At 35.1% G+C, this 72,089-nt stretch overlaps 2 protein-coding genes and 1 long non-coding RNA gene across 3 annotated transcripts; all 3 read left to right on the forward strand.

The window, feature by feature from the left end:
• The first annotated feature begins 33,085 nt into the window (after window positions 1–33,085).
• Window positions 33,086–42,882, forward strand: LOC124436579 (replication factor A protein 2-like). Its single transcript, XM_046986535.1, has 10 exons — window positions 33,086–33,219; window positions 34,240–34,259; window positions 34,822–34,902; window positions 35,720–35,827; window positions 36,441–36,554; window positions 37,286–37,320; window positions 37,795–37,944; window positions 38,525–38,635; window positions 39,158–39,252; window positions 42,405–42,882. The coding sequence occupies exons 1-7, from the start codon at window positions 33,201–33,203 to the stop codon at window positions 37,823–37,825; spliced, it is 408 nt and encodes a 135-aa protein (XP_046842491.1). The 5' UTR covers window positions 33,086–33,200; the 3' UTR covers window positions 37,826–37,944; window positions 38,525–38,635; window positions 39,158–39,252; window positions 42,405–42,882.
• Window positions 42,883–47,894: 5,012 nt separating this feature from the next.
• On the forward strand, window positions 47,895–48,402 carry LOC124437332. Its single transcript, XR_006945654.1, has 2 exons — window positions 47,895–48,005; window positions 48,101–48,402. It is a non-coding gene; the product is annotated as an uncharacterized LOC124437332 (long non-coding RNA).
• A 968-nt stretch (window positions 48,403–49,370) lies between these two features.
• Window positions 49,371–59,687, forward strand: LOC124436912. Its single transcript, XM_046986885.1, has 5 exons — window positions 49,371–49,536; window positions 53,613–54,151; window positions 54,351–54,661; window positions 55,565–56,647; window positions 57,096–59,687. The coding sequence occupies exons 1-5, from the start codon at window positions 49,511–49,513 to the stop codon at window positions 59,217–59,219; spliced, it is 4,083 nt and encodes a 1,360-aa protein (XP_046842841.1). The 5' UTR covers window positions 49,371–49,510; the 3' UTR covers window positions 59,220–59,687.
• The last annotated feature ends 12,402 nt before the right edge of the window (window positions 59,688–72,089 follow it).

Below are 72,089 nucleotides of genomic sequence, written 5' to 3' on the forward strand. Positions count from 1 at the left end.
GAATAGATGCCTTCGATATCTTTATATCTAATATACAAACCAAATTTTATTAATATTACATCAGCAAATTATTACTATTAAAACTGAATAAAAATTTCACAACAACAGTTTATAACAGCAACCACCCAAGTAAGTAAATACTTCGTTATTCATTTATTTAAATCGAAAAACTTCTCTTCTTTTTTTCCTTCATTATACCATGGAGTTTTCTTAAATCATTGTACAATTGTTAATTTTTTAAAATGTATCCCACACTCTGAATACAGTTATAAATAGAAGATGTCAATTTTTCAGTACAGATAATCATATCTTTTAAAAAAATTTTTTCTTTTTTTTTCTGGTAATTTTTCTTATTCAGAAAGATATGCTTCTGTTCTTTTTAATATTTGTTCCATTTTAAATCAATAGAAATAAGAGCACCAGCAAGAATCACACTCTTAAAAAACTTATATGAATATAATGGATAAAATATATGAAATTTTAGCAGAGTTTAATTGTAGTAATTATACATATATATATTTGAAAATTGAAAACCCAAGCATATTATGATAATATAAGGATTCTCTGATTTTATGACGAAGGCTCGAAGCACTGAGTTGAAAGCTTAATAAAATTTCAAAATAAAATCCAGAGAATCCTTTATATTATCATCCCAATCCCAGTGCAGAGTCACCATTTTAATATGGTGATGGCAGGAAGGCACATTGTATATACACTTTGTATATATATATATATATAACTTTGAAAATTTGTAATCCAGGCATTTAATAAATGAAAGATAAAAAGTTTCTCCGGATTTATGTTTTAATGAGCTTTGACTCGCTACTTCTGCCTTCATCAGAATGAAAAATATTTATTTACACGTGCTTTTAGCTTGGAGACGTTTAGAGCGTCTAATTGGACGAGTGGGTGGGTTAATGTGATTGGATGGGGTGAAATGCGTTGCCATGGGGTGTATTGTGAGTATGATTGGTGTAATATTAGAGGTAGTGTTTTAGTTTTGGTGTTGTTTGTAGTTTTATGTCCTTTTCCTTTAGTTGTGAGTATATGATGGGTATGTCGATATGTCTGTTTATTGTGTCGTTGTCTTACTGTACCAAGCTTCTTTAAATTCGCGTGCGTAGTTTAGTCTGTGCGCGTCCGAGTATTTTATTTCTGTCCAGTCGAATGTGTGGTTGTTTCCCAAGTGGGTATGTTCTGCCGGTAGTGAGTTCGGATCTGGTCGTTTTATGGCGTTTTTGTGTTCTGTGAGTCTTGTTTCAATTTTCTTAGATGTTTGTCCTATGTATTGCTTTGAACAGTCTTTACATGGTATTATGTAGATCGCGTCAGTTGTATCATGAATTGTTGTTTTGTCTTTATGCTTGGTGAAACATGATTTGAGTTTTTGTGTAGGTTTGTGGGCGACGTTAGTATTAAATGGTATTAATGATTATTTGGTACGATACGACATCTTTGCCATAGTCAAGAAAGACAAAACTGAACAAATCCTACACACCATAAACAATACCACAAAGAACATTACCTTTACTAAAGACGAAGAACACGACAAACAACTTACCTTCCTCGACATCCTACTAACCAGAACAGATGACGGTACACTAAACACACAAGTATACCGCAAAACCACCCACACAGACCAAATACTCAATTTCAACAGCAATCATCCAACACAACACAAAATAAGCTGCATTCGAACACTTTTCAACAGGATAAACACTCATTGTAATACGGAAGAAGCCAAAAACAGAACGCAACTACTTATACCCACATTTATTAAAAACAATTACCCTAGAAACTTCATATAAACAAAACTATATACAAAATATCACAAAACACAAACCGACAAAAGCAACAAAAACCGGACGAAACAGTAAAAATCGTAACATTGCCATACATAAACGGAACATCAGAAATGACTGCCAGACTTCTCCGACCATTTAATATTAACGTCGCCCACAAACCTACACAAAAACTCAAATCATGTTTCACCAAACATAAAGACAAAACAACAATTCATGATACAACTGACCGATCTACATAATACCATGTAAAGACTGTTCAAAGCAATACATAGGACAAACATCTAAGAAAATTGAAACAAGACTCACAGAACACAAAACGCCATAAAACGACGAGATCCGAACTCACTACCGGCAGAACATACCACGGAAACAACCACATTCGACTGGACAGAAACTAAAGTACTCGGACGCGCACAGACTAAACACGCACGCGAATTTAAAGAAGCTTGGTACAGTAAAGACAACGACACAATAAACAGACATATGACATACCCATCATATACTCACAACTAAAGGAAAAGGACATAAAACTACAAACAACACCAAAACTAAAACACTACACTCTAATATTATTAACACCAATCATACTCACAATACACCAAAACCCATGGCAACGCATTTCACCCCATCCAATCACATTAACCCACCCACTCGTCCAATTAGACGCTCTAAACGTCTCCAAGCTAAAAAGCACGTGTAAATAAATATTTTTCATTCTGATGAAGGCTCGAAGCAACGAGTCGAAAGCTCATTAAAACTCACTTTAAATCCGAGAAACTTTTATCTTTCATTTATATATATATATATATATATATATATATATATAGCGCACCAAATAATTATAATTATATAAGTGGATTATCTAAAATCGTGGCCAGAGATTTGCCAGGCGGAATAATATGAACATAATAGAACATAAGATTTTAGCCATCACAATAATAAATTTGAGAAGGATTTATTAATAACATTTCGTCTTTAACTTAAGACATGTTCAGATTATATGAGTTAATTTATATGCACGAGGTTTTAAATACAAACATATACTACTCCCCTCACATGTAATTTAATACCCTGTAATATATGCTTGTATTTAAAACCGCGTGTATATAAATTAACTCATATAATCTGAAGATGTCTTAGTTAAAGACGAAACGTTATTAATAAATCCTTCTAATTTATTATTGTGATGGCTTTAAGTTATCGCTGGCTATTATGTTCATATTGAAAGTGGATTATCTTTTAATGAATTTATTATTAATCATATAAATAATGTTGAAGAAAAAGATAAAAAGAATTTGAAAATTGAAAAAGTGAAAAAAACCACTTTATACTATTATAAAATTATATAAAACTGTAACTTTGCTATTTTTTATTCTGAACTAATAGGAAATTAAAGCTAAAGTCAATGTTTTTGCCAACATAAATGCAATTTATAGAGAACTGTTTTATAGCTATTGCTTTTCTTGTACATCGTGCCAAATTATAAACATAAATTCTCCATCATTCATATCACGTACCAACTCAATTACAGCATGTTCATTTTCATGCTAACATTTGCTGCAGAGAAAACAAAGAATAGAAAGAATATTTTGAAAAGAAATTTGAACTGATATAAGGAGAAAAAAGAAATTGGATTTTCATAAAGTAAGAAAAAACAGGAAAACATCTAAAATCAATATGCCATATACTCCCTTCCATAAACTATACAGAAATTACAGTATAAATATTGTTTTAATTGTTCACTATGTAGAAATCATGAAATGAATTTATTTTGCTTTGGTCATTCACCATTATGAAATGTCATGCAAACTTTTGCTGTAAAGAGAATGAAGAATTGAATAAAAAAATTGAAGAATATAAATTTATCAAAGAAGAAGAAAAAAGGAACAAAATAAAAAATATACAAGAAAGAACTTAAAAAATTAAGAAATTAAAAAAATAAGAAATTAAAAAATTAAGAAATTAAAAAAATAAAGAAATAAAAAAAACTTTATTTTTCTTGAAAACTATTTAAAAAATTATTTTATCATCAATGCTATTTGTTTTCATTAATTGTACCTTTTGTGCATGTACCTTTTGTGCATGTACCTTTTATCATTCAGATATTTAATATGAGGAAAGAAAAGAAAAAACACTTGCAGCATACTTCAATCAGTAAACTATGCAGCAAGTTATCTTATAAATATTGCTTTCATTGCGCTTTATGTTTTGATTACGAGTTTTATTTGGTTTATAAAAATTACCAGCACTTACTCCAAGAGAGAGCATTGACTATCATGCAAACGTTGGCTGTATAGAAAAAGAAGAATTAAAGAGAAAAAAGAAGAAGAAATTAAATTAGCAAAAGAAGAAGAAGAAGAAAAGGAAAAATGAAATAGAAGGACATACAAAAAAGAACTTAAAGAAATAAAAATCACTTTATTGTATGATTTTCTGTTACTGATTTGATTTATTTTGGTTATTCACGAAAATGAATGACAATAAAAATGCGAAGGACATAATATTATCTTATTAGAAATCAACAAATTCATTGTTTTTGTCATTATCGGTGAAAGTGTTTACTTATGGGTTCGGGTGCTCATAACCGTTCTTAGACGAAAGTCGACCAGATTCATCTGCTGGAATGATGATAAAGATTTTGTAAATGCTCATATTTTCCTCAAACGATTCAAAAAACTTTCAAAGAAAAACGAAAACATCTTGACCGTTTATAAATAAAAAGTTTTATATGTTTGTAAATGTAGATCATCCAGGTTAAAGACTTTTGACTCTGAAGATGACTACCGTTAAGTCTGAGAAAAAAGTCAGTCAACAACAACAAAAACAGTCCTTTTCAGGATTATACCAACCTGGACGATCTACATTTGCAAACATGTAACGATACTAACGGGTTCAAACCATTTACAGAAAACATTTTGTCACGACAACTTCCAAACGACATTAATTATGTTGAAATCATATATGGTGTCAACTAAATGTATGTCGATCTTGTTATTCACACAAATGCGCTCCGCCCATATTTTCAAACATATGATAAGACATGAGATATATGATATATATACGAGAGTTCCCATCAAAGAATTGTTTTACTCCAATGAAGACTCTAATGGCGAGTTTCCACCTAGTAGCACGAAAGTTGAACGTGTCTACGACGATATAAACAACAAAAAATTGACAGCAATTTTGGTCTTTGACGGTTTTGAGGAACTGAATGGAAATCCTGTCTCTTATTTTGATCAATCATGTACATTACCCGACGATCCTGATGCGTCTATGTCTGCTACTTGCTGGGTTTATTAAACTGGCTTTGGGAAAAGTTTTAAGAATCAATATTGCTTGTAACTAGCAGACCGACAGCATGTAACCTATTTAAAAAGCTTTTTTTCAAAGGAATGTTGAAATTATTGGTTTTACAAAGACAAAATCCAAGAGTACGTAAGCAAATTTTGTGACATCACCAACGATTCCAGTCAAAAATCAATTATCTGGGACCAAATAAAATTATCATCGGAATTATCAAATTTGCGTTGCATTCCAGTCAAATGCTATATCGTTTGTTTGACCCTTATTGGCTGTGTGACTGATACTGAGGAATCCAGTCCTGTTCTTCCTACAACCTTGACAAAATTATATCTAAATGTTTTGTATTATTTTGAAAAGTATGAGCGAGACAGAAACGCTAACGCCAACCTCATGACAAAAGAAGAACTGATAAAGCTGCAAAAGTTGGCTTTTGATCAGATGAAAGAATGGAAACTGGTCTTTGACAATTCCTGTTTAGATAAAATGCGAGAAGAGCTTGTTAATTGAACAGGTTAACAGCTCCTTTCTCATTCATTTTTGTTCACTTAACATTTCAAGAATTTCCTTCTGCAAGACACGTGACTGAATGTTTAACTCTTACCAAAGTTACTGCATTTATATCCCAACTTTTTTAAAGCAGATATTGGCATTTACACAGGAAAATTTTTTTTATCTTATTTTAAGAAAAAATGGACTTATTACAAGAAAAGTTTTATGAAATAAGTCGAATTTTCTTGGGAAATTAATAATAAAATTTTCTTACAAATTTTCTTACGAATTTTTTTCTTAAGAAATATTGAGATTTTTTCTGACAAATTTTCTTAAGGAATGTTTTTCTTATAGATATTAAGATTTTTTTTCTTGCAAATTTTCTTAAGAATTATTTTCTTCAAAAATATTAAGAGATTTTTTCTTAATATAAAAAAATGCTTTTCTTATGTATGTTTCTCATTTTGAAGCAATTGTCTTAAAATATTTCAAATATTTCATATAGAAAAAAATGAAAATAAGTCATAACAATCTCATAAAAAGCAAAACATCTTGTTATATAACAGCAGAATATTTTTCTCATGCAAGTTTCTCGAAACACCTGTAAAGACAGAACAAATTCGGCAAGATCAATTTTAGAACATGTTATTCTCATTAAAGTTCAAAATACAGAACAAATGTACGTTTGTGCAGTAAATCCTTACGAGGATTTCACATTAAAATTTCATATTTTAAATGATATGTGGAATCCTTACGTGAAATTGAAACACTTTATATGTCAAATCTTTCACATTTGAAATGTGTTTATATGTGAAATGTGTTCATATATGATTTGTTTCACGTAAGAATATATTTCACATATGAATACATTTCACATATGAATACATTTTACACATGAAAACACTTCACATATAAATAAATTTCACATATGACTACATTTCACATACGAAAATATTGATGAGTGAAATTTTATATACGTATACTAATAGTTCATGTATTATTTTAGCCCCCAAGATATTTACGCATTAAATACAAATTTGAAAATTGAAGGTCGTAAAAAACACAGAAGGTTTTATACAATCAATGCCAATGTTACAAAATGACTGCAACTGTAATAATAAGTACATACACAAATACAGGTAAGGGCATGCATAAGAAGCATACAGTTATAAGAGCAAAACTATTCTAAAAAAAACTGCTTCTAGAGTCTATGTCTTGTATTTTAAAACAAAATTTAATCAAAATCATGATTATAATTATAATCATGAACTATGACAGGTTGTATCAAAGATGTAAAGTCAAAATTTCTAAGAATTTTATTCAAAAATTATAACATTAGGTGAGTAGCACATAAAATATCCTTGGAGGAAAGGAAAATGACTTGAATTTTGACTTTGATACAACAGGTCCAGCTTACGAAAAAAATTTTAAAGTTCACTTATCAAGTTCAGTTTTCATGTTTCTTCTACAAGTCATCGTTTTATGTTTTATCTTATATTTCCAGCATTTTCAGTCTATATTGCATATTTCTCAGTTCGTGCCAATAGGGCACTCGCATAATCTAATGATAAAATTCTTGTTATTAAATAGGTACAAGAATATGGAACAGTTGGTGTAAACACTGAGTAACAAAAAACACAGATCAACATAATTATTCAATGTCTAGAATACACTTCTAAAATAATTCTCGTGATGCTGATTGTTGAATGCACCTAGCTACTAGGCACATCATTTGCAAATGCATGGAAGTAAGTATTTTAGATCAATAAAATTTTTCAGATGAAGTAATTTCAAATTAGTAGAAAAAGCATAAAATCTGCTTCAATAAAAACATATGACTTGATTTCTATTGACAAGTGGAAAAAGAATGACAAACATAGTTTATACATAATAATTAGAGTACTTACTCCATTTTTTTCTTGATAGCATTTGATTAGAAAATTAAACGAGACTTACCTGAAGTCGAAGTTTGATTGAAATTCAATGAGTTACTGTTCAGGAACTAGGAAGTCATGTAAGATAGAGCGCGCGATATTAAGATCAGTTTTTAAAAATTTGCAAACGTCCACATACATATTGGGAGGCAAGTAGTAATTAACATCATTAGAAAGAAGTAAGTTAGTAGTTGAGTGGGTGACTTCCTAGTTCCTGAGAAGTAACTCATAGAATTTCAATTAAACTTCGACTTCAGGTAAGTCTCGTTTAATTTTCTAATTCTATTTTGTCACTGTTCTACGTCACTAGTAAGTCATGTGAGATTTTAAAGCAATGTGGACATGAGCAATAACTAATAAGAAAATAATATAATTGAAATTTCACTTTTCAAGTCTCACAAATGACAGAAAGTAGATCATTGCCAAAGTTCTTCGCCTCAATTGGTTTATTATAAAATGTTTGAAAAGTTTGTTCATTACGCCATGTAGCTGCATTCATAATAGAGTCCATAGAAATATTCAATGCGTTTGCCGCAGAAGTTGATGCAGTTCTAGTACTGTGTGCACTGTAAACCTCAGTATTTATACCAGCATCCTTTAACACGTATTTTAACCATCAGGAAATGGTCGCTGAAGTGACCGAATGATAAGGTTTTTGATAACTCAATAGGAGTTGTCTTGCACCATTTCGTATGGGTGCAGTGGCATTTAGATAATGGGACAAGTAATTGAATACACATAACCCAGGCTCTGGTTGATAAGCCCGAAATTCTAAAGAAGCAGCATGCTTACCAGATTTAGATGTTTTGATCAGTTGATGCACATGAAAAACTATTCGATCTTCTTTCTTCTCCATATGAGAAATATCCAATGCATGAAGTGTTTGGCATCGCTGACCAGATAATAAAGCTAAAAGCATTACTGTTTTTAGTGTTAATGATTTCAAACTGAGATCTTTCGGAGGGTGGAGATTTCGAAGATGTTCGAATACCACTGAAACGTCCCAGACCATGGCATATCACCTTTAACAAACCTAGCAACGAGTGGATGTGTACCAAACGAGATGCCACTTGGTAGCATTAGGATAGTAGATAAGACACTCCTTGCAGTATTAATACCACTGTAGGATAAACCTTTCTGGTATAATTTTGTAAGAAAATTAATGCCCTCTTCTACAGAGGACGCGACAGGATCGATATTGTTTGCATTGCAATATTGTCGCCAACGGTTAAGGTATGTAGAATATTGCTTCTTGGTACCGGTTCGCCAGGACTGCTGGATGATTTGAGAAGCCTCTGGTGAAATGCCTCTATCAGAGAGGAGTTTCCCGAAAAATAGTAAAGTAGTAGCTCCGTTTTGTGTGGAGAGGGTGGATTTGATCCGGATGAGCTGGAAGAGTTAAGGTCATTCTTCCTCTAGGTAAAACAACAGGATGTGCTATTAGCATCTGCATTAAAGCTGGCCACCAACTTTGTGTTGGCCAGTTAGGGACTAAGACTAGTCCTGTGCTTTTCTCTTGTACTATTTTTTGTAACACTTGCGAAATTATGCTAAAAGGCGAGAACGCCTAAAATGTATAATTGGCCCACGATATCGTAAAGGCGTTGACAGCTATAGCATACGGGTCAGGTTGGTATGAAACATAGGGTTTCACTTGATTATTCAACCTTGACGCAAAAAATCAATGTTCGGAGTTACGTCTAGTTTTTGAATGGCACACGTAGCAAAGAGTCTTGTTCAACTGCCATTCTGTTTCTCTGACGTAAATTTGAAAAAACAGGTTTGAGGAGTTTCGTGAGGCAGATGGCTAGGCTGCTAGGTAAACAGACAAATTTATATAGTTGCCCTCTCCACCAAAATTTGAGAAATTTTTGATATGCTGGGTGAATAGGTACGGAATAGTAAGCATCTTTGAGATCGATGGATGCCATGAAACAATTTGGTTTCATAAGCCTAATAGCTGACCAAACACACTCCATTTTAAAATGATGATATCTGACATGACCGTTTAAGGATTTCAGATTAAGAATCATGCGAAAAGAACCGTCTTTTTTGGGGCAAGTGAAAATTGGAGATACAAATTCCCCTGATTCAGGGTGAGAAATCTGCAAAACGCCTTTTTTGCGTAATTTGTTTATTTCTAAATCAATATTCTTCAATTCAACTTTGGGTAGCTGTATTTGCTTGGGTAAAGCTCTTTGAATCGGAATTGTGTCAAATTCAATTTTTTGTTCAAACACTGTCTCTAAGATTTCCTTATCAGAGGTGAGTGTTTCCATGCACTTAAAAAATTTGATATGCTGCCAGCCTGATAGGTCTACAAGCTTTTATTCAAATACGCTATTAGCGTGGGTACAAAAGAAGAATACTGGTTTACTTGTGAAGTCTTAAAATTTCTTAAAAATTCGGTGTTTTTTACTTGCGATCGTACATTGTGTCCGATCGTTTCTTCCCGAATTGGTTCCTTTTCGCCCAATAGGGGGTGTTGCCCTGATGACGGGATAAAAAATGGCGCCATTGTCGTTTCCCTTGTTTGGAATGTTGCTGCCAAATGGTGTTAGAAGAGCTTGTTGTCGCGTTGCCAATTTTGTTGGATGTGCGAATGTGATTAATTTGGGTTCGCAATTCATCTCCAAACAAATATTTCGTAATGGGAACATGCGATGCGCATAAAGTACTAAATTATCGATGGAGATTGGGACGTATAGCGTCACGTCGTCGTTGAGACAATTCAAAACTTACATGAGCCAGAATCGCTATGATATCAGCGCTCATAGGAACAAGATTATCAATATTCAGTTCGCTGCTGTTATTGCGGGCAACCAACAGATCATTGGTGGTTTGTGCTGCTATATGACCGACATTCGTCAGGACTGATTGAATTGCACTCAATTGTAAATCACGTCCTCTAGCTGTGCGGTCTAATTTTCCCCAAATTTCGGGGTTTGCCTTAGGTACAATAAGGCGATTGCAGTTCTTAGGCCTAAAATATTTAGCCTGTTTTCCTTCAATTGTTCGTCGCTCAGCTTATTCAGCCAACGCTAGTTGAAAATTGAGGCGAGCTTCTCGTTGACGATTGGTGAAGTTTTCCCAGTTTCGTCTAGTGTCAGCAAAATCTCTTCCAGCAACTTGTCCACTGTTAGTTGTTCTGCTTCAGAATTGCACTTGGTCGAAAGTAATTCGTTTTGTGCCAACAACACTTCACAGTCTACGTCATGCCCTGATTCAGGGATTAAAGCACTTGCTTTCCTCTTACGAGTAGATTCTACTGTACAGGATACTGACGTTTGCTGCATTAACCTGAGTCACTCATTGCAGTCATTGCTTCACTCATCCTACAAAGGGCGGTTGCCACATTCAAATTCTTTGATGTGACTTGCACTTCTTCGCTTTCTTCCACCATGTCATCTTGTTCATCGTGTTCAGCAAAACCGAGGAGTGCTGCTTCATCTCCGACATCATCTCTTGTCGTATACTCTTCACTTGTAGAAGCCATAATTCCAAAAAAATTTGTAGTATAGTGTGGAAAGGAACTTTTTGTAACTGATCGCTGTGAAATCAAGGCTCGAACTGATCTTGCTTGATATCGCGCCTCTTTCTCACATGACTTCCTAGTGACGTAGAACAGAGACGAAATAGAATTAGTCTTGTATTCAGCAGCTTCCACCATATCATCTGTTGTTGTGTTGAGTTTATCAAGTGATGTTGTTGTCAGATTTTAAAGTTATACCTCGGTTTGGGGTGGCTGTTGTGTTTGGTGCTGGGATAGGTTTGCCAAATTCAATGTTTTTTGGGGCAACACTTTGAATCTGAGGCAATGACTTCTTTAATTTCCATCAATGTAATTGTCAAAAACTGGTAAAAAAGAACAGGACACATGTTATGCTTTGCGAATTTACACTACAATTAGTTAAAGTAGATTAAAACAACCCAGAAATTAAAGCCTAATATCAAGACAAGTAACAAAAGTCAAAGTAAGTAAAACTATAAGAACCACCATACAGTGGGCATTACGTAAATTTTCTACATGCCTTTTCACAAGAATTGCCAGCATCTAAGCTTTCTTATTTTTAGTAATTTCATAGCATTGACTATTTATCATAAGAAAGAAAATCACTCACACACGCTAATTAATGCACCTTAGGTGGTGTAATTAGCAATTTCAACACATATATATCTCAATTCATGAATTTTATTTCATTCCTGATCCACACTATCAACATAAACATACGTATAAACATAAGCATCTATAAATGTCTACACTTGCAATAAACACAAGCCTAAAAACAAAAAATAAAGACTTCAAAGATTTTCTTGTGTTTATCATTTATGTCACGACAGCTGGGAAGACGAGGTTTTAGAATCATTAATAACAATTAAAAGTCTGAAAGCATCTGATTAAAGTCAAATTCCTTACAATTAACTGACATTAATTTATAACGTCATTGAAGGTACACACAACACAACATCTTACCATGAATAGAGGCAACTCTTCAACGGCCTTTCGTAGCTTCCTTTGTAGCTTTTGTATACATCGTCCCTTTTGAACTTTTGTCTTCGGGATTTGTCAGCATGTTGCTATCTTGGACACAGGGGCGTAACTAGACTTGAAGTAATGGGGGGTGTGGAGAAAATTTGCCCTGCAAAAGGGCGTTGCCCACAAAAACCCCTTAAATCATTATGGCTAGCAAATTATAATCATTTCTATTATTGCATACGTTGTTTATTAGTAAACATTATTGAAGATTAGGTTTCTAACACATACATTATTACAAAACCTGTTTTTCAAATATAAACCTTAACCGTTTCGGACATAACAGTAAAACAATGTATATTTGTTCTCATATCAAGAGTCTTAAGTGAGAATCATCTCAACGTACTCTTGAGATGTTGCTTTTTACTTAAATTTTATTCTGAGTTTACGGTTTTTTCTGGCTGCCCTAGATTTTAGTACTACATCCAGATGAATTGTATCTGTTAAATCCTTCACGGTTGAGAGGACAATGAGTTCTTCCAGCCTTTCACTTTTCATTGTTGAGCGCAAATAGTTCTTGACAATTTTCATTTTGCTGAATGATCTTTCAATATCAGCCACACTTACTGGAGCAGTAAACAGAAGTTTGTAACATTTATAAACGTTTGGGAAATTTTCTTTATTTTTGAAAGCAGTATTTCCGGCGTCGTGGACTGTCTTACATTCTTCTTCTGTCTCATTTAAAAAGTTAACAAAAATCTCAAGTTCTGCATACAGTGACATACAATCTACGCTAATTGATGGAGGAAAAAGTTCGGTAACCTTTTCAACTTGTTCAAAATTTGGTTTAGTCAGTGGAGGCTGAAGGATAACAGCTAAGGGTTTTATTTTTGCAAACAACTTTTATGTTATCTCTATATTCTCTGATGAGGGAATCGAGGACCTCAATCATGCATTTTCGATAGTTAGTTTTTAGTGACATAATTGCCAAAGTCTCAGGGTTGTCATCCAAACGTCTACTTGATCTTTTATTACTCTTTCTAGCAAATTCTTCCTCGGGATTGGAGCCTAGAGTCTTCGCAAACTCAACACTCGCATCTATTTGGTCATTCAATTCCGATTCAGTGTGCCGTATTCTTTCCAGTGATCTAACAGTTTCATCAATCAGTTGAAGACCATCAAGGATATTGAGCTCTGGCTTCTGCATCTGTACTGTCAGGATCTTGGTCTTCCTCATGATAAATCTCATAAACATAAGTGCAAAAACAAACTCAAATTTGACCATTTTCTTACAGAGCGAGGTTGCTTTGGTTCTGGTTAATGAGTTGTTGTCAATTTTGGCTATGTCCGCTAAGGCATTTCGTATGGCTTCAAAAGATCTCCATACCGCTTCAATTGATTCACTTCTATCTGTATATCACAGAAACACACATGCAGCGACCATCGCGACATTTACCGTGGCGTCTATTGAACATGGCGAAGGTTTCTGTTTGTTACAGACACAGACATCACATTTGGGCCTTTATTATAGCTACTAATATATGAATATTTACTCAGTACGAACTACTATGTGGAGAAAAGAGAACAAGACAGTTAAAACACGCCAATATGATCATAGCCCATTACGCGTATATCGTGGATAATCTTATTCTGTGCATTTAGGTTGTGCATTAGGGTTCCAGTTTGTAGCTCCTATTGTTCCTATTTGATAAGTCATATAGAAACTGAAAGATTCCAGTGTGAATTCACTATATATTGCCTTCGTTTTCCAAGGTATAATCTATAAATTTCGTATGATGCATATGACAGGAATATGATATGCATTTAGGAAGTTAAAATGTATCTATTGGCCAATCAGTGTAAAGCGACTGAAGCGACAAATGTCAAAAGTTCAACATGTTGAACTTTCAAGCGACTAGCTGACGCGACTACGCTACTAGCTTAGTAAACACGCTGTTTCAGCCTGTAGAATTAAGCCAAAATTGTCAAAAATGAAGGTTTGTTATTTCCACTTAGTAATCATTTAGTTGTTTTCGATGGTATGGCAATTTTTCTACTTCCTGAACACTGCCCTGCCGCTTGACGGCAATATGCCCTGCAAAACACTGTTTTCAGCAATTGGGGTATCACACCCCCAAACACTAACAGTTACGCCCCTGCTTGGACAAAACTTTCATTTAAATCACTGTCTCGTATCTTTTGTACGCACAAATGTGTATTTCACACTTTTATTTGTAAAACCAGACTCACAGAAGAATCGAGTAGCCTTCGAAGCTTCGACAACGTTTTAAATTTTGAATTTGTGTTGATTAAAAAATTCGTTGGTCATGTGACTGAATGGTCCTCCGGCTCCGTTTGCTCAGTTTCATAATAAATGTTAAAACGCCTCATAATGGTATGTGTTAAAAGATTGAATATGTGAAAAAATAAATAAAAATTAAAATCATTGCAAACTTTCGTGTTTCGCAAGCTGGAAGCCGCTAAAAAGTCAAATGGTTGTTAAACAATGTAAACATAATGGTAAACATAGGGAAATGTCTAGTACAACGAAATACCGTCAGACATTGCTAGGAATTTCATTATTCCACTGCCAGTCTATATTGTAAAAAGAAAAGCGTTTATTGAGGGCGAAATTTTACATCTTAGGTCTTCTACCTGGCCTCCACATGCTGAACATTTACAATACATCATCTGTCATATGCCATGGCACAGAGTTTGTTAAGAAAATATTCTATTTTGTAACACAATAATTGTTAAAATAGTAAAAAAATTTTTACAAAAAACTAACCAGATTTCTCGAATTAAGAAAGTTGTGTTTCTTAAGAAATAGCTTCCTCTTTTTAGAAATTTGTATTTATAATAAAAGAAATTCTTTTCTTAAGAAACTTTTTCCTCGTTTTAAAAAAATATTCTTAAAACAAGAAAGTATATTTTCTTAAGAAAAACCAGATTCCCAAATTGAGAAAATTGCAATTCTTATAAAAAAAAACCCTTCCTCTTTTTAAGAAATTTCACTCTTGCCATAACAAATGTACTTTTCTTAAGAAATTGTCTTCTTGTTTTAAGAAATGTACTCTTAACACAAGAAAATATATTTCTTAAGAAAAAACAGATTTCTTAAATTAAGAAAACTGTATTTTTAAGAAAACCTTCCTCTTTTAAAAATTTTTTCTTATAATAAGAAATATTCTTTTCTTAAAATTTTTTCTTGTTTTAAGAAAATTATTCTAAAAACAAGAAACTATGTTTTCTTAAGAAATTAATTTTTTGCTGTGTAGTGCTCCAATTTAATGCAGGACTTTTAGGAAAGAAATTTGAGAAAATTGACAAAGATAAATTATGTTTGCGGGGGTTGTACAAAGATGTGATGTCTTTTCAGATAAAATTTAAGTCTTAAGCACAAAATGATCTTCATGCTAAAATGTTTGAAAGAAGTTGACAACGATGTACTTGTTAGGAAAATTTGTGAAACAACAGTTCTTGATGATGTCGAAGAAGTCACCAATTTAAATGAAGGCAGATTTAAATTTTCACTCCGTGATTGGACTGCGATAGTCTTTGTTTGCAGAGATATGAGGAATTTGGTGACCCTTCGCTTGGACATGGTTGACACTAATTCTCTTCGAGCGGCAATTAAAATGATTCGACAAAAGTGCATCACTGAGCTGCAGTTACAATTTCGTTATAATAAACAAACCAATACAGATATTGAGGTAGTTTTCAAGCTTTCAATGAGCAAGATTGCCAAATCGAACACCAACATTTAAAGCTGGAAGACTTCTGTTTAATTAACGTTTGTGTTGAGACACCGTGTGCATCTTTTATTTTCGAAAAATTTTCAACAGTGAAAATGGTAGACACCTACTGTGCTTGAGTTTCAAATTCATGTTTGGAAATCTCTTCAGTTTTTTCACTGCTTTAAGCAATGGATGCTGTGAAAAATTGACCGAGATTGAAATCTACGAGAGTGCAGGAGTCAATGACGAAGTGGTAAACGTATTATTTGAAACAGGTCTTAAAAGGCTTTCAAGGCTTTGATAAATAAAAAAATTCATTAACGATTCAATGTATGCGAAAGTTGTGTGATGCATCGATTAATGAACGTTATACATTGACAGATCTTTTATTAATAGAGAACAACATAGGTGACGACGGTGTGAGCATGTTGTTTAACGCACTGATCAGTAAACATTGTAACGTTGAAAGATTGAATCTTGGTTATTGCCCATAACGGATCAATGTATTCCTAACATGTGCAAAGCGATACAGGATGAGCGTTGTCTGCTGACGGATATGACATTGTGGGGAACTAAACTTAGTAACAAAGAAGTCAAATTGTCATTGAAGGTTGCTTTGGCTAATGAGAAATGTAAGTTTAAAAAGGCGATCTTACACGTAATCATCAGCCTCACGCGATTCTTAAAAGCAGATATTTTATGTTGGAAAATTTACATTTTTCAATCAATATTTTGCAATGAACTTATATAACTTTTATAATTCTAAGGTGAAATTGTTGATGTCTTAAAATAACGATCTTACAGCTAATTCAGCTTCTTAAGATGGAATTTTGTGGTGAAACTATGGATATTTATACAACTACTGTATGTAAAAACGTTTTACAGACGTTAGACGGTTTTTGAATATGATATGTTTCCATCAAAATCTGAACACGACCTTCCTTTATGAATGTTAATAACGAGTTGCAGTTTTGGTTGTTATGTAGGCTACAATAAAAGCAATCCATACTATTTGATAATAATTATCAAAAGAATTCAGTAGCTCAGCTACTTGCAAGTGTCCTGCAACGTCGACAATTCATACTAAACCTTTCATACAAAAAAAAACTAAAATCACAACTTCAAGTATCAATAGAGTAATTATAAAACGTTCTTTGTAGGTGGCAAAGCTTTATTATCATCAATAAAACATAGCATTTTATCACGTTAGAAAAATAGCGATGAATTCAAAAAACATTGAATTGTAGTTTTCAAATTGGTGAGAAAATTTGTCATTAAATGAAAAATTTCTTGAAGAAACGTCGACAAAACATATCACAGAAGGCTTTTTACACAGCAGTATTGAAAATACTAAAATAATTTAAGGATGTTTTAAACTTTTCTTGAAAAGAAAATTGTTTTACAACGAATTAATTATTATCTTCATTACAAAATATTCAACAAAGATGGACTTTTCTCATCCAACTCAATATTTTTCACTTCATTTGCATAAGTGAAATCATGTAAAGAAAACAAAAAGAATATAAAAATTACAATATAAGATAGAATTTATATATGTTATAATTATGATCTTCTATTGCAACACGCTCATTTGATTTGATAAAATAAAATTTTCGTACACTTGTTTAGAAGGGAGAGGCGAACTCAATAATTTGAAGAAGCGAACACTTATTTATATATGCTTGTTCAGCCGTGTTAAGCTCCTCTAAAATCAATTGTACTTTACGGATTAAGTTATGCATATATGAATTTGTGCCACCTCTCGCCAATGAACGAGTTTACTTTGCAACTGTCTCGTTGAAACGGAGAGAAATGATGAAATGATAGAACAGATACCAAGTTACTCAAAAAAAGAAAGCATGACTAACAGGAAGAAAAAAAAGTACTTGACTAACAGAAAGAGTAAGTAATGACTAACAGAAAGAAAAAGTTAATGCTTACTGTTTTCCTACAAATCACTCCTACCGAAATAATTTGAAATCTAATCCTTTATCTCGCTTATGTCTTACTAACGTATTAAAAACCTAAAACTTAAGGATCTTACTAACCTTAAAAATTCCAATTAACTCTAAGTTGAAATGATGATGATAAAGAATTCCAATTAACTCTAAGTTGAAATGATGATGATAAAGTCTTATGAAACATATTAAAAGGAAACCTATGATATCAACTACAAAATTATCACTTATAAAATAAACCTGACTAAGCGCAGTATGCTCGAGTATTCAAAGAAACTCCCAAACTATATACATGAACTCAGCAACAGGCTAACAGCTGATTTTGGTCATAAATATAGTCAGTGTTTCCAACTTTTTAAAATGACAGCTTGCCTCCCCTAACAATAGAATTTTAGTGGAGTTGGATTTCAAGTAGATTGGGTCATTAAAACTCGCCTCTTCTTTAGCATAAACAATGTGCAGTGCCATTGATCGGAGCAAGTTAATTTAACGGATAAAGTTTAGGAAGAAAGTACAATGAAGACAGAAAGTAAAACAAAACCTACGCAGTAATCACGATAAAGCTTGAAGCTTAAGACTTTAATGATGTATGTTAATGCCAATTAAATGACCACAAATATCTATGATGTATTTACGATTGGATTACTTGGTCCATATTTAAAGTGATCGTGGGAGGACTAGGTCTTATATTAAATAACACCCCGAAATTATTACTTATTTATCGAACATAAGAATTTAATGTCGTTCAAAGTTTGAAATACAAAAAGTACACGTAACTGCATGATAAATCTGGAATGTTTTATGATTTTAAATCTAGTTGGATTGTTGGAAAATGCTCAATGCATATGGAACCAGCCCTAAAATTATGATCAAATTAACTGATCATTTTTCGAAAACTGGAAATATCAGCTGCAAGTACCTCAATGTTTACAGTTGAAAACAAGCAAATTTTATTAATTCCATGAAGACGTCCTATGGTAAATCAAAATTATTGTGTTTGATTGAATCAAATTATCCGTATTGGATCCGTTTCACCACAGTGAGTTTTTCCACTGGATTTTTTGGTACACTTAAAATGTTTGTGTAGTTCATTATAGTATTTCGTGCAGAAATGAAGTGGCAATTAGTCTTCATTAATTTTTAATCTTCAAATATGATCATGAATCCACCAACGCAAACAGGAAAATTTGCCTCTATTTGATTTTTTTCGACGTTATAAATAGATGTGTAGATGAAGTAAGTGCCGACCATAGGCTTTTCAAGGGCTGTGCAAATGTTGGAGCTGCCTCCATGCATAGGTAATGCTGCTCTTTTGAAAATACAATACTATGTCTTATGCAGCCACTTATTCTGTCTATATACGAAGCAGTTCTTGGTGAGTAATCATTAAGATGTTTATCTCAACTCGTAAACTTATGCAAATAGTGTTTTTTAATCTAGATAGAAAGTGTCCGTAAAAATTGATCGGAACGATGAATTTAAAAAAAAGCATTTTCATAGCATGCGCGGATGCGCTGACATACCATAGGGGGAGGAAAGAAAACGGGAGTAAGGCTGTGACCCACTAAATGAATTGGGAAGTGAATCATTTTTGACTTTAGCACAGAATTTGGTGGACTTCATAATATGATAAAAATTTTTCGGGTGAATCTTAATGCCTGTTTTACTTTTCAATTTTATGTATGGCAATCATAGATATTCTCAGGAAAACGAGTCTATCGAGTACAAAAACATTATGAAAAGAAATTCCTGTGCAACTTCATTCACCAAATTCGCTCCTAAGAAATGTTAATTGCAATTTACCAATATAATGTTCTAAACATTTGGTCCAATGTTTTCTTTAAAATACCATTGCATGAAATTAAATATTGAAAAATTGTTTTCATTTTAATATCTGTTTTACTGCAGATTTTGCAATTCAACAAGAAATTCTTAGATACAATATTTGATTAAAGCAAAAATTTAAACGCTAAAATATAAATGGAACAGTAATATCACGTTTGCGGAGGTGTTTGCAATTTAGAACAAAAACGACTCAAATAGATAAATTATTTAACAAAAAGTCTCGTCGTTTCAGGAATCTAACTTTATTTTAATATTTTAACTTTAGCTATACTTAGAGAGACTCTAACTATTTTTAGCAAATTTAGTTGGAGACGTATAATCACGTAATATCTCGTATCAGTTTCATTAACTTTCTAATAACTTTTTGCTGGTATATATAAAACGAATTTTATTAATCTGATAAGACATTTATTACAAAGCGTCGATAACACGAATCATCCAATTCTCCTTGATTTTCATTTTATTGCATCGAAAGTTTTCGCATGAATATTCGCCATCTATCAACTCGATGTATTAAAATTTTTTTGTGATTTTTCTCTGTTATGTGACCCGAGAAAAAAGCTTTTTGGCAAGATTTTCTACAAATACACCTGCAAGATTTTATTTTTTTAATTTGTCGCAAATTATCCAGAAAACGTCAGCATCATATTGCAGCTTCCATTATTTACAACATGCACATGCATCAACACTTCATTAATTACATTTTAATGCTTCTTTAGCAGAGACGTAAAAAATGCTTGCCTTCATCATTGTTATTTGATATCTAATGCATTTGTGCGTTTTTCTTTTTCACATTTTTTCAGATTGTTTTGATGATTTCAGCTAGCCGTTGCAATTGTTAAAACTACAATTTAAGAATTAATGTACATTATAGGATGGAACTTTACAATTCAATACTGACCACCACATATATATATTTGCACGGTGTTGAAATAAATTTAGAGACTTGTTGAAATCTGTTTTTATTTCTTGCACGCAATACATAGAATGACACATACTTTACTTTTATTTAAAACACCAGGCTGGCTTAGACAAATGAGACAGAACAATATAATAAGGTTTGACATAGGATGCTCACACCGGATGATCCCACGTGGCTCATTATTCTTCGCATTAAAATAAATTACATTTGCCATCCGAACAGTATAAATTGCCTTTTTCTAATTTCTCAATTTCACACACGAAAGTGCTATCAGCGAAGGCAAATTAGGAAATCAAGAAAAGTACTTCACAAACTATATCTATCTTAAAATGTTTACCAAAATCGTGTGTTTCTTGCTCGTGTTAATAACCGTGTCGTACTGCGTTGATGCTTTTACTGCTGGTGCTGGAAATGTTGGCAAAGGAAAAAGAAGATTTGAGGTATTTCACCATTGAACGTAGTCTTTTTGGCAACTTATATGACTCTAACATCACAAAGAATATTTTGTTTAGCTTAGGAAATACAAAAATAACTTTTCCCTTCGCTAAATTTGTTCTTCTTATCAAGAAGAAACTTTATTTTAAGTTATAGTCACTTTAAAATGATATTTCTAAAAGTATCTAAAATTTTTCCTGCTACTTTAAGAAGCGACTCTTGAAAAGCACGAATAGTATTCATACAGGCTACAAACATAAATACGTCAAATTTTTTTTTCACATTTTAAGCTGCGTGTAGTTGTCACAGTAAGGAGTGCCTTTTTATCAAATATCTATTTAGAGAAAAGCGGCAGTTTCTTTTGCCGCCATCCGCTTACTTTTTGGTCAACAAAATGCCGAACTGTGTCTCTCTGTTAGTAACGAATTAAAAGTTTTGTAAAATTAATTTTTAAGTTGAAAATTTAATTAAACATAGAAGCAATTCTATTTGTTAAGAGTTTCAAAGGATAGCATGTTAAAGGTTGAAGTACTTTCAAATAAACAAAACGTCCGTTAATAAGTTATCATGTTTATTTTCCCATACAAGGGGAAATACTTTTCCAAAGAGTGTTCCTACATCTTCGTTCCAAATTGCTATGTTATCATTAAAATAATCTTATCTGTGTGATTGACGCTAATGTTTCTTAATAGAATTTGCTATGCAATAAATAATTGCAAGAATATTAGGATTTATTAAAAAAAGGATGAATACAGTCGTATGTTCCAGACTTATTTCTATTACAACCAAAATGGCTTTCATTATAAAATGTTAGTCAAGGGTAAATACAGTATTATAAATTCAATTGGCACCAGCTTAACGACAAAGCTAAGCAACTATAGTTAAACACTTTGTACTCTTTATATTCTTATTAATTTATATTTTTTGTGGCGAAGCATTATGCTTTTTGTCTGTTTTATCAAATTGATAAAGAAAGATATGAAGCTGGATAAGCGAGTGAAGCTTCTCTATATCATTTTTATCATAAACATCCGTTAAACTCAACGTTAAAAGCACACTTACAAAGAAATTCTCCTTAGAGCAATGTATCCTTAAAATCCCGCTGAATCTACACCTAAATATTTTTAGCAAAATAATCCCGAATAAAAGCACAAAACCGAATAAGGCCTTTCAGCTTACTAATGACAGAATATGCAAAACAGTTGCTCTGTCAACAGATGTTAAATTTAAAAATACTGAACTTAAATAACATAAACAATAAGTAATGAGAAATAATGCAAAGCATTTGAGTGCTCCCGATTGATGTTATCGATACACAGTCAGAAGCTGTTGTGAACATGACAAACTAAAATCAATAATTCTTTTCAGTTAAAAAATTTCTATCGTCGGACGCAAATATTTTAGCGCTTTATCAGTATACTTTATCAGTTGATGAATAAATTAATAAACTTACAATTGGCATTGGATTAAAAAAATTTGGATAGGTAAAGTCGAATATTTTGCCACGAAAAACATCTTTTATTTCTTTTATAAAATAACAAAATGCGAAACAGACAAACATTTTAATTTTTCCTCTAAAATGTATTCATGATCGATTTGCAAATTTTCTTTGACTGATTGATTGTTATGATTGATTTGATTGGTAGAACTCAGATGTGTTTTGCACAGGCTAATGCAAACACAGCTCTAAACCAATCAGCGCACGCGTTTCATTGTGTTTATTTTATTAAAAGATATCTTATATTGCTGAAACATATTTTTGTTCTATGTTTTAGTTGTTGTGAAATCTATTGTTATCAATGGCTATTTTAGTATACAATCAAACAGTGGCAGGATTTTGTGTTGGGGCGGGGGGAAGAACATGCACAAAATGTCACATATATTATGTGTTGTTTTTCACCGTTGTTATTTTAAACAACATATATATAGTCCTTAGAATGGGAATTTGGATACAAACAAGCGAGAGATGAAAGATGAAAATAAACGAGTTACCTCATTAAGTTAACGCAACTAATAAGTCATCTTGCTTCAGCGCATGAATTTATTTATGTTTTGTCCGTCAGATTCATATTTCATAAAGGTCGCATATCTTATTATTAACAGAAATTTTAATATATCTGTAATCAAACACGATTACATGATAAGTTAACAGCAAAGCTTAAGCAAAATCAAATTAATTTACTTACTTCTGTGGCAAACTTTGTTTTTTTCATTGAAAAACAATATTAATACAAATAAAATCTTTCCTTAATGCGATTTTTTGAGCCAAAAATAATATCAACTAAAACCCATCTATGAAACAGATATAAACTATGTAAAGCTATGTAAACAATTCCCCCAAACTCATTTGCAATCACTCCCATAACCCTTTGTCGTGTCATTTAAGTATGAACTGTATTTCTTTTTAATACTTAACTCCATGCAACTTACAAGTATTCTAAAGTTCAACATTATATAATTAATAAACTGGTTGATCTTGAATGCTAACTAAGTGTTTCTGTACAGGATTTTACCGTTTACAAGAATATTTGCTCTTGGGCAAGTCATTATTGTCATACTGCGTCAAACGTAATCGACAAAGAAGGATATGAAAAAAGCGAAGAGCGACCAAGACTGAGAGAAACTGGTAATGAATGAAGTTCTCTCAAGGAGTATAAAATCTTTAACTATAACTTGTCTCCAATAAGCAAAAATGCAAAGAAATTATTAATCATAAATTGTAAATTAGCTATGACGTGTAAAATAGATTACAATGATTTAACGTCTGTCTTCTTATTGAAAAGTTTTAAATAAAAGTCAAGACTAAAATATGTTCTTCATGCATCAAATCACACATTGCATCATTTAATAAATTGAAATAATAACACAATTCCTTGCATGAATTGGTAGCCATAAAGTTTCTTTCTATTCGGACTCATTATACAAGTGCATGTACACATTTGATTTTGAAACAAGAAAAATGCATGCATTGGGGTTTCATACTTAGATGCCCATGCAGTACATTTGCTTGAGTTATTATTCAAGCAGTTTTCAAAGACTTTTAAGAAGATATTTTGAAAAATTTAAGCACGAAGAAGATCTTGAATTTTCAACAAAGCGAAACTTACGGGAGGCAAAAAAACATAAAAATTAAAGCAAAAAATTTTTAATCATGAATCGAGAGCAAGTGGTGTGTTTCTATATGACTTGAAGGCTGCCATGTTGGTAAGTTTTCTCAAAGTTCTGACATTAGCCATTTAGCACACAAGTTACTTTTAGTGTAATAAAGAGTTTTGATACAATTCAGTCTACTTCACTTATGAAAAGAGAGTAGTGGGTTTACATGTTAAAAAATTCCATAAAATTTTGAATTCGAGTACATTCATTTTACAAAACTCTTGTTGATATATCCATTCAATCTAGTGTTATAATATATACGGATAACACTGGGCCGTTATTTATTGTTCTGGGAAAATTTTTTAAGTCGTTGATAATAGCTACTTTATCAAATGAGAATGAAATAATTATAAGATACTTTGACGAAAATGAATTGATAATGAATGTGAAAAAAAAACTGAGGAAATAAAGTTTGGCACGAGAAGGATATCATCAAATGAACGTTGTGAAACTAGTGTTAAAAATAGGTGGCAAACTATAAATGTAAAAATATCTTAGAAGGTTTTCACTTTTTAAAAGAAGTTGAATGAATGTTTTAATAATAGAACTTAAAGTTTTGTTGTTTTGTACTGTATTTTTATAAGTAATTTGATATTGTAATTGTTATGCAGACAGAGGACACATATTGATACCAGTATTTTTCCTGACATGTCTATCATCTGTAAAAATCAATGATAACAATGATAATAATAATAATAATTTCAGCACATCGTATCAATTTCAAGTTTTTTAAGGGCTTGAATGTTTCAATTAAAATTAAAGAACATTGGAGTTTTGTACGAACCCTGAATCATATGTGAACTCTCAATTTCTGCTTCTATTGCGTTAGATTCTAAATATTAAAGTGGTGTAACCCAACATCTTGGGCATATTTTTACATATTCTTAATAAAGACACTTGAAAAGATAAAGGCAAGGGAGTGGATAGTGCTTTTCTTGGTAGCCTGTACGCAGGCTAAGCATTATCTTAAATTGCAAAGAAGATGAAAACAGCCAATCAACAATTGCGATCGACCGACCGAATTCCATCCAACGAATAAACAAAGAACTTATTTGTTCACTTTGAACGGAAACTTACCTGGTAGCGATATGTCTAATGCTTTTATAAAAGGATTGCAATGACCTACTGCTGCTCACTGACAGTTGTCAAAACCACATAACTCAAGAGGTTATGCAAATACAAGCTTTGCTAGCAGTGCCTTTTTAAAGAATTTTTACAGGGGAGGGGTCAAAACAAGAAAAATGGCGCAACAAAAAATGTGGCCTTGAGGTTAAGCAAATACCCAAATTCTAAAGGGAAATTATGTAAAACTAGTTTTTAACCTTAGCTTTGTTTTACTTTAAGCAATAATTCAAACTTTTTGTAGCAATAATTCAAAATCTCTTTGTTTGAATGTTTCAAGACATGGACTTGCACTGCGTTTTTCTTTCTTGCTGAAAAATGATAAAACGGCTGGCTTTGGGTTATATAAGGCAGTTAGGACATCATTTCAGGAAATAATCATTCTATCATTTAATGTTTTCTGGTTGGTTGCTGTCCTCAGCTTTTAGTACAGAATATTGTATATTGAAACAATTCTTTCAACTGTCATGGTATAAGGTGAAATCACCACTATTGCAGAGAGCAAATCTCTAACTAAACCAGTGCTATGTTTGAAATATAAAAAAGAGAATGGAAAGCCTTCATGGTAGGAAGCAATTTCTTTAGATCTTTTACCCTGACTGAAGACTTTTGGTAGTATTCTGGGATAGAAAGTAAATATGATTTCCAATGTTTTAACTCAGGACCACTTTTTTCCATATCTTCCATGGCAAGGTCAGAACGATGTCAAGCACAACAAACATTCATCAGCATTCACTCAACATGATCTTCTAACCTTTTCCACGAGCCCGATTTAGATCCAGTATAGTACATTTACCATCTGTAGTAACACCAACATACTTCTTTTTCATTACAAATTTGTCTACTTCAATTGTTTTCATCCTTTAAGAACACAATCTTCTAAGCCAGCAGTCCCTTTTGAATTTGGGCTTATTACCCCAACAAACTGTTAGAATATAATAGTTACGTCATGTAATCACGTGTTCCGTAATCTATAACTTTCCTGTTCTTACTTTATATATGGCGCTCTTTCTACACGTGCCTGCTTTGTGTTAAGTTGATACTGTTAAATAAACCTTCTTTGTATAAAGCAAAGCTTTGGATTATTTTATCAGGTTATGGGCCCATAACGGTCGTTGAAGCTGTACTAATTTGTATGTGTATTATTGACACGATAAGGGATAAATTGTGAAGTAAAGCGCGTGTCAGCCGTATGTTTAAGATGGCCGAGATTACAAAATAGAGCACCTCGATGGCAAAATTACCAGTCGTGGAAGTATAATATAAAGCTTGTGTTGATGGAGCGTGGTCTATGGGGATTTGTTGAAGGAACAGAGGTTGCCCCGGATGACACGGCGACAACAACTGTAAGAAATTCATATCGTCTGCGTTCCGACAAAGCATATTCGTTAATCGCGCTCAGCGTGCAGAAAGATCTACAAGTCCATATTTCGTCGACAATAGATCCTCGCGCGGCTTGGAAATCCTACAAAACAGTTTGAATGTGTTTCGATAACACAAATCGTTCGACTTAATCGTCGATTCTACGCCGCTACTATGAAAGAAGGCACTGATATAATGACACATCTAACGTACATGACGTCTTTGGCAGAACAATTGCGAGAGTTAAGAGAAGAAATAACGCCACAGAAATTCGCAACCGTAGTGCTTGGAAGTTTGCCAGATTCATACGACAGTTTTATTTCTAGCCTCAACGCTACCAAACCGGATGAACTAAATTGGGACAATGTGAAAGGTTTACTCATCGAAGAATACAAGAAGCGTGAAGAGAAAGAAAGACAGCGCAAATGTGAAAATTCAGGTGACAGAAATGAAAATGAAACACTATTTTCTAAAAGAGGTAATTGGTCGTCTCGTGGAAGAAATCGACGTGGTCAAGGTGATCGCAATGTTGGCAAGTTCAAAGAGAATCAGCACCACGAATCTGGATCAAGTCAAGGTCCGACGTGTTTCAAATGTAGAAAAGTTGGCCATGTGATGAAGAATTGCCCACTCAATCGTAGAAGTCATCACTCAAACATTGCAGAGACAGATGGAAAGAAACAACATTTTGATAACATTGCTCTTAATTCCTACTCAAGTGCTAAAGTAGTAAAGACCAAGACACCAACTGGCTCATTGACAGTGGAGCAACAAAACATATGACTTTTCAAGTCGATCAGCTCCTCGACTATAGTGAGTATGGGAAGCCATCTAAGATATACCTTGGTGACAATAGTACAATTGATGCATATGGTGAAGGAAAGGTCAAAATTCCCTGTTATGATGGATCTAATGTTATTACTCTTACCCTAAGCAATGTGCTGTATGTGCCTGAAATCTCGAAGAACTTATTATCTGTACCTGCCATGACTAGGCTTGGAGCCGAAGTGTTGTTTGATAAAGGAAGATGCGTTGTTTCGAAAGATGGCAGAAGTATTACCATTGGACATATCATTGAAGACAAGCTGTATATGATGAATACACATGAATATGCCCAAGTAGCTGGTACTGATATGCCTTCATTGGAGAAATGGCATTGCAGGTATGGTCATATGAGCTACTCCTGCTTAAATCAGATGATTAAAGGGAAGCTAGTTGAAGGTTTGAAATCTTCAAGTAATGAATTCAACAAAGAGTGTGAAGCTTGTGCTCAGGGAAAGATGCATCGGCTACCTTTTCCGAAGAAAAGCATCAACAAGACAAGCCAACCACTTCAATTAATTCACAGTGATCTTTGTGGTCCAATGAATGTCGCATCCATGGGTGGAAGCAAGTATGTACTAACGTTCACTGACGACTACACCAAATTCGTCACAGTATATTTCATTAAACGAAAGGCGGAAGTAACATGCAAGTTCAAAGAATACGTGTCCTTGGTTGAGAATGAATCAGGCTATAAAGTGGGGTCAATTAGAACTGACAATGGAGGAGAGTACACCTCGGAATCATTTCGTCAAGTTTGTGTGGAAAAAGGAATCAAACACCAGCTTACCAATCCCCGCACCCCAGAGCAGAACGGCGTATCTGAGAGACTAAACAGAACACTATTAGAAAGTTCTCGCTCAATGCTCTACCATGCCAAATTACCACTCCATTTTTGGGCCGAAGCAATAAATACTGCTGTTTATTTACATAATCGTAGTGCAACAAGTACCCTGAAGAATGAAACGCCATTTGAAAGATGGTTCGGAAAGAAACCAGATGTTTCAAATTTAAAAGTATTCGGATGCGTGTGTTTCGTACATACACCAGATAGTCTACGAACCAAACTCGAACCCAAAGCTAAGAAAGCAATGTTTGTTGGATATCCTCAGAATACTAAGGGATACAAGTTGTATGTATTAGAGGCAGAGCGATTCATCAGAAGCAGAGATGTCCTATTCCATGAAAATAAGTTTCATTCTTTCCAAGACACCAGCTGCTCTAATAGCACCCATTTTTTCATCTGCAAAACAAGAGAAGATGAAGAGCCTGAAGCCAATTCAGAAAATCCTGGTACGCAAGATCCAGTAGAGAATATACCTTCAGTGGGAGATACCTTCGAAGAAAATTTTATGCGTCAGGTAAAAGACATTGGTCCTACCAGACAGAGAAGAGCCCCCGTTAGATTCCGTCCAGATGAATGTTTGCTGACCAATTCGTTGACGTCTGAAAATGATGAACCCCAATCTCTAAAAGAAGCAATGGCAAGTGCTAACAAAGAAAAGTGGAAACTCGCATTGGAAGCAGAATACAATTCTCTGTTGACGAATGAAACATGGGAATTGGTGCCGCCACCGAAAGATGGCAATATAGTTGGATCGAGATGGGTGATGAAGGTCAAGCGCGACGCCAATGGCAATATCGACCGATATAAGGCAAGACTCGTAGCACAAGGCTACTCCCAAACACATGGTATTGACTATGAAGAAGTCTTCTCACCTGTAGCAAGGTATTCCAGCATCAGGACATTGCTCGCTTTGGCAAATTTGCATGATTTAGAGATACACCAAATGGACGTAAAGACCGCTTTCTTAAACGGAGTAATTGATCATGACATCTACATGACTCAACCCGAAGGCTTTGCTGACGAAGAACACCCCAATTATGTCTGTAAACTCAAGAAAAGTTTGTATGGTTTAAAGCAGTCCGCACGTTGTTGGAACCAAACCCTCGATAGTTTCTTGGTTTCAAACGGATACAGAAAGAGTGGTGCAGACAGCTGCATATACACGAAGACTGAACGAAAGGAACATGGTCACATTAGTTTTGTGACACTGGCAATCTACGTTGATGACATAATCCTAGTTTCTAACGACATCGAAATGCTGAATGCTGAGAAGAAAAGGCTTTGCAAAGGATTCGAAATGGTGGATCAAGGAGAAATTCACTTTGTTCTCGGGATGTCAATAAGAAGGGATCGAATGACAAAGGAAATATTCATAAATCAGGAAAAATACTTGGAAAGTGTCCTGAATCGGTTTGGAATGGAAAATAGCAATCCAGTCCACACACCGATTGAAACTGGGAAGAAATTTCAAAAGAGATGCGATGGTGAGGAACAATCCGATCAGAGCGTTTACCAGCAGATGATTGTTTGTTTGACATACGTTTCCACGGCCACGAGGCCAGATATAGCTGCATCTATCGGAGTCCTGTCACAGTTTATATCAGATCCCAGCAAAACTCATTTTCAAGGAGTGAAGCGAGTTTTGAGGTACATAAAAGGGACAATGAGTTATGGTTTGAAATTCAGTTGTGATAAAAATGATGAATTACATGGGTACTCGGATGCTGATTACGCCGGTAATTTGGATGATCGTCGATCAACCTCAGGATATGTTTTTAAGTTAGCTAACTCAACGATTAGCTGGTCTAGCAAGAAACAAAGTACCGTCGCCAGATCGACAACAGAAGCTGAATACGTTGCCCTAAGCCAAGCTACCCAAGAGGTAATCTGGTTACGACGATTGTTGTCTGACTTGGGATCTAAACCAATGTCGCCCACTACTGTTCACGAAGACAATCAAGGTGCCATCGAAATCGCACGAAATCCAAAGTTCCATAACAGAACTAAACATATCGATGTTGCTTACCATTTTGTTCGCGAACGAATATTATCTAAAGAAGTAAAAGTTTGCTATTGTCCATCAAAGGATATGATAGCCGATATAATGACTAAAGGATTATCTAAAGATCAATTCCAAAAACTCAGAAATTTATTGAACGTTCAATCTTGTTAAAGAACACTGGAACAATATGTAACTATTAAGTGGGAGTGTTAGAATATAATAGTTACGTCATGTAATCACGTGTTCCGTAATCTATAACTTTCCTGTTCTTACTTTATATATGGCGCTCTTTCTACACGTGCCTGCTTTGTGTTAAGTTGATACTGTTAAATAAACCTTCTTTGTATAAAGCAAAGCTTTGGATTATTTTATCACAAACTTTGTCTTAATTTGTAATGGGTCATCGGGAGAAATGTACTTTAGAAACAAGAACTAGTTTTCATGCTGCATGGTATCTACAGATCCATCAATTTGGGTGGAAATTTTAATAGCTATATTTACTTTATTTTTCCGTTTCACTTTCTCGAGCTCTGTAATAATGGTAAGCATTTCTTTGTAAATGTTTGGATCTTTGCAGTGCAAATCTGCTGAGCTGGGTTCAATTAAATGGAATGAATGGACTCTGCAACCCATTTTCTTTCAGAGATGAAATAAGCTGGTCAGCATATGCTGTGGCAAGTGCTCTTCCAGGCCATGATCATGCTGATGAGGTTAGTAGTTTACTATCATTGTAAAGGTAAATTGCAAGTTTCATTAGGTTTTCTACTGTTGTCTGTTCGTGCCTTTTCAAAACTCTTATCAAGGGATGATTTAGGTCCTGACTATCCCACAATTCTTTGTACTTCTTTTGCATCCAAATATGCCTGATGTATTTCACTATGCAAATGATCGATGATGTTTTTGAGTTTGCCTTCCGAATCGCATCTTACTCCATGTGCTATGTACACAATTCCATGCCTTGATCTCTTTTTCGCTTGTTCTTCAAATTGCGAACAGATTTTGCATTTAACAAGCTGTTGTTTACGGGAGCCAATTTTCTCGCTATAAACTGCCTGTAGCTGATTCCTCACTTGCTTGAGATGGACAAGATTCACTCTGAACCTCTTCATTATCTTCACCTGTCAGTTTCTCATCGGCATCAACTGCAGTCACTGCTTTTGTATCCGTAGATTTAGGAACCACAAAAAATAGCTTGTCAACTTTTGGCACTTAATTTTGCTTTTATTACTTTTATCAGAAACATATTTTCTCTTCTCTCCATTTCGTATAGTCTCAATAATACGGCTTTCTATATTCATCTGTGTTGCCATTCTGTGTATGCACATTTCACCTACCAAAACTTTATTTTCCCTCTACTTCCCCCTACTATGATGTTCCTCGATTTCTCCTACTTTACCCTTACACAGCAACATACTCCCTATTATATACCTACCTCAAGTCAGACCATTGAATTTTTTAGTCTGTTTCAAAAAATGCATACAAAAAATGTTTATCGAAAACTGAGAACATCTAGATGACAACGTTAGAATTTGGCGTAGGAAGTAATGACATGCAGATTGCGCAAATGAGTTTATGCTAAGTTGCTGATCTTCTATTTTCATATATGGTCACAAATTGTGCCAAAAGAAAGATTTAGTTGCAATCACTTGCTAAATGGTGAGAGCACGGGAAGAAAAGAGTATTTTGGGCAAAAATAATTTTTTTTTTAAACGATTTTCTTTCCTCCCTACAATCCCCCTACAATTTACAGTTTTCCCTGTAGGTTTCCCTACCACCTACAAACTGCTAAATCCCCCAGTTGTAGGGGGCAGATTTTGGCGTTACTGCTTCGCACTTCGGGGGAGGATTGGGCGTTACGGGGGGGGGTCAATTGCCCAAGGTATATAGTTAAAAAAGGCACTGTTTGCTAGCGATTGGAAATCTCAGGTTCTGTGGCGTCGCATTCAGATTATAGAGGCCTGGGACGATGCAACATTTAAAGATGTGAGATTTAAACAGGGCTAGTAAAAACCTTTAAAAAATGTTTGATTGTATGTTCTCTTTCACGCAGGTTTTATAAGCTTTCTGTTACATGTGACAACAAGTGTATATAAGGCAATCTTATAGGCAACAATGCTTGAATATTGCTGTTTATTGTGCTTAATTTGCTATGGGACCGATTGCAGGAAGCAGCTATTTTTATTGCCCTTACTAAAGACCCATTATATTTTTTTTCCTGTTTTTCCAGGTTGCGACAAGTGAAATATTTAACCAATAGATTACATTTAACCGTTGTCTGTATCGTGTCAGATATATAGTATGACGTCATTGGTTACAAAAACAGAAAAGTTTCCACGAGCCTCCTCCCTCCTGAAGAGTGGTCAAATTCCAAAATTAAAAAAGAAAACATTTTGTTTTATTTTCCTCTATTACAAAATTGGCTCAAATACGCAATGTCGTAGATAGGATTGATAGTTGAGGGTTGGAATATTTATACATGTGTAAAATACGCAAAAAGCACGTGCTTTTATAAGACATTAATACGGCAGAACATGGTTGTAACTCCTCTAAATCTATTGTTACCCCCACCCTCCAATTATTGAGCTGGCTACGCCACTGTTAGCACGTCAACCGGAGATCGCTTTAACAAGATGTTTTTCAAGGTCTTCCTTTTGCCCACGCAGCGATCCAGTTCATGTAAATATTCCCAACTGTTAGACGGTTATTTAAAAACAAGAAATTTCTTTATTTGGCAGAATGAAACAACCACCACAAAACAGACGTCCACTTTATATCACCCAGTCACGAGATTTTTTATGGTAATAAGTAACCATCGCTGGTAACCAGTGGTAACAGTTACCCGCCATTGGCATTGGTTCAATAAGTTACGCGCCATTTTTTTTGCGTTTAACGTAAATAAGCGAATTAAGACAACGAACACACGAAGATATTTGTCGTAATATACCTTGGAATTTTTAACAAAATTTGTTAAAAAGTAGCATTCAAAGATGAACTTCAGAGCAGATGGTATGTTTTATGTATGAAATATGCCTTATATTCGTAACTGCGGGATTCTGTGTTCAATTCTTTGACTACGATGCATGTCGACGAACACATAACGGTTATATGATTTAAAGACACATTGCTTTCATCTATATTTATTCAATAATTGCCATATAAGAGTCTGATTGAGGCTATAGGCCTACAACGGTCTTTTTTAAGACCTATGGCGCACGAACTAAATTGATGTCTATATTTAACAGCTCATTTCGTACTTGTCAATGATTCAAGGTTTACAAGAATACGTATTCATTCTCAATGTGTTGCTGTGAATAGCATGTGATATAAACACCAGGGTTTATCCGTTTGTACAATGCTTCATAGCTTGTTTTACATTTCTTGTTGAAATTATAATTTTCTGAACACACACAACATTGTATCATGCAATTCAGTATAATTGAAGAGATTTTATACTTATTCAGTTATTTTATATCATCTCAGGCGGATTTTCATGTCTGCTTACTTGAGATCATGTATTGGAAAATGTAAAGTTTTGCACTTGTCTTATAGTATGTTTACAGAGCACGAAGGATGTAGATTTAAATTCACATCCAGAGATTTGTTTGAATGCGTAAAATAGTGTAAAACTTGAAGTATACTTTTCGTCGCCATTTGACCATTACAATAATAAGTTTGTCTACGAAAACATCGGAGTAGTGTGCAGTGGCATAGCAGACATGTTAATTGGGAAGGGGGGGGGGGCACATATTCATATATTCATGTTTTGCAGCATTAATTTCCTTTGAAATCCATTGTTTTCAATGGATTAAGACATACATATATGAATTTGCCCTCCCCCAATTAACAATTTTGGTATCCCAATGGTAGTGTGAATTTGCTTTGATTCTACTGTTGATGTTAGGTACTTTATTCAGTTGAAGACAAAAAAGGACTCAGATAGGACTCAGATATCTGACTCAGATAGGAAATGTTTTATTAAATGTAAATGAAATGTAAATGATATTTTACATGCTTTTTTCTTTCTAGGAAGTACATTTGGAGAGAATGTGAGTATCTATGTACGAGAATGTATCAATGTCATATGAGTGCTATTGTTTTTCCAAACCAATGAGTATGATTACATATATCGTATGAATAAGGTTATAGTTTATAAATATGGTTATATCCTATGAGTATGGTTATTATATAACCTGTAAATATGCTTATTTTCTATGAATAGCCTATAAATTTGGTTGTATCCTATAAATATGGTTATTGCCTATAAATATGGTTGTATCCTATGATTAGCATGAATTGAATTGCTTCGATTTTATCAGTAGAACTGTAGGATTTATTTTCTCTCAAATAATTGTCAGTTAATCTTCCCTTTTGCTGTACTCAATTTCCTGTTTGTTGATACACAATAATGCATTAGTAAAGAACAAGGGGATTTTGCTGTAAATTGTTTGGAGAAGGAAATTCTTTTTAAATCTGCTAATCCTTTAGATTATAGTTTTTGAGCTTTGAAAGGAAAGGTCATCATTTCCAATCTCTTGATATATTGATTTATGGACGTATTTTTTTTATGAAAATACATGCTTAAATAATTTACCTCTTAAATTTTAACAGATGTCATTTAACAGTCCTGGTGGTGGTGGTGGTGGTTTCCTTGAGAAAACATTTGGAGAATCACCTTTGTCACAGGAAAAGGTATACTTCCATTTTAGGCTTTTGTTACAATAAAGAGTTAGGTTTTCTATCAGAATTTAAATTCCTCATTTCAAAACAAGGAAGGCTTCTCTAGCATACTTGCAAGTGTAGTTTATACCAATAACAACATAAGTTACATTATAAACTGTGTCTCGAAAATATAAGATTTTATGCATGCATTATGCAGTGTTTTGATAAAAGGCAAACTAGTTACATGCATTGACAGGCCATCATCTCCCTTGAGAATGGAATAACACCTGTAAATGCATTAACCTAATTTGAATTTCATGAAAATGCTGTTTAATTTATAAGGCAAACTAGTTCCATAGTCATGCATAAATCTGTGTGTTTCATTTTTTTAAGATGCACTGTGCATATAACTCTTAGTGCTTTCACGAAACTAACTAGTGTGGACATAGGCATCAATGGAACATTAATCGAGGGGAGGCATATTCATGTATTTTGCTATGCAGGCTTATTTTTTTGAAAGTGAACTTGTTTTCAAAAGAAATTACATATAGTCAGGCATTGCAGAATACATGAATGCCCCAAAGTAACACACAATTGATGCTTCTGGAGGGGACAATAGTGTTTTCAAACAGCAAAATGTTTCTACAGATTTAGTGTGAACAGCCCTAAATCTGAAGAAACATATGATTTTGCTAATAACACTTCAATAACTCTAATACATGGTGCAACCTCAAATTCTTGTTTACAATCTCAACGGTTGGTCATTTGCTGATTGTTTGAGCTGGTGACTTGTAAGATTTCAGATAAATTGTTTTAAGAGCAGATTTTTAATGAATATTTTGTTTAGCGAGAGGAAAAGACAGGAGCAGTTCCAGTTACTGTGGCTGCCATATTTAATGCAGAGTATGACATTGGTGTTGATGGTTTAGTTATTGATGGTGTTCACATTCATCAGGTAGACAGAAATATTATACGTATGTGCAATACCATTTAATCATGACAGTCAGAGTATGTCGCCACAAAAAGACAAACTTACTATTAAGAAAGATCTTGTAACATATCATTTCTTGCTTATAATATACTGCGCAAGTGTTAATAGACAATGAACTTGTTAATTTCCATATCCGATACTTTTAACCTGGTATGGAAAAGACATCGGGCAACTCAGGGCTTAACATGATGGTTGGTCTAGAGATAATGAGTGGAAAATACTTTATGAGGACGTTTGTTAACTGGCCAATTTTTTACCCCTTCGGTCATTTTCATAGCAACTGTATTTTTTACATCCTTTTTAAGATTACTATGGTGAGTCTGAGCCAAGGTGAAGCAACATTTGTTGTGCTTGAAATATCAAACACTTTGATTGGGCTAATATAAGGTTGACCATTTATCTTTTGGAACACAATTTAGCTGTTATTTTGAGCCATGCTTGCCGTAGGGTCTTGCTTTATTATGTATGTAAGATCTTGATGGCTTACAAAATTTGGAAGCTTAGTATATAGGTTGCATCACCAAGTATTTTATCGAGTTCATGCTCATGATAAACTTGAAAATATGTTATTTTTTAGGTTATTATAATTGGAATGATTGTGAAAGTTGTGGCAAAACCCCTGTATTCAAATTTCGCTATACAAGATCACACGGGTGGACAGATAAAGGTGACAAAATGGGTGGATCATCAGGTAATTGTGTACTGGCGTTCATATTGTAGGCATTTGCGTATTATAATATTTGTCAAATAGCACAGCGAAATCTACGGCAATGAAATCTCACATGTGGCAATATATTATCTAAATAAATAATGTTTCATTACACCTGTTATAAATGACACTCACGCGTAAAACGATCGAAGAAAGATTTTGATTAATGTTTACATTTACTTTGGTAGCCCAAGTAATAAAAGTTATACGAGAATATGACTAAGCTTTGGTGCAGTGGCGGTCTCTTGACGAAATATTGGGGCGATGGGCAAAATGAATGGAATGATAATCTGAAATGTTGCCGAAACAATTAGGCTCAAATACTTAAATTAGCCAAGTCTGAATGAATAAATTTTAGTAAATGTTAACAAATGATAAATTTGTCCGAACTGTTCAATCATGAAAATATGCAAACAAACACAATATGTGCTAGTTTTCTTTGACAAGTTTTTTAAAAAGCACTTGACTCGACAAACCTTTATTGCCAAAAATAACTCGTGTGCTAAATGATTAATGTCGGAAAATTCGAAGAGAAGTCATAAAGCTAAAACTCGCTTATTTGCTCTCCATACATTGAAATACATTGTTTTATTTTATTCAATGTTTGCCATGCTTTCTTACTTTAGTTGTGCTTAGTGGGAAATTAAATGCTCCACAGACCCCTGATCGTGACGCGCCAGAATGTTAAGCTACTAAAAGTGCACTTATTTTAGGAATCGCCAGAGGATGAGCCTGAAGACACGCTTAGGTAATTTTGAACGCTTAGGTCGTCAGTTTATTATTTTGATATAGCGTTTTTTTATCTTCATAATGGAGTCTTTGCCAATTTTAGTGTAGTGTACTCATCAGGAATGATTTCATGTTCGATTTTACTCTGTTCGCCATCAGTTTTGATAAGAGCAGTCACGAGAACGTTAACTGGGTGTCGGGCGAGGGTTGGGGATTGAGGTGTTTATTCGTATATTTAGTTGTGCCCAATTGATTTCTTTTGAATTTACAATTCTTAATTCCTTCAGTGAATTGTTTTCAAACGAAACCAGTCAGGGCTAACTGAATATATGAATAAATCACCCACACACACACTAACGTTCTAGTGACGACCCATGGAAAGCGTAGTATTTAAAACTGCTCAATTTTCATCATGATTACTTGACTATAGAAGTCCTGCTTTTCATACGAAAAAAGATAAAAGGACAATTTCTTCATCTTATTTTCATTGTAGGGAAGATACATGGGGGTCTATGGCATGGTGAGAAATCCTGAAAACGCACCACGACATATCATAGCCTTCCACATGTGGACCGTAGTTAATTTCTCAGAAATTGTGTTTCATTTATATGAAGTCATGAACATGCATGTCTACTTGAAAAGGGTATGTCACCATCGACGATTTCTCTGGGAGGATGCCGTTTTGCTTACGGAGGGGAGGGGGGTCAGCGTAAAATTTTTACTGGTATATTGTGGTACCAGAGAATAGACATCTAACAAAAGACCCACTCTGCTAAAATCGTGGCATATTTTTTCACTACGCATGCGTGGCTTCCCAGCAAGATACTTTCACAAAACAAATATAGAATCCGTAGTATTGCACGACAATGCTATTTTGTTAATAATTCAAGTTTAAAGCAAAAGTTTGCCGAAATTTTCACATAGATTTATTATTTTGCGAAGAAGATAAGGTCCAAGCTTTTGTAGTGCAAAACGATATATTTGTAAAAACATCTATATTTTCTATTGCGATCTAGCGGAAATATCTTGCTGGAAGGCGTGTCTGCTTAGAATTTGCTTCAGAAAAGTGGGGACACCAACATAAGAGGTTCCGACATGAGTGGACCTTCTTTTAAGATATCTATTCTGTGCTGGTACAATGCGTGTGTTGGTGGCCATTGGGCAGCGGTAGAATTTTGGTATTGGAGTTGCAAATATTTACATGTTGTTGGTGTTTTGTTTAGAGGAAAAGTGGAAACAACCCGAAACCAGGTAGTAGTGGCATATCCGTGGAAATGATCAAGAACAACGACTTACCGAGCGAACTAAGTGAAAGACCGGAGATTGAAGCGAAGGTATGTTGACGATACTATCATCTCATTAACTAATTTGGAATGGGGAACTTTTCTGTTTGCGTTGGTTGATTTCCTACCTACGAATTTTGTGGAGGGTGCGGTGAGGTTCTACATCCCAAACGTCAGATTTTATACACCTAAGTAAATTGTTCACCATTCTAAGAAACATTTTCTCCACCCCACCACCACGCAATTTTTATCAAAACAAATCGGCTTTACAGTTGAAGTGCAGTTTTCCGGGCGATGTTTCTACTCGTTGGCAGCACTACCAGACCGTCCTAAATTCTAGACCCATGCTTTGTCTTTTGTCACTTCCTTTAACAGCTCTACTCCTAAAAGTGTTTTCACCACCTCTGTAGAAATATAATAAAATCTGTCCATGTTATTCCCAGTTATTCCCTTCCAATTCCGGTGCCAGAACTCTATAATATTTTGTTCTCCTCGACAAATTCAATTGCCTTCATATATAAATAAAAGATTTTACTGGTTAAGTATAAAGATTTTCGTTGCGTTTAATTTAAGGCGTATCAGGCCGTTGCACAGTTTGATATGAGAGAACACGGTGCTCCCTTAAATGAAGTTTCCAAAATATTAAATGTCACGGAAAGTCGATGTCGGTGAGTGGAAGTTCATGTTTTTAATCTTTGCATGATCCATTGAACTAAATAGATTGAAGGCTACCCCAGTCGATAGTTTGAAGCCAGTAGGGCCCAGTCTTTCCACGCAATTTAAACACACAACCAATAGTTGCGAACGCAAAAAAATACGTTCTACGAAGCTCCGAAAACAAAACACAAATCCTTTTTTGTTTTTACTTGGCAAACGAAATTTTTTAAATGAAACTTAACATCAAGCATTCACAATTTTTTGACAATTAAATTTTTGTAAAGGAGCCATAGCCAACCATAACAAGAAGGCATTTTGCTAGAGTTATTTGTTCTCTTATGTCCGAAAGCATAACAAGAAGTAAGTTGATTAAAAACTAAAACGTTTTTGTTGCAAAGGAGCCACTATTATGCACAAGATTTTTACGAACTTTATAAATCATAAAAAAGCAAGTAAAATTTTAAACAAATATCAGTTTTGGAAATTCATTTTTATCCAAAACCAATATTAGTAGTTCGACGTACAAATTTAGAGAAATATATAGTTTTTAGTACGAACTTACACGAGATTTGGATTTAAAAGATAAATTAAATTATACTCATCACATGTTAGATGAATTTATGCACCAACAATGGAAATCATCCCAAAGGGTTTATTTTATGTATCTAATAATTTTTCGCCTTTAATTACTTCAGTTAATTTAGCCTTATGCAAAATATACAAACATGCTACCTTATTTCGAACATCATTTTTACAAAACTAATGGTTTCTGTAAATAGGTTTACATACAAATCCCGAAGTATTCCAGGAGAAACTCATACTTAATGCAATGTTTCCGATGTGTATAAAATGAACGTTGTCATTGTCTTTCATCGTTTCCAACGATGACATTTTCCATTTCAAAATACGTATTCCATAGAAAGTATCATAATTGACTGAATAAAGATCAAGCCCCATCACCCTTAATGCCACAATATTTTTCTATGTTTATTCTTTGAGCGAAATCAGAAAAAAGTCTTCGGTAAAAACATGTTTCTTTAACAAATCTCGCGTAACGTGTAGCTTCGCGTGATACACGTAAATTGACCTCCAGACACGCGTGTAAATTTTTGGTTTGAAAAAATTATTAGGATTTTCTATTACAGGTAGCCTTCCATATATTTTAGTTCAATGCTTGCAACTAAAGAATTTCGACGAGTCATGTATCTAGTAGATTGCATGGGTTCTAGGTCATTGCTTTATTCGCCAATGAAGATATCTGGATAATGTATGTGTACATGCTACGCTGGCGAACAATAATTTTCTTTTGATTTTTTTAAATACACCAAGTTAAGTAACGACAGTATGAAACATTCAGTTTATTAGTCTGTTTTTTGTGGATAGAGAATTTTTTGTCCCTCCTTTTACCAAAACTTCTAAAAAAGGTAAATTGTTTTATATTCAATCACCGGAAAAACAATGGTTCATTTGTATAAGTAATAGCATGGTTTCGAGTGCAATTTGGGAAAAACATGCACCAGTAAGTTCTTCAAAGACTATCAAAATTTAAAGTCTTTAAAAAACTCACGAGGGGCATGTTTTCCAAATTGTACGAGAAACCATGCTATTACTTATTATAATTATATGGCAACTGTCACTTCCGGCTAAATGGCGCGCTTTGATAGGCTGAGAAACATTTTTGCAGGTCCATTCTTTTCCCGTAGTCGACCACGGTCTAAAACGCGTAATTTTACTGTCAAATGTAAACAAATTTCGTAATGCAAACAGCAAAACGTAAATCAAACGAAACAAAAAGCCATTTACGAATGTTATTCGAAGGAAAAACACTTGGAAAACAGCTTAACTATCCAGACGAAACAATGCGAAACGATTTATTTTTTATGGACAAAAACTAGAAAAGTGAAATCCTACCCGTAGAAAACAGCAAGGACGAGAAAGAAAGCAAGCTTCGTTTCAGATAAATTAATGCCACAAAATAAGCCTTTTAATAACCTCGCTTTCTCGGTCTTTACGGAGAAATATCGTACCTCTGTCTTTTTGTACAAACTTCGCCCTACGGTCTCGGTCTGTAAAAAAAGACCTCAGTCAGATATTTCTCCGTAAAGACCTCGCGCTCGGTTAGTAAGGGCTTAATAATATACATAGAAACCATGCTATTACATATTAATAATATACATGAAAAAATTTTTCAATTCTGTTAATTTTTAAATTACGTACGTACGTTTCAGCTGGCTAGTTATTAATATCGACCGGCTCGTATATTTCAATTCCGTCGGATATTGCTTTTCACAAAACCATAGCTTCCACACACACCGCTAGAACACGGTATCTACTTTTAGCAGTATTCATATTTGTATCCAGAAACATCTTTAAAACGGTGAACTTCCAACTCGTTCGCCAAAGAAAATCTACTTAAAACTTACACCAGCTATTGTAATTGTTTGTTTACAATAATGTAACTTTCCCGCCTTTGAAATGTTTTATTTTGATTGGCTCTTATATTACTTCCTTTTTGACTGAGAAATCAATAGTAGTTTTGAAGATAAATCAGCACTGGTGCTTCGCTTTTTTGCACTGGTGTTTGGCTTTTTTGCACCGGTGTTTTGCATTTTTGCACTGGTATTTAGGAAAAATTGCAATGCTCTTAACCAATCAGAATTGAGAAATTTTTTCATGTATATTATTAATAAAGAAATGAATAATGATGCTGTATTCACCAATACAGTGAAATTAATTGCTAGCTACTTTTTTATTGATTACATTCATCAACGCTGGAAGCTCCTCTACCATGAGTTGCACGAAATTACTCGCACGAAATATTTTTTTACATGGCAGGAAATTTTTATGTAATAAAACTTAGATTTGGAATCTACAAAGCAAACTACACTTTATGACTTGCATTATGTACAGTTAAAATATCAATAGAAAATGGACGGACTATAATGAGGTAACCACTAACTTTGATGGGGAGCGCTTGGTTTCATTAGCTTTTGAGCCAAAGTTCTCGCAGGAGATATTTGTGAAGTTTACTGATTGAATTATAGTGTTTTATCAAGTCCTGACATGTACCGTCACATACCAACGATTTTCATAAGTTTTCATATAATATATATTATCTCTAGATCTCGATGCTTATGTATATCTTGTCCATTTTGTTTCTTAGTGATATATTGGTGACTTTGCAGGATGTTGGTCTTGTCTACACAACAATGGATGATAATCACTTCAAAGCAATCAGTTAACAGTGTAGCTATATATATTTATTTTTACGTGTATCGAGATGTAATGTATATTTTCAGTCGATTATTGAGATGTTTTTGTTTGGGATCAACGCTAAATTGGAGTAGACTCAATAAACACATTTACACACGTACAAAGTCTGTCACAACATTAGTTCGTGCATGTAAAATATATTATGTAAAATATATTGTCCACAGTAACCACATCTTTGTTCCTTATATTTTGTTTTCTTTTATCGTTACACGACGTCTTTTTGCGCAAATAATTGCATATGTATATAACTGTCATTGACACTTTGTACTAAGTATGAAGGATTTTTCAAAAATTTACAGATATCCGTCCAAGTACCCCTTTACGAAACTGTTTATTTATTTTAAATAAAAGACTTCCTAAAACTGTAATTTACTTTCTTTTTCACATTATTGTTTGCATGATTACTTTTGAAGTCATTGAAGTTTTTGTGATATGTAAATAAGAGAATTCATGTTCCTTTGTTTCCTAGTTAAGATATTAAGCAATTATTGGATTAGGTTGAGCATGAAATCAAGAATTATTTAAACCGAAGTCAATGTTATTTGCCGAAGTGAAGCTGAGGTGGATGACATTGACCGATGTCTGAGTAATTTTTGATATCATGCGCAAAACGAATTCAATAATTGTTTTATTATTCACCTCAACTAACTGAATTATTATTAAAACTGATAAAGGTAAAACATTTTCAAACCATCGCTAATTGTCGCTGAAACAAAATGTTTTTTCATATTCTTCTCGTTTAAATATGCTGTAAATATGTTCAAAGCCAGCTTCGTCGCTTTTTTAGTGTTTACCCCTTCTTTTTTGCTCAAATGCTTTTGCTCATCATTCTTAGAAACTGTGGTAAATATCGTTGTTTCATTTTTTTCAAATCAAAACTGAAAATATGCATTCATACAGCTCGGTGTCATAAAAAAGTGAAGATCTTCGCAAAAAGAGTGCTTAAAAAGGTATTTTATTGATATAAATGCATAAATATGTAAATGCAGTAAAAGGACATGAACCATACACAAAAAAGTTGTATGAAACACTATGAATACTAAAAATAGTTCTAAAGATAACAAATACCATAGTGAATGGTAAAAGTAATGTAATAAGTTGATAGTTCTTAAAAGAACTGTTTTAATCAAAGAGCACTAACCCAATAGTTCTAAATTAAATGACACGATACATTTCGGCAGATTACTCTTCAGGTGTCAACGTCTGCTAAATAAAAATTTACAATCTACCAATATTTAATTGCCTAGAAAGAGTGTACGTCATCTCCAAAAGGGGATGACTCCGCGATTTCATGTGACTCCGCGATAGGTAAACATCTCTCGAATAACTCCCATTGTGCTGATTCTTATTCAGACGACAATTTTAGATTCATTAAGAAATGCCGTTCATATTGGTAGATTGTAAATTTTCATTTAGCAGACGTTGACACCTAAATAGTAGTCTGCCGAAATGCATCGTGTCATTTAATTTAGAACTTTTGGGTTAGTGCTCTTTACTTAAAACAGTTCTTTTAAGAACTATCATCTTATATTACTTTTACCATTCACTGGTATTTGCTATCTTTAGAACTATTTTCAGACTTGTCACCACGACAAAGTCTCTATTTTATTATACTATGAATACTCTACTATGTTTTATATAGCATTCATATTCTTGAACATTCAGTTCCGTCTTGTAGACACTTGTATTAGTTTGTAAATCGATCGTCCTCGATTCTTGCTAAGTATGTTTCTCCTCGAAAATATCTTGCTGTGGAATCAACTAACTCTTTTAGATGCAAATTTAAAGCACAAAATGTGTCAAAAACGACACTAAATTAGTTTTTTCCACTGTCAAGAAGCAAAACAAACATCGGCCCCTGAAAAAAGTATCATTTCAGGGGGGGGTGGGAGTTGATGGATAATTTAGATGTGTTTTTGCTTTAGCCAATCATGGGACAAAACTATAGAAGTTATCGTTCCAGATGTATTTTAGTTCAATCGCTCAGAATGGTTTGCAATTGCTTATGAAAACTCACCTATAGACCAATCAGCGCACATGTTGTATTACCATAATATTTATAATGCTTAATAATATGGCTGGGTTTTTTTGGTGCAAAAGCATTGCCGGCTATCTTGAAACAATCAATTAATGAAATAAAGAAATGATAAAAATTTTAGTTCTGGCACGAATCGGGCTGCATCGTTTGGTAGCTAATAGATGAAACACACAGCTGAAGTTGCACGAAAATCTCAACTCCGAAAAACCTCTTTAAATTGGCCCAGCGTTTAAAATTGTGCCAAATCAAGTTCTCATATTAAAGTCACTTATTGCAATACAAAGAAAACAATGGTGTTTCAAGTTTGCTCAGATATTGCATCAAATTAAAGTGATTCTATGACGAAAACTTAACGTTAAAAAATAATCGATTTTAGCATTCAATAGTTTAAACACATATCAATTATTGCAAAAATAGTAATATAACGAGAGAATTATGAACAATTGAAATGTCAAATTTTCCTGTCCGCCATTAAAGTGGTTATATCACGAATTTTAGCCCCCCTTTTTTATTAGCTAAATTGAAAGACCTTGTTTCAGTGATTTTAAATCTGCAATTATAATTGAAATTGGATTGGTGAAAGTGATTTTACGGACGTTCAAAGTCACGATTTTCAGCATTTTTTTTGCGAACTTTTTGATCGGTATGCTAATGCTTGTGACGTAAAAGTTGAACACATATATGACCATGGCGTATTCTACAAGTAATCTTAATAGGAAACGCGGAGGAAAACGCTGTGTTGCTGGCGGACCTAATCAAATTAGTTGCGCCAATGATTCAAAAACAGAAGGAATGTCGATGCATCTGTTTCCTAAAAAAGAAACAGAGCCGCAAAGACATAGAAAATGAGTAAATTTTGTGCGTAAACATAGACCGGGTTTTGAGGCTTCCTCTACCTCGTGTCTGTGTTCTGCGCATTTTGAAGATTCTTGTTTTGACCTTAATTTGAGCGTGCAAGTCAAGCTCAAAAGAAGGTTGAAGAAAGATGCTATCCCAACCATTGACGTGGCTGGGATTCCTGAACCATTACAGGACGAAATAACCGATCGAAAGCGCAGACAAGTAAGTTTACGCTTGTTTATGTTAATTTTTCTTTTGTCATATGTAAATTCGATATAAGTTTTGTTGATTATTCGACATACTCTCCATAAGCCATCGCTGAAGGAAACATGTTCTCTCAATGAGGAAGTACCATCTACTAGTGATGGAGCTGAGCATGTTGAAGTATGCACTGGGGAAGCAAACGATTCGCCATTTGAAGAACTACATGCAGTTGGTGAAGATATTTGTGAATGCCAGTGTCCATGTAAATCGTGCCATCGTCTTAAGAAAAAACTTACATCTTTACAAAAGACTTTAAGCTGGTATAAAAATGTACTAAATGCAAAGCTCCAATGAAAGGACATCCTCGAGGTCAATGCTCCACTGAAAGAAGTTGGTAGATGATAGGGCAGTGGTCAGACATTGCTTGGAGCCTGTCTGGAATGGAGAAGTACCTTCCCACCACCAGCCTGAGGGTTCACCTTAGGCATGGATAGTACCCTCTAGCCTCCCTATCTGGGCACTGATATACACACCTTTCCTGATGATTACAGTATTAATATAACATTGAATGGTATGTATACTTGTCAGATTGAAGATGACTATCTCACTCGATTGTGCAACTAATTAATTTTCATGAATTTTTTTTATTGTAGTTTAATGCTCAACATGCCCTTTGCGGATGCAGTGCACTCAAGTGTGAAGACCTTATAAGATAAGTTCATGTGGCTTGCTATTTTCCATTTTTACATTTATGCTATGATTTAATTCCATATAATTTTTCTTTTGTCTTTTTTCCCAGACTGACATTGAAGAAAAGAGTTTCTTTACCATATAGTGCATCCATGTATCTCCTATTTGGTTTTCATCTAGGCATATTTCCCGACCATTCTAAACTCAGCAAAGAAGGCCAACAGTCTCTACAGTGCACAAGTTAAAAGACCTTTCCATCATCGCCCCTCTGATGGTATGTAACCTTTTGTGTTACCACTTGGATATGCTTTCCGAATAAAGTGGTAAACACAAGCAGGTAAAGGCCGAGTATTCTCCCATCCCATAGACCCACAAAACCATCGCATCAACCATCTGTGTGCCACAGCTCTCAAGTACCTGAAGTAAATAAAAAGGTTGGACTAATTATTGTTGATGATAACATTGTTTCTCATACAATTTACAATCTTACATATTTAATGATTGTGATGCTTGGCGGCGATAAGCACGTCCATTCCTATCTCTCAATAGTGGCCCGACGTTTTCAAGGACAGCCTCATGAACTAAAGGCCCAAATTTGGCATGCTGTGTTATGCATGATATTTTCTCAATGCTGCCATCGAATGTCATTTTCTGCAAAGCTGGTCCAATTTCCTTACAGCATCTGTACTCTAATGCGCCTTCTAACAAATCGGTATGACAGCATTGACAATTACACCTGAAACATGGGAGCATTCTGGTTTATAAAGTAACTTTATGTATATTACAAACAGGAGAAAACAACAACTTACCATTCACCAAGTGGAATTACGCCATCACTTCGTTGTTCTAATGTCGCAGGGAGAACTCCATCGGGATCATCTGGAGTATGCACTTTATCACCATCTCCTGCTAGCGGTTCATCGTCATATGCGAAGTCGTTTAAATACTCGACATAACCCACAGATTCCGAGCTCGAATCAGATACGCATTCAGACATCGAATTCGAATTATCTGAGCACTGATTTGAGGCCATACTTTCCGGACAACTTGTTTTTTAATATTTTATTGAAAATACTGTCATTATTTGTTTTTAAGACAAGAAAAACGACAACAAAATCACCTCCTATAATATAATATTATATTGACGGAAACAGACGTGTTCAACTATCTACGTCACAAGTATCAATATGGCGTCGTAAAAAATTCGCAAATAGTACCCGACTTTGGAGGCAAAATTAAGCAACTTATATTTATCTGTTTAAGTCCAGCGACATGTCATAGTTCTTCAAATAATCCAAATTTTTAATTAAGCTCATAAAAAAGGGGGGCTAAAATTCGTGATATAACCACTTTAATATCGGCCATTTTGAAGATATGCAATCAGCAAAGGTCTGTGACGTCATAGTCTTAACACGGCAAGTAGCGCACATGGGAAAGTATACAAAATAATTCGTAATAGAGCAAACAAATGTCAAATTCATCGAGATCTAGCTCGCTCTCAGAGTCTTCGGTGGAGACCAACGCACCGGTTTCTTCATCGGAATTTATGAAGGCAAATTCGGACGAATCTAATTCGGAAATTTTGCTATTTGCCGATAATAATGAAGCGCTTGCTTCGCCCGATGAAATTACTGAGTACGAAGCTGCAGTCGCAGAAGAGCGGCGGGTTGAGGACATGCTGCAAGATCGTTTTGATGCCCGTGTTGATGTTACTTCATGGTAAAATGTCATTCTTAGTGCGTTACTTTGATCTGAATCGTCTACCGTTATCTATGATAACTTTATGGAAACATATAATTTGGCCAATATTAAAGGTGTGAATGTGGCCATTGTTCGTTGGATCTTGTAGTCAACCCTCAAGAGTGCCGATGCTGCATGGAAATAGAGCAATGCCGTGGTAAAATGTATCATAACGAAATCGATGAAAGGAAATGCATTTTGGATCACTCTGGCATTAACGAAGTTTGCCTGAACGAATTTGTTCTTTAAATAGCAGCTTCGTTAGGTTTAAAGCCAGTCAGGTTTAAATCTTCTTTGTTCATGCTGGACACAGACACTTCAAATTGTATTTCCTTTAAAACCTTAGTATAAATGTATATTAAATATTGGAAGTTTGCCTGGATGTATTATTGCTTCTATCAAATTGTATAAATTTATCATCTGCAATATATGTAAGTATATAATACTTGTAACTTGTGCTAACCTGACGCCGCTCTCTTGACGTTGTTGGTGTTGGTGATTTCTTCCAAATAGTAGGTACGGCACCAGGTTTGTGCCGTCTAGTCATACCACCCAAATGGAATAAACGCTCAAAACAATCTTCCGAGAAGTGATTCGAACAAATCAGAAATCGAATTTCGCGCGAACTCGGATTAAAATTTGAGCGCTTCGTCCGAACAAATTTGACCCAAATTCTTCTCAAAGACTCGTCGTTTGGGCTTTTATGCAAAGAAATGCCTGTACTTATATCAGTTTTATTACTGCAATCTTGCACGACACAGCGTGTTGAAGGCATGTTAAAAAATTTAGTTATACAACCTTTTAAATCTTTATTTGCATATAGTGTTATATTGTAAACAGCCGCGAGTTAAGACTATGACGTCACAGGCACCTTCTACTCAAATATGACGCCTTTCAAGGGCGCTCTTAAAGTTCAAGTTTTATCGCTACTTAACTCGAGTAGCATTAAATGTATTGCGATAAAATTTCGCCAGAAGACCTTTTTTACATACACTATTAATCTATGAAAAAAATATTTTCGGCAATATTTTCGTCATAGTAGCACTTTAATTGGCCTTGAAAAGATATTGCACGCGGGCTTAGATTTTGGAAAGCAGTCTCAGAAACAGGGAAAAAAACCTGTTTTTTTCAAGTATACTTTTTATTAATATACTCTGTGTCTTCAGATTTCGTGATTCGAAAAATATGTTTCATTACTTGGCGAACGGTAAAACTAATTCGCAAAACAGAGTGAATTTTTGTTACATTCATTCATTCATTCATTAACAAGAGTTTAGTTTTTTTAGCAAGAAAGAATGGCGCACTCACACTAGTAGGTAGGCCCCCTATGGATCGTTTGTTGCTTTTTATTGCAGTTGTGAAGTTCACTACAAATGGGCTTCACTGAAGAGCAATCTGTCATCGCGTTTTCTTTCGTTCTTTGGCGTGCGTTGGATAACTTGCTTACACTGTGATATGATTTGAAATAGAGTTTACGAGAAAAAATGTCTTTTGTACAAGAAAATAAAAGGTTCGTCTTTAAGTTTGCTTTTTACGGGCTATAGTTAATGTTCATTTTAGCTACATGTCTACGTCAATTAACTGTAAACATCTGTTATCGTTTTCATCCCTTTGCTCGCACCATTAAAGCGTCTTTTATCAAAGGAGGATACATTATCGTCGAGTAGAATGTGCTTCTGCCAGAAGTTTTACTTTTAGGTTAGCATACAGGCCATGTTGGGTGTTTTAATACGACTAAAATATGTATATCATTTTCACTGTAATTTATGTAAAAATGAGGCAATCAATGCCATGAAGGAGCTGAAAATCGTGAATTTATTTAACGTGCGGACGCTCATGTTTTCCTTGTTGTTTTTTAACAAGGTCCGTCTTCATAATTGTCACTTCGTTATTGTGTCTTAACCTTTTCATCAATGCCAAAGTTATCTGGCTATCTTTAAAACAAGGAATGAGGAATCAAGGAAGGGAACGAGGAATGCTAAAACAAGGAATGGGAAAAGACGGAATCTTTAAAACAAGGAATGAGAATGCCGGAATCTTTAAAACAAGACATGTGTAATTATGCAAACACCAATACATTTAAATCAAAGTCGTACGACATCGTACAAATTCCCAATTTTTTACAAATTTCATGCAAACGGCTAGTTAGATGCGTTATTTTTAGAAAAGCTTACGAAGAATGGTTCACAAGGCAATTACCACGGATTTTCATCAAATGGATTGCGAGAAAATTGCTTTTAAAGCGAGATATGAGTCTGGGCATGTTGCCAACTGATTTTGGAATTGCGAACCAATTGTGTCCTCGTATAATGTTAACAAAGAGTGGTCGGTATGTACCCAGTAAATTATCGTTTCTTTTGATTTATGACTGCCCATTGTGCCCAAACATTTGAACTGATTTTGGTCGCTATTTGGTCATTTGTCAACATGCGTCATCACTCTATTTTAATAAGTTTCGAGGGAAAAAGCTAACGGTTGAATGGCAATTTTTTCCTTTTTTTTTCTACCTACAAATCGAGATTTGTATCGCTCTATTTTCAGTTGATTTCTGCTTGCATTTTTGCATCATCTTAATTCAAATTCCACGATGTGTCGTAACTTGTAAACTTAGTTAACTTAGTATAAATAACTCGTGTAAATTTCAGCATATAATGCAACAGAGTTATTAAAGTTTGCATTTTTGTTGCTTTAAGATAATGCAGCATGTACGTTTTTCAAGTATTAAAATAATTATTTAGAGAGTGACACAAGTCGAAATTTACATAAATGGGCTATGTATTGCAAATAATTGCATGAATAAACTTTTTAAAACTGTTAAGTGCTAAATTTGAAGAATTTCTTTAAATTTCATAAGATGAGTTTTAATTTTTCAATATTATCTTTGGGTAATAAAAAGCATGGCATTTCTCTTGACTTTGACACCATGCAACATTTGTTACTATGAAAATGCAGTGATGACGCATGTTGACAAATAAGAAAATAGCGACCGAAATCAATTCAAATGTTTGGGCAAACTGGACAGTCATAAATTGAAAGAAACCGTAATTTACTGTGTACATACCGTACCGATCATTTTGTTAACTTTATACAGTGCTGTCCCTCTGTGTATGCACATTTCACCTGCCAAAACTTTATTTCCCCCTACTTCCCTCTACTATGATTTTCCTTGTTTTCCCCTACTTTTCCCCTACACAGCAACATATCCCTCTATTATATACCTACGTCGGGTCAGACCATTGAATTTTTTGGTCTGTTTTTAAAAAATGCATACAAAACAAGATTTATCGAAAACTAAAAACATCTAGACGACAAAGTTAGAATTTAGCGTATGAAGTAATGACATGCAGGTGGCGCAAATGACACACTGAGTTTATGATAAGCTGCTGATCTTCTATTGCAATATATGGTCACAAATTGTGCCAAAAAAAGATTCTGTTACAATCTCTTACTAAATGGTGAGAACACAGGAGAAAAGAGTATTTCGGGCAAAAATGAGGCTCATTTTAAAACGATTTTCTTTCATCTCTACAATCCCCCTACAATTTACAGTTTTCCCGTAGGTTTCCCTTGCCACCTACAAACCACTAAATCCCCCTACTGTAGGGCATTTCCCTTACGAGTGGCAGCACTGGCTTTATAAAAGGACACAATTGGTTCGAGGTCCCAAAATAATTTTTCAACATGCCCAGACTCATATCTCGCTTTAAAAGCAATTTTCTCGCAATCCATTGAATGAAACTCCGTGGTAATTGCCTTGTGAACCATTCTTCGTAAGCTTTTCTAAAAATAACGCATCTAACTAGCCGTTTGCATTAATTTGTAAAAAATTGGGAATTTATACGATGTCGTACAACTTTGTTTTGAATACACATTTTTTGCATAATTACACATTCCTTGTTTTATAGATTCCGATTTTCTCATTCCTTGTTTTAAAGTTTCCGGCTTTTCTCATTCCTGGTTTTAAAGATTCCGGCTTTTCTTGTTCCTTGTTTTCGCATTCTCCGTTCCCTTCCTCGAATCTTCATTCCTTGTTTCAAAGATAGCCTTTGTTAACTTTATACGAGGACACAATTGGTTCGAAGTCTCAAAATCAGTTGGTAATATGCCCAGACTCATATCTCGCTTAAAAGCAATTTTCTCGCAATCCATTCGACGAAACTTCGTGGTAATTGCCTTGTAAACCATTCTTCGTAAGCTTTTCTAAAAATAGCGCATCTAACTAGCCGTTTGCATGAAATTTGTAAAAAATTAGGAATTTGTTCGATGTAGTGCGACTTTGTTTTGAATATACTCCTGGTTTTAAAGATTCCGGCTTTTCTTATTCCTTGTTTTAAAGATTTCGGCTTTTCTCGTTCCTTGTTTTCCCATTCTCCCTTCCTTTGCTCATTCCTATCCTCGATTCCTCATTCCTTGTTTTAAACATAGCTTTTTATTAATTGTGACAGCACATTGAAAGTGGGACGTCCAGATTTTGACATTAAATTACTATAAAAAGTATTGTAGAAGGACTTTGTTCATTTAAAGACAAAAAGATTAAGTGCTCCTACGGACTGATCTTTGTCCAACGCAGCCTGTCTCTGCCTGCTTTGTTTTTGTGTGTTGGCACGTAGACTACAATAAACACAACATAGTAATTTATGTCTCATTTCCTGTCATTTAATAGATTATAACAATGATATAGTTGAAAGTTTCAATATCTGTCGCAACCTACATCAAATGAAATTTACTGAACAAGCTTTGGTTTTGAAGCATGCTCGTTTTCATTACGACTTGTATGCTCCATAAGTAAGACTGTTATTTAGAATCTATGGCAAAACTTCTCCCTCTCCATTCAAAATATATAGCTGTAATTTGTGCTCATTTGAGATCGAAAATTATAATAAACGAACAGGGGGCATTAATCCCATATCGACGACAAATAGAAAAATGTTATATTTGTCAGTAAGCATGCACGTATTGTGCATCACTTTATATCGCGATTGTGTGAAAGAATTGTTGGTGTCAGGCATTTATGTATATACTGCATTAACACATTTTTATACTACTGAAAATAAAATAAGGAAGGACTAGCTATATGTTTGCATGCCTAAAAAACAATGTGACGCGACCACGACCACAAATATAGCTTTGTAACAGTTTTTGCTTTACACGACTGTCTTATCCTTTAAAGAGTGACACTCGTCCCGGCAGCTCGTGGCCACTTTAGTTTTTATCACAATTGACGTCATACCAGTGTATCTATAACGGTATATGAATGTTTATAACGGTATAGTCAACGGTTAAATGTTAACTGTTTGTTATATAATCAATATAATAATAGGTGATGCATATTTATAAATCAAGTATACATATGAGGAAACTACAGAAACCGGTGTTTATATTATAATTTATAGTATATTCTATTATGATGATTATAATACTGTAATTTATAGTATAATATTCTCAGTCCAAAGTCGAAACAAGCTCTATATGAAGAAGTTTCCTAGCGGAGTAAAATGTTTCATCTTTGTCATCAGTAAATCAGATTGTATTAATTTAATTTTAATTTGATTTAATCTTGTTTCTCTTGTTCTTCTACACAATCAGTCCAGTTGGGACGCCAATGGGCAGCATAAAAGACAGAATTAAAAGTTTTGAGTTCATGAAAGAGAGCGGCAGTACGAGCCCGCAATCGCCATCTCCTATTCCTCCAGTAATGAAACATGAAAGTCCGAGAATGGCGCGACGTAATTCATCAAACGATGGCAGTGAGCGAAGGGATGATAGTGAGCGAAGGCACGATAGTAGTGAGCTAAGGGACGGTTGTAGTGAGCGAAGGGACGTTGGTAGTGAGCGGAGAAATGGTAGTGAGCGAAGACAGATGCGAAGATCGGAACGGCGTGAGGCTGAAATGCGACGTGAAAACCAACTTTTCGCCTTGAACACCCTGGAGGAATCTAAACATAGAGCTACGAAAGTTCAAAATGTAGAAGAAAATGTTAGTCAAGAAATTGGGAGACAAGTTCCAATAGCTCCTCCTCGTGTGACTCCTCGCATTACTCCACGTGTAATACCACGTGCAACTCCACATGAGAAAGAGATACTTAATGACTTAAGTATTGGAAGAAGACGAATCGAGAACTATGGTAAGATCTTACCTATTAGTTGCTTAAATTTAGATTTTACCTCATTTATTCAGTTGTAATTATCTAATGAGTTTAGTTCTTATAATATTTCATTTTTATAGGAGATTTTTCACCTTGTTCACTTCTTTTTCATCAGGGAGAGATTCCGATAAAAAAATATTGACTTATATAGTTTGTTTGTTTTTTGCATTATCGGCAGCTACAGCCAGTGAACTCATCTCGGACAAGAAAATGCTAAATCCTGATCCTCGTATCGACTTACCTCTCCTGCAAAACCATCAGATTCCCGTAGAAACCGATAACAAACATTCGACGTCAGATCATTTTTATAACAAACTCGATGTGTTGATTAACGAAAAAAATCCTAGTCGCTCACTCGTTGACATTATTCAAAAGAAGGAACTCAGAAAGGAAGTTGGCCTTGAAGTGGATGAACACATACTCGATGATAACGATAATCTGCATTGTAGAAATGAACATTTCATATACAGCAAAAAGAGTGATAAAGAGGTAGTTGTTTTACTACTAAAGTCGACTTAATGAGCATCAAATATTTCAAGACATTTTTGATTTGGCAAAAGTTTGTTTCATTGAAAGATACAGATGATACGTCTTTGTCAGAGTGCCAACTGCTTTTAAGTATAATTCTTTTCATATATATTGATACTTGTCGTGAGTAAGGTGTAAGTTTGTAAAGCCATCGTCTTCGTCATAAACTGTGAAATAAAAAATGTGTACCCTTTTAGACATTGTTTGGCATTTCTCGTGCAAATAGAATTCAAGGTTACTCTTATTAACGTCAACAACGAATTGATGATAACGATTTGTTTTGAGTTTAATAGTAAACTTTTTATAGATACGTAACTAATATATTTGATGATACACTAATTAACAGGCCTGTCCTTTTCCACCGCTGCCATTTTACAACAACAACGAATTCGTCAAAAACTCATCTGACTTATTCGAAAAAAAGCTTGTAAAGTAATGCTATAACCTAAAACGTTTTCTCACGTACTGCGTATGTCCTTGAAAAAGCTGACCAACTTCAAGTCACCTAACGCAGAAGACACGCACGAAGCCTAATCAATGAATTGCAGCAATCCACAAAAATGTGGCTAGTTGCGAGGTTTGTTTGATTCAACCCGTTTTTCCCCACTGTTAGCAAATGGCAATAGAAACAAAATGAACTCGAATACAACTGATAAAAAATTTAGAAACTATAGGGTTCATCTTTCAGTGTCTCAGTGACAAAAGGACTTCATTTGATAGCATGTTTAAAACTGATAATCATAAATATTGTTCTGAATGGTGTATTTGTTATAGCGATTAACAAATTCGCTATTCAGAGCAATATTTCAGTTTTTAACCACAACCAAGTGTTTGTTTTACAACTGATATTTTTTCTTCTTATAGGAAAACATTGCAAGTGAGAATGAAAACGACAAGGTCTTTGTTGAGGATGCTCACGAGAATTGCATGGCCAAAAGTGACTTTGTTCAAGGTAAAGGGCGCATTTTCAATGAAGATAGCGAAGCTCCAATAGACAATGGTATTTCTACTGGTGAAACAGAATTAGAAGAAGAGCAAGAGGTTGATTCTTATGGTGAAGATGACCAACTAATTGATATAAGTGATGAATTTTCTTTTTACCAAAACTCGAAGATGAATGTTTCGATGATAGGAAAAGAGAATGAGTCTTCTGAACCAAAAAATGAAAGCTTCAATGGGCGTCGTGATAATCTGCCTACATCAAATATACCTTCAGACAAAGGTAATTCTCAACTGGAGAAGCAAGGCCATCGATATAAGGTTGATTCACGAATTTTGTTGCACGGCAATGATGGCCTATCTGCTAGACCTGTTACAAAAGTGGAAAACAGAAATGGTTCAGACATGAAGCTGCATAAAAAGCAAACAGACGCCAACGAAAATGGTGATATGATTGAGCGTCAACTTTACATGGTTCAGCAGTCTGTAATCTCCTTAGATGAGTCGAAAGGTGAAGCTAAACAATATCAAATGCAACGTGGAGTTAATGAAAGTGACAATATAAGACAGCTACGACAACGAAAAAGCGATGAATCTATTCAAGTGGCTCAAACGCAGAGCACGAGCAACACAAAATGCGGTCATCGGAGACACGGAAGTGACAATAGCAAAGAGTTTGCCAGACTTAAACGAGATGGAGCATCTGAGATTGAGAATCCAGATTATGCAATGCAGAACATGCGAAAGCTAAGCCAACAAAGTCGTCGGGAAAGATCAAAATCACTTCCTAGATACCCGAAAAGATCCGGCAGCAGAAGTTCTTTGAAATCAATTACGGCTGAAAATATTCAAGAAATTCTTTCAAGTTTGGCTGATCAGCAGAGGAAGAGCGAAGAGCAAGCCATTCCAAACAGGGAAGACATTAAAAGCAATTCACTCTTTGGTCATGGCAGCCACAAAAGAAACTGCGTTCGTGATATGATTGCAAAAACTGGAGATTACAGTGAGGTAGGTTGATTTATAAACGCACGTAGGCGTAGACTTGCTTCTTAAATATTTTGAAAAAGTGCAAGTATTTGGATATGGAAAAGCATCCGTGAGGGGGCCGGAGACGTTACGGAGCCTTGCAGGGCTAGTAGAAGGTTACGTTGAAACGGCAGTTCCCTGGGAATGATCATTTAAATTTGTATATCTATAGTTACTGCTTTCCTCATTCCGATCTCCAACAAACCCTACATATTCGTATCAAATTCATTTGATAAGAAACTCTGTATAAGTAGAAATTAAAAAAACTAATCCTAAGCATATACTTAAAGCTACTTAGCATTATAATTCCACTTCAGCAGTGAATATTATCGGTAATTATTTGGTATAATAACACAAGCCCAATTATAAGCCACTTAAAAATACGACAATTATTACCTTCTAAATGACAGTTTGCACTTGTTTTTATCAGCTAAACGCGGCCACTCAGAGGAATTTCTATGCAAGGAACGTGATCAGTCCTGAAATAAAGAATACGCCAGAAGAGGAGAGCGACGCAAGTTCCTCATTGGATTTTCGTGATCCTTACGGAAGGAAAGCGTTCGTGTGCGCCGTGCACGAAGAACCGTGCAAGTACTACTGCCAGGAATGCGAACGTCTCATTTGTAGTGAGTGTGCAATGCGTTGGGGCGATTGTCACGAACATTACTACCTTCGTGTGAAAGATGCGTGGAAAAAATATCGTGAAGAGATGACGAAGATTCTGAAAGACGCTAGATACAGCGTGTCTCGAATCCAAGACGACATTTTGGACAACTCAAGGCAGCGCGACAATTTCAAGTTGAAAGTCCAGTCCACCATCAAAAAAATCGACAGCTTTTTTGATGAGCACGTGCAAGCTTTGGAGAAACGGCGTTTGAGTTTCTTGGAAACGGTCGAAGAAATCATGAAATTCCGCGAAATTGGCATAAACCAAGGTATCGAAAGTCTTCAAAACAACTTGTTCGAAACGAAAACGACCATTAATGTTGCTGGTCACGTTTACGAGAGCAGCACCATGATGGAGTTCTTACAAGTGTGCAAGCAACTTACCAATCGCCTCGTGGAACTTGGACTTAGGAAAATGAAAGTGGGCATCACTGAAAATGTAGACATCGACTTTATAACTTTTCCAAGTTTACTACACGACATCGAAAAAGTTGGTCAACTGAAAAAACACACAAATGTTGCATCGAATGTGCCATCTGGAGAATTTGGAGAAAAGTACTCTCAAGAAAATAGTGACGGCGGGAAGAGTAAAAACACCGTTTTTGAAAGATCTGGTGCAAAGGAGAAAGTTCGACTGGGTTATTCGGAGCGATTTCCTTCTGAAAATCAAACAGAAATCATGCCATCTCAAGATACCAATTATGTTTCATCTGGTCAATCGCTTAAAAATATCAATTTATCATCTGTAGTATTGTTTGGCAAGTCTCAGAACATTGTAAAGCAAGCAATCAACGACAAAAAGGAATTGCCTTTGATTTGGGATGCGACCGAACAAATAATTATAGATTCTGGATTGATGTCACTCGATAAACAAAACGTAAATGGTGATGGAAAGAAAGTTTCGATTATCGATAACAAGAAAGTTATGGCTGATCAAAATGCTAACAACGAATGCCCATGTGATTTGATTGACAACATTGAAGTATTGAACACAGTGAGCTACGACAGGGCTAGAGCTGCTCAGATCCCTATGAATCAACAGCCAAATAAACCACAAGGTAGACGTCACAGTATGGACGATGTTCTTGACATCCAACGCAAAAAGGAAGAGATTCAGCGTCGACTTGGAAGCTTTCAGCGTTTCAGTTCGTCCAAGTCCACGTCTCAACATCACGATGAAGGTGAGCGTTATTTCTCGAGCGGTGAGGCTGAGAAACGGCGTCGCAAGCAGGAATACCACAAAGTCCGTTTCAATGACAGAGCCTACTACAGTAACCCAAGCGACAGCTCGGAGCTAGAAGAATTGCGCAGTTACAATTTTGATGCTCCCCCAACTAAGCAAAAAGTTCGTCGACACCGCACATTGCCATTGATAAGACCGATCACTGAACGACGTGATGCTAAGAGTCCTTGGACTCTGGACGTGTTCCGTTATCATGGTAAAATTCACTTCTCCCGTAACAGTCTAAAGGCAACGGGTAAAGCGTTCGGTTGGAACGCAGTCATCGGCAGTCTGGGTTTTTCTAAAGGAAAACACTCGTGGAAAGTCCGCGTTACTAAATGGACAGCGGTTGGGGTATGTTATAAAGATGACCACGTGGAAAATCCAAGCTGGGGAGCTGGTAACAAGTGGACATGGGATTCAGCAGACATGTGTTTTTCTCCTCGTTTTGGCGTCTGCGAGTCGCCAATGGGGGAATGGATCGATGGTGATATCATTGCTCTCGATTTGGATTGCGACAACAGTGCATTGGTTGTGCATAATCTGCGGACATCGCAAACAGACAAACTATACGGCTTTGAGGAGCCGGTGTATCCCTACTTTTATCTGTCAGTATTCCGTAGTATAAGCATCGTCGAGATTGATGGTATTCAAGTGGGCTCATAGAAATATTATGCAAGTTGTATTTTTCTATAATGGCTTGATGTATGCTAATAAGTAAGAACGATTGAATTCTTTCCCCAATAAAATATAGACCAATATAGTTAAAGATAAAACGGTCATGATTTAATTATAAACACGAAACATGGTTATAGAAAACGCTTTCCTTGTTTATACAGAATAATGAAAACACGTGGAAATCTTTTGTAAAAACGAGAAAGTGAGTGGCACAAGTGTTTCTATAACTCAAAGAACAAGTATATTTTCAATTTCCTTTATAAATATTCTTTTTGAAACAATACTAAAAAATAAATTTAATGATTCTTATTATACATTGTTTATATTTTTGCATTTATGTTGACAAACTTTTGTGCAGCAAAACTGACTATATAGAATCATTTCTTGGAAATAGTTTTTGATTTGTCTTTTAATGTTCTCGCGAAATGTCAATAGTTAATAAATAGTTTCAACGGATTTTTGATTCTTTTCATTGATAGTCATTTTACGAAGTATGTTTCCAGAATATATATTTGTAGTTTTTAATACCGAGAAAACAGACTATGTTAAATACACTAAATTTGCCTGTCTTCTCCAACTCACACTCTGGACGAGTGATGGCTCGCAAGTTTCTCAGATTGTGATGAGCTTCGAGATTTTCGAGGGTCAGTTGTTGTTGGGCCGTAATATCTTGCAAAAACGAGAATCCTACACATCAAACCTTGCTCAAATCTTTTTCTCTAACTCTCTACGATTGTAGAGAGATATATTTTTATTAGTCGACAACCTCAATGCAAACACAAATTAATCACATTTTTCCATTAAACCCTTTCCTAATCTCACATTAAGTGCATAGGTTTTAAGTGCAGGAAGATGTTCGAAGTCATGGCGCTCAAGATGCTTGCCATAGTTGCAAGTCTTTGAAGATCTAAAATTTAAATCTTTACTTGAATTTTAGCTGTACTTAGTACATAGTAAATTGATTTATCTTATGTTTTACCTCAAAGTGTTTATGTTTTACCTCAAAGTGAAATTTTATAATCTTGTTAATTCTTATATCATCGTTTGTGGAGAATATGTGGGAAATGGATGGCAAAATATGCTTGTATAATGTGAAGTCCATAAAATTGAATTTGGTGTAGAGTTCACTCTTAAGAAGGCCCATGTCTCAGCTTTTAAAAGTTAGGGAGGCAAGAAACCCCTGCCCTCGTGCCTCCTACGCCCATGCATGATTTTCCCGAACTTTTTCGTTGCTGTTGCTCACTTTTTTACTCTGTAATGATGTCATTTGATTGGAAACAGCATATAACAAACACATCTCACTCTGCCGATTTTAATGACTTCTCAATTCTCTCTTCATCCTCCGACAAGTTTGGCCTTATGATTCACGAAATTCTTCTCATATCTATGCTTAAACACTCTATTAAAACACAAGGCATCTCAATTCTCTACCTTTCACCTTCTTTAATATACTCCCATTCTCATTTTATTCTGTTATCTCAACTTTCTACTTTCTTTATATGTAACTTAACAAACTTTATAAAATAAACACAATGAAACGAGTGCACTGATTGGTCTGGAGCTGTGTTTGCATTAGCCTGTGTAAGACACATCTGAGCTCAACCAATCAAATCAATCTATACAATCAATCAGTCAAAGAGAATCTGCAAATCGATCATGAATACATTTTAGAGATAAAATTAAAACGTTTACTTTAAATTTGTTTGTTTTGCATTTGTATTACTTATAAAAGAAATAAAAGTAGTTTTCATGTTTGCACTGGCTTATGCAAACCTCGGAGACGTTTGTGAGAACTCTCGATCAGGTGCAACCCTCAACCTTCGGTCTCGGGCTTGCAATGATATGCTCTTGAGCTCTCCCAAAAGTCTCCTCGGTTTGTGTAAGCTCGTGCAAACACAATAAACATCTTTTATTTCTTAAGTATAAAATAAACACAATAAAACTCGTGCGCTGATTGGTGTAGAGCTGAGTTTGCATTAGCCAGTGCAAAACACATCTGAGCTCAACCAATCAAATCAATCTATACAATCAATCAGTCAAAGAGAATTTGCAAATCGATCATGAATACATTTTCGAGGAAAATTAAAATGTTTGTCTTTTTTCGCATTATTGTTATTTTCTAAAAGAAATAAAAGATATTGTTCGTGTTTGCACTGGCATGCAAACCTCGGAGACGTTTGTGAGAACTCGATCAGGTGCAACCCTCAACCTTCGGTCTCGGGCTTGCAATGATATGCTCTTGAGCTCTCCCAAAAGTCTCCTCGGTTTGTATAAGCTCGTGCAAATACAATAAACATCTTTTATTTCTTAAGTATAAAATAAGCACAATAAAACTCGTGCGCTGATTGGTGTAGAGCTGAGTTTGCATTAGCCAGTGCAAAACACATCTGAGCTCAACCAATCAAATCAATCTATACAATCAATCAGTCAAAGAGAATTTGCAAATCGATCATGAATACATTTTCGAGGAAAATTAAAATGTTTGTCTTTTTTCGCATTATTGTTTTTTTCTAAAAGAAATAAAAGATATTGTTCGTGTTTGCACTAGCTTATGCAAACCTCGGAGACGTTTGTGAGAACTCTTGAGCAAGTGCAACCCTCGACCTTTGGTCTCAGGCTTGCACTGATCTGCTTTCGAGTTCTCTCAAAGGTCTCCTTCGTTTGCATGAGCCTATGCAAACACGGTAAACATCTTTTATTTCTTAATTAATATGTGCTTGTATTTAAAACCGAATGTGTAAAAATCATCTCAATTAATCTGAAGATGTCCTAATTTAAACACGAAACGTAAGTATTCAAAAATCCTTTTCTTATTTTATTGTTTTGACGGCTTTTTTAAATATCTTATGTTGGGCTATTATGTTTATATTGAAATTTTGCTTTGCGGCGGGCAAACCTCTGGCCACGACTTGAATAGGAGAAAACTTTTGAAAAAGTTGTCAAAAATATTACGAGCATTCAACCAATTAGAGCTCTTGTTTTAAAACAGCTATTTTATTAATAACAATGGAAAATAGCTCAATAAGAAAAGGGATTTTTTTCCAAAAATACGATTTGAGCCAACCAACCATTTTATAACGACTGAATTGTGGCGGAAGCCGAATTTAACTCGATTCGGGCATCAGAGGCGCAGCTAGAGGGGGCGCCGGGGTACATATGTCCCTGGGCGCCAAGATACAGGGGCGCCAAAATGAGGCTTCAAAATTTTTACGACAAGGGTAAAAAACCTGTCACAAGCGAGATTGCAGCAGCGGCTGTAGCAGACGCAGTGAACTCGACATTTAAATAACTGGAATGATAACAGAGGCCAAAAATTGAAGCCAAAAAAATATTTGTCGTCATCATTCATCATCACACGTCAGGCTCTAGTCTCTCGCGTGTTCATTTTAATTTTTCAAAATAATTTGTCCCTTGGTAATAGTAGAGTTCGGATCTTGATCAGAGCGTAAAAATAACGAAATTTTCTGAATGAAAAGGTTCACAGAAAGTGAATCAAAGTGATAAATCGAGAAGCAAGGTGAGGTGAACTTAGTCGATCGATATGCTCTTACGCTGCAGTTTTCATTTAAAACATATCAAAGTCTTTGAGAATATTCAATTATTGATATCGAGATAACAACAATTTAGTATTTCAAGCACTATCAAAATCGATGAAAACTACAATCGCTCCGTAAAAAGTAAAATGCGAGTTATAGACTCAATATTTTTGAAACTGGATATTTAAGTTTCTTTTTCTTCGGAAAACAGATCTTTAAATCCCTGAAATGACAAAAAAAGACAAACACTGTCTGACACCGTTTGAAAATTTACCTTACGATGTAAGAAAAATTTTTGCTTGAATATTTTCTCGTCATATTTTCTTATTGTATTGTCTCTTTAGCATACAGTGTAATTTTCAGTTGGCTTTTCCTCGTTACAAGTTGTAAGTTACAACGAACTCACTGTATTAAAGTTTCAGCTGTAAAAAATAACCTTTTGCGAAGAGATGTCCTCGTGTGTCGTTTGTCGTGATGTTGTTTATATGTTTATGCTTTTGCAATTTGTATTCAAATTTATATTGGCCGTGTATGTTTGGCACTCAGGGGAATGAAACTGACGTACAAACCGTGCAAGAGACTAGGACTTTGGCTTCAATTTTATATCTATAAAATGTATTGTTGTTATCATTCCATATATATATATATATCTATAAAAGATAAAAGTTTCTCCGGAATTTAAGTAATTTTTATTGAGCTTTCGACTCGTTGCTTCGAGCCTTCATCAGAATGAGGATATTAATTTACACGTGCTTTTAGCTTGGAGACGTTTAGAGCGCCTAATTGGATTAGTGGGTGGATTAATGTGATTGGATGGGGTGAAATGCGTTGCCATGGGTTTTGGTGTAATGTGAATATGTTTGGTGTTAATAATATTAGAGTGTAGTGTTTTAGTTTTGGTGTTGTTTGTAGTTTTTGTCCTTTTCTTTAGTTGTGAGTATACGATGGGTATGTCGATATGTCTGTTTATTGTGTCGTTGTCTTTACTGTACCAAGCTTCTTTAAATTCGCGTGCGTGTTTGGTCTGTGCGCGTCCGAGTACTTTAGTTTCTGTCCAGTCGAATGTGTGGTTGTTTCCGTGGGTATGTTTTGCCGGTAGTGAGTTTGGATCTCGTCGTTTTATGGCGTTTTTGTGTTCTGTGAGTCTTATTTCAATTTTCTTAGATGTTTGTCCTATGTATTGCTTTGAACAGTCTTTACATGGTATCATGTAGATCGCGTCAGTTGTATCATGAATTGTTGTTTTGTCTTTATGTTTGGTGAAACATGATTTGAGTTTTTGTGTAGGTTTGTGGGTGACGTTAATAATGAATGGTCGAAGAAGTCTGGCAGTCATTGAAGAAGTCTGATGTTCCGTTTATGTATGGTAATGTGACGATTTTTACTGTTTCGTCCGGTTTTTTGTTGTTTTTGTCGGTTTGTGTTTTGTTTTGTATTTTGTATATAGTTTTGTTTATGAAGTTTCTAGGGTAATTGTTTTTAATAAATGTGGAGTATAAGTAGTTGCGTTCTGTTTTTTTGGCTTCTTCCGTATTACAATGAGTGTTTATCCTGTTGAAAAGTGTTCGAATGCAGCTTATTTTATGTTGTGTTGGATGATTGCTGTTGAAATCGAGTATTTGGTCTGTGTGTGGCTTTGCGGTATACTTGTGTGTTTAGTGTACCGTCATCTGTTCTGGTTAGTAGGATGTCGAGGAAGGTAAGTTGTTTGTCGTGCTCTTCTTCTTTAGTAAAGGTAATGTTCTTTGTGGTGTTTTATGATGTCTCGTCGTAGGATATCATGATTTCGTCTGGTCGTAGTTTAATGTTTTCGATACTTCAATGCTATCATATTACGAGCTGACAAAGGACGCAAAACAGTTATCATGGGCAGATCAGAATACATCGACAAAGCCAAACCCTCCTACAAGACACCACCACCTACGAACTTCTCCACACAGACCCCAGCAAAACGACTACCAACCGCATCAACCAGAAACTGAAACAACTAAAAGACAAAAAGAAACTAAATGAAAACGACTACAAAAGAATCCGACCCATTGACGCATCCACCGCCAAATTCTACGGACTACCAAAATTCCACAAAGAAAACAACCCACTTCGACCTATCATATCGCTTCCAGGATCACCTACGTATGAACTTTCAAAATATCTTTATAACATTCTGTATCCATTAGTCAAAAATTCACCTCACACCATCAGAAATGCCACCACTTTCCTCGCCAGTATCGAAAACATTAAACTACGACCAGACGAAATCATGATATCCTACGACGTGACATCACTCTTCACATCCATACCACTAGACATCGCCAAACAAAATACAAATGAACTACTCACAAACGACAAAACTTGGCAAGCTACAACACAACTAGACAAAACTGACATCCTAGACTTACTCAACCTTTGCCTCTCCACTGAATTCACCTTCCAAAACACATACTACAGACAAATTTCAGGCACACCAATGGGATCACCACTATCCACCTTCCTCGCAGAAGCTGTCATGCAGCACCTCGAAACACATTCAGTCACAAACAACACAAACATCAGACTATGGAAAAGATATGTCGACGACATCTTTGCCATAGTCAAGAAAGACAAAACTGAACAAATCCTGCACACCATAAACAATACCACAAAGAACATTACCTTTACTAAAGACGAAGAGCACGACAAACAACTTACCTTCCTCGACATCCTACTAACCAGAACAGAAGACGGTACACTAAACACACAAGTATACCGCAAAACCACCCACACAGACCAAATACTCTGACAGCAATCATCCAACACAACATAAAATAAGCTGCATTCGAACACTTTTCAACAGGATAAACACTCATTGTAATACGGAAGAAGCCAAAAACAGAACGCAACTACTTATACTCCACATTTATTAAAACAATTACCCTAGAAACTTCATAAACAAAACTATATACAAAATACAAAACAAAACACAAACCGACAAAAGCAACAAAAACCGGACGAAACAGTAAAATCGTCACATTACCATACATAAACGGAACATCAGAAATGACTGCCAGACTTCGACCATTTAATACTAACGTCGCCCACAAACCTACACAAAAACTCAAATCATGTTTCACCAAGCATAAAGACAAAACAACAATTCCTGATACAACTGACGCGATCTACATGATACCATGTAAAGACTGTTCAAAGCAATACATAGGACAAACATCTAAGAAAATTGAAACAAGACTCACAGAACACAAAAATGCCATAAAAGACGAGATCCGAACTCACTACCGGCAGAACATACCCACGGAAACAACCACACATTCGACTGGACAGAAAGTAAAGTACTCGGACGCGCACAGACTAACCACGCACGCGAATTTAAAGAAGCTTGGTACAGTAAAGACAACGACACAATAAACAGACATATCGACATACCCGTCATATACTCACAAGTCACAACTAAAGAAAAAGGACAAAAAAACTACAAACAACACCAAAACTAAAACACTACACTCTAATATTATTAACACCGATCATATTAACAATACATCAAAACCCATGGCAACGCATTTCACTCCATCCAATCACATTAATCCACCCACTAATCCAATTAGACGCTCTAAACGTCTCCAAGCTAAAAGCACGTGTAAATATATATCCTCATTCTGTGAAAGCTCGAAGCAACGAGTCGAAAGCACAATAAAAATCATTTAAAATCCGGAGAAACTTTTATCTTTTATGTATATATATATATATATATATTATTATGGATAATATCCTGACAAAAAGAGCGCTCAATATTCCATATATTAGAAGAGCGTAAGATAAAATGAACTAAAATAAAATGGATTGTTTGCTGTCGCTATCAGAGCCACGTAGGGCGATCTTCAGGCACTGACAGATAATATTATATTTGCTGACTATATACACGACTGGTGTTGTCATACGATGCACTAAACATATCGGAACGTTTATTTAAAATGTTACGTCCTTTCAGGATAGCAGCTTCTCGGCAAAGACGCAGTTCTTTGGTTTGTTCGGTGGAAGTTGTTTGATGAACCCATTTAATGCCAGTTACGTTTGTTTCTTTCAGTGTTCACGCGTATTTGCCAGTGGCATTTAATGTTCGTACTGATTATCGTGGTTTCGATTCGCAGCGATGCAGCACGCGTAAGTTTTTGTTTCGTTAAAGGTCGCCACGGCTTTGTAACTCGTTCATTTGTCGCACAGATGCCTTCGTCTCGCAAAGTCGCAGTGGGCGTTTGTTCTGGTTGTGTCTGGCTGTCTTTAAAATGTCTTGTTGCGTCGGCCATGAAAGTTCATACTAAGCAGCCGTAGCTACGCGCACAGTGCGGTTTAGTCTGAGAGTTAAGCAGCATTTGCGGAAATGTCGTCGACAAGCCGTGAAAGCCATGATGAGTTTACGTTTGCAGGGCGGGTTAAACCGCGACGTTATGTCAGCCAAATGCATATCGCGAGCAGAAGCCGTTTTTAAGAGCTGTCACCAGCATTTCAGCGCGTATGTCGAGGCGTACACGGTTGCTGATGGATGGGTAATTGCAATACGATGGTGACGATCTGCAGACATCAGCGTCAAGTTTTCATACGGTTTGGTGGTCGCGATGGGCACAACAACAGCGTCAAGCGAAAGTTGCGTTCATGGTTTCCGCCGTGATTTCAGTCCGTCAACAACAGGTGAGAGAGTCGTAGCGATTTCAGATTTATGATCGAGGTACATCGTCACGGTAGGGTTGTCGCAGCCATTGCTGTTGTTGGTCGAGTAGAATAGTTTCATCGTGAAACTTCCGCTCATCATAGCTGCCGATGGTCATCATGTTGTTTGGGATCATGATTTGTTTTGTGGAAAGTTATTTGGTGTGTTTTATGGTTCTTTCTGTGATTGATACACAAATAAATCACAGAAAAGACCACACCATTATAAAACACGCAAGAAAATCACTTCTTTCCACCAAAACAAATCATGGTCCAAACGCAACGCTACCAACATGTTTGATGTAACCATGGGCAGCTATGATGGAGCGGAAGTTTGCGAGCTTGTAGGGCTATTCTTACTCGACCAACTACAGCAGCGGTACGGAAGCAACGTCGGCTTATACCGTGACGATGGCCTCGCAGTCATAAATACGAAATCTGGAAGACTCTGCGACAAAGAAAGAAAACCCTCTCACACCTATTTGACGAGCTTGGACTAAAATCACAGCGATGACAAACCATGAACGCACAAACTTCCTTGACGTAACATTTGACCTTAGCAACGACACCTACAAACCATATAGAAAACCCAACGACGAGCCCTCTACATTCACAGATCTTCCAACCACCCACCATCAGTATTACGCCAACTACCCACATCCATCAACAACCGAATTAACACACTCTCATCTGACAAAGACACCTTCGAAAATGCCGCACCAATTTACAACCAAGCTCTTAAACAAAGCAACTTCACCACCCAACTCACCTTTAATCCATCAAACATCAATGTAAACACCACGTACAACAGAAAACGTAACGTCACTTGGTTTAACCCACCCTACAGCAAAAACGTAAAAACTCACATCGCCCATGACTTTCTACAACTTATCGACAAACATTTCCCACCAAATACTATACTCTCCAAGATATTCAACCGACACACAATACGCGTAAGCTACAGCTGCGGCGAAAACATGAAAACTTTCATAACCAGACACAACAAGACTATTTTAAAAAGACTTAACCCAGACACAACCCAGAACAAGAACAACCCACCAAAGAAATGTAACTGCAGACAGAAACATCTATGCCCGACAAATGGAAATTGCCTGAAACCCAACGTGATTTACAAAGCCGACGTGACAACGACTGACAACAACGAAACAAAAACTTACATAGGTGTTACTGCATGCGCTTTTAAGACACGATATCGAAACCACATTAAATCAATTACGAACATTAAATACCGCAACGAGACAGAACTTTCTAAATACACGTGGACACTGAAAGAAAACAAACGTAACTACAACATTAAATGGGACTTCATCAAACAACTTCCACCTCCGAACAAAAACCAAAGAACCTGCCGTCTTTGCCTTGAAGAAAGGCTACTTATCCTGAAAGGACGTAAAAGAACATTTTAAATAAACGTTCCGATATGTTTAGTGCATGCCGTCATGTAACTTAACACCTTTAGTCGATGTATATAGTCAGCAAATAATATTATCTGTCAGTTGCTCGAAGATCGCCCTACGGCGTGAAACTCTGAGTAGCGACAGCAAACAATTGTCCATTTTATTTTATTTTAGTTCATTTTATATATATATATATATATATATATAAAACAACTTAAAATCCGGAGAAAATTTTATCTTTTATGTATATATATATATGGAGTTCACTGGGCAGACGTCATCTGATACGCTTGCCCAATGACTACTATAGATATAAACACATTACAAATTTTCAAACTTATAAACACATATGTATAAAGAGGGGGTATATTTCTATAGTTATATGTCTTCTAGTAGTTTCATTTGGTCAATTTTTACCGATTGTATAACATTATAAAGTTGTTTTCCACTACACTCAGTGATATAATAAAATATTTTTTTATTTTTTTTTAGCCACGTCAGGAAAAAATAGACGTGGAGCTCAAGGTCGCAAAAGAAGAAAGGAAGTCGAAATAGCATCTAAAAAATCAAGTATATTACTTGCAGGTTTTTTAAAGAAAGCCAAGAAAGAAGCTGAAGCTGCAATCTTCAGTTCTTCAGAATCAGAAGACTGCGGCTATCAACCACCTGTTTCAGAGCATGTCGATGCTAATGATGAAAACATTGATGACTTGGAGAAAAAAACGATTCAAACGGATATTACTATAGACACTGGAAAAAACACCGAAAATACTGAAGATTAAGAGGTCCAACATAGTGACGAGCTTGTCGAAAGTAACAGGGAAGATGAGGCAGAACTTTGTGATAGAGAAGTTGCAAATACAAATACTCAATATGATGTGGTTCCTGCTGTACTAAAGTTTTATGATGTTGGTTACTTAAAAATTTGACGAAATGACAAAGCTTCCGCGAGTAACACAATTTCTTCGCAATGAAATAATTACTCTCGGATCCTTACCTTTTCAGCATACAGACAATCTATCATCAGTATACGGAGAACGTTCGATTACATCAGCATGCTTTATACGTCAACTGGTGAATGGAGAGGAGTAAATCGGTCATGGCTGTTATATTCACCAATCAGTAAAGCTGCTTACTGTTTCTGTTGTCTACTATTTACATCATCGACTTCAAATTCGCAAGCTGCGTTTGAGTTAAAAAACGGTTTCAACGAGTGGAGAAAACCAGAAAAACTGAAATGTCATGAAAACAATCCAAGTCATCGCATGGCTTATACTAAATGGCATCATCAGAGAATATATATAATATATTAATCCTAACGCGGTTTTAATATGCACATGAAAAACATGTGGATGGACGAGATTTGAACTCGCACCTTCGGGATACCAGTCCACCGCTCTACCTGTTAGCTCAATGCCCAAAATAATAAAAATATTGGAAACTTTCTCGCGCTGATCAAACTCATTGCTCAGTATGACCCACTATTGGCAAAACACGTCCAACACGCAGAACAACATCCGAGATCAGTTTCCTATTTGTTATCCGAAATTCAGAATGAATTTATTCATATACTTGCATTAACTGTAAAGAGCAAATTGTTAAGTGATATCAGGAAGAACAAATACTACGCAATCTTACTTGACTCAACTCCTGATTTAGGATATCGTGAGCAACTTTCTCAGGTCATAAGATTTGTGGATGTGGATTTTCAAACTAAAAAAGTAACTATCAAAGAGTCATTTTTAGATTATATCCAGATACATTCAAAAGATGCAAAAAGCCTAGAGAATGTCATGGTCGAGAGATTGAAATCTGATGAGATATCTCTAGCCGACTGTCGAGCACAATGTTACGAAAATATATGACAGAAATCACAGAGCACTGTTTGTGAACTGTGATAACCACAGCTTATACTTAGCAGGAATGCGCTCTCAGCTAGCAAGATCCAGTTGTCGTCGCATTTTTCGTGACACTTGAAAGTATATATTCATTCTTCTCTCATTCAACAATTCGTTGGGAAGAGTTAAAAAGAGCTCTTCCGATAACAGTAAAACGAGTGTCTGCAATACGCTGGAGTGCACGATCACAAGTTGTTAAAGCTATCCATAAAGGACTGGATGAACTAGTAAGATTGCTAGAAAAATTATGGGAGGCCTCTATTATGACCCCTGAAGCTAGAAGTGGTGCACAGCAGTTACATGCCCACGTATGGAATTTTAATGTCATAGTATTATTACAATTCTGGAATGCAGTTTTGGAAAATTGATCGGGTACAGAAACGCCTACAGGATCCTACAATCAATTTCAAGGAAGCTGCGATTGATATTGAATTTTGGAGCACGAATTTGCCACGCTTGGTGATGGTTTGAGCCAAGCTGCTGTAGAAAACGTCAAAGCAAAATGCTCGAACTGGGGGATTGAGGTGGACAGAAGAATACCTTGGCTACGCCTCTGTCGGGCATCATTGCAATTGTAATTTCATTATAGCGCGAAAAAGTTCAAATATATATCAATTTAAAAAATGAGATGACGTTTAAATAGGTCAGATTTAGGGCTAGGCAACTAAGGCATTTGCGTATAGTAAAATATCTAAGCTAATCAGAACTGGATTATATATTGTCAAGGTACTAGAACAAGAAAGTTTAAGTTGGTCGATTAATATTTTTTGTTTTACAGTTTTTGCCCGACATATTTTATGGAAGCAAAATCAAAATATATTAGCTAATTAAGTAATCATGCATTCAAAAGAAATCAGTTGGGCAAACATGGATAAATGAATAAATGTCTCCTCCCCAAGTTACGTTTTAGGAAATGCATAAGATCTACACGTTCTCTTTTCTTTTTCGCATATGATTTTTGACCCTTTGAATAATGGTTTTAATCCACTTATAAAAATCGAAGGTAAGTAATCTGATTTTAAAATAGAAACATTTGTTTTTCGAAAAAGGACACTAAAAATAAATGCAAAAATTATGAACATACAAGTTTAAGAAATCTTTACACATTTCCTTTTGTTTCAGGTTATTTTTAAGATCATCTATGAATTGATAACTGAATGATCAATTTATGGCAAATTTTTACGAAAATGAATACTCTCGCTTAAATTGCAACAATACATCGTAAAGACCAAAGTTTTGTGTGTTTGGATGGAACCTGTCGTAAAAGGTTTTCATGTCTCATTGCATTGTTTATTATCCAGAGAAGAA

This window comes from Xenia sp. Carnegie-2017, unplaced genomic scaffold (genome assembly GCF_021976095.1).
Source record: "Xenia sp. Carnegie-2017 unplaced genomic scaffold, XeniaSp_v1 HiC_scaffold_16, whole genome shotgun sequence".
Classification (NCBI taxonomy): Eukaryota; Metazoa; Cnidaria; class Anthozoa; order Malacalcyonacea; family Xeniidae; genus Xenia; species Xenia sp. Carnegie-2017.

What these genes read in the sequence shown, in the direction of transcription:
- LOC124436579 (XM_046986535.1), top strand. An exon ending in GAAGTACATTTGGAGAGAAT is followed by an intron (nt 34,260 to 34,821) that starts GTGAGTATCTAT and finishes AAATTTTAACAG; the next exon opens with ATGTCATTTAACAGTCCTGG. An exon ending in ATGGTGTTCACATTCATCAG is followed by an intron (nt 35,828 to 36,440) that starts GTAGACAGAAAT and finishes GTTATTTTTTAG; the next exon opens with GTTATTATAATTGGAATGAT.
- LOC124436912 (XM_046986885.1), top strand. Translation starts at nt 49,511, where the DNA reads ATGTCTTTTGTACAAGAAAATAAAAG. An exon ending in AAGACGAATCGAGAACTATG is followed by an intron (nt 54,152 to 54,350) that starts GTAAGATCTTAC and finishes CATTATCGGCAG; the next exon opens with CTACAGCCAGTGAACTCATC. An exon ending in GCAAAAAGAGTGATAAAGAG is followed by an intron (nt 54,662 to 55,564) that starts GTAGTTGTTTTA and finishes TTCTTCTTATAG; the next exon opens with GAAAACATTGCAAGTGAGAA.